This window comes from Lepisosteus platostomus, chromosome 7 (genome assembly GCF_059453375.1).
Source record: "Lepisosteus platostomus isolate fLepPlt1 chromosome 7, fLepPlt1.hap1, whole genome shotgun sequence".
Lineage (NCBI taxonomy): Eukaryota > Metazoa > Chordata > Actinopteri > Semionotiformes > Lepisosteidae > Lepisosteus > Lepisosteus platostomus.
Window position 1 is genome coordinate 56,361,183 of NC_142617.1, and position 54,567 is coordinate 56,415,749.

Here is a 54,567-nt window from a genome sequence, read left to right on the forward strand (position 1 = left end):
GGCAAGAATTACGGAATATATTATAGACATTTGCTCGCTTATTTCCATTTCTACAAGCTATTTTCTGAATCAGACAAAAACAGGGTATATATGAAACTAGAATACTGGTAAGTCTTGTTCCTTTGGCTTTTTCGCCTGGGCCAACACTAAATGTCTTCCTTCTGCAGCCCTGCAGCACAGCAAATATAGCCCTGAACCGAACTGACGTTTTGGTGTTCAAGGAGCCCATTGGGTTGACTTGGTCCATGCCTTAGAGGATTATAATACTTGAGTCAGGCCCACTTGTAGTCCTCTGTGTTCAAGGCTAAAAGCATTCCATTCCCATAAGCCCCAGAATGTATCTGGTCTCACTTTTCTGCCCAGAGCAGCACTAACAAAAATTGTGCACAGTACTCGAAATGAGTTCTTTCTAGTGTGTTCTGACATTACATCCCCTGGCTCAAATTATACTCTTTTAACTACAGTTATATTCTGTTCTCCTTTTTATTTCTTCTCTTTCTCATAAGTAGACAAAAGTTTTTTTTTTTCTCATTTATATAACTTATTATACATTATTATGTAAGTAACGTTTTCATAAATTTGTGTACATATTCCCAGAAGGTTGAACGTCTTCATCAACACCAGTTTTCCAGATATTATTTCATAACTTACAGGAGTATTTTGATTCTCGCTGACACACTTCACCGAGCCTTTTCTTTCTAAATTCTCACTTGCCCAAACTTTGTTCAGTAAGCTGACAAGCTAAAAAAATCAAACATGCCACCAGCAAGCGGAATCAACATGCGGAGAAAACTGGCCATTTAAACATCTACATTCTGATGACCTACCCACCTAAGCTAAACCTCTGACAGAATCGTCTTTCCTCAGACACACAGACACGCTCTGTTTCCAGACAATAACCCAAGAATCCTGGCAAGCAAACCTTAGCCGTCTGTTGACGGAGCTGGAAGGAAGCTGAACTGGCAGTTCGCCATCACATCAACGGAGAACTTTCTCATCAAAGGGGGGGAATGACAATTTATGTGCAGCCAGTTCCAGTTCTATTCAGCCCTTGTAAGTTTACTTCTAAAGTGTGCTGTAGGGTTGCTGCATTCACGTAGCGAAGTGAGATCACATTAAACTGGGTGGAACGGTGACCTGACACTGCTTCCATGCACCTCTAGCGTCCTGAGTCGGGTCTGGTGCACCTTCTGTGTGGAGGCTGCATGTTCTTTCTGAGCCAGCATGGGTCTCCTCTGAGTTCAGGCTTCTCCCCATCTCCAAGAACGTGCCACCCAGGTAAATCTGTGTGGTTAAGCTGTTCTAATTGACTGTGTCATATCGTGGTCCTGCCTGGTGCTGCGTGTGTGATAAAGCAGATGGGTGGATGTATCAGTGACACATTTCAATTAAACTTTCTGTTGTTCTAATGATCAGCACGCTGGACAACAAAAGGCCAGGATTAGGTGTGATGTTTTGAATCAATAAAGGCGACCTTAAAAGGAAATCCTTTTCTTTAACCTTCGTATTTCGGGTTCCGCCGGACTGCTACTGCACTGAGGGCTTTGTGTTCAAAGACTGACAATATCTAAGGGTACTAAGAATGTAATATCTGCCTCGAAGAAATGGTGTAACTATAAACAATCAGTGCAGCAGTGAATTATTTACTGGATGTCGGTCTAATTGAATGCTCATTCCTTCTTAATGAATCCCAACATTGCATAAGCAAAGTGTGACACAACGGAACGAATGGTCTGTTTATTTCAGTCTGTTAGTGCTGGCCGGTGCTGTGCCTATGAGTGACACGTCTTAATTGTTTTCATTAAAAAAAAATCCCACTTTTGCTATTCCCATACGGCTTTCCAGTGCCCACAAGCAGCGCTTTGAGCGGATCCGTGCTAAGTGTCAATTTAACAAGCAGTAACTTGACAACACATGGTCGCTGCTGGCATTGAATAATTAAAAGCAGAATTTAATACCCGACGAAGGGGGCAAGGAACAGAGTTGAGGCGTGAATTTTAACACGCTTTCTTATTAGATTATTTTAATTAGGCATAATAAAATGATTTGGGGAAAAAAAAAGATCTGTTCAGCAAATTACCTGTCCGTTCAATGAATGTGGTACTGCGACGGTCTTCCTCTAAAAGGTCCTGTCTCTTTAATATTTAGATATGTGCAGCTGCTTTTCTGTCTTTATTGCTCGATGCCCCGATGTGTTTTTTTCCTAGCAGTTGCAGTGAAAGTTTGTGGAGCTGGGGTGTCAGTGAAGCGGTGTTACACAGCTCCGAGGGAGGGAGGGAGGGAAAGAGAGACAGAGAGGGAGGGAGACGGGGGGTTGCGCTGTCAGACTGATGGGAGTTAGCCCTGAAACGGATCGCTTTTGTGTCGAGACTATAGCAGAATCTGTACAGGCACAAACCTGGACCAATGACCTACCCCACGAAGAAGTAGATTGATTTTTTTTTTCTCTTGGCTTCCCAGAATGACATTACCTCTCGCATTCATATAGTTTTTATTTTAAGCAATGTGCCTCATTCCGTCATGACTTTTGAATTTCGGTCACTGATATTTGGGATTGTAACGCTTCTTGCCTTCTTCCTTATCCTAGCAGACATCTCTGAAGTCGAGGAGGAAATCGGGTAAGTATGTTTAATACTGTATTTTTTTCATGTAACGCCTCACTGGGTGTTAAGGAGACGCCTTCAGATTTGCAAACCCTTGCGTGAGACCTCCACCAAGCCAAACCTAAAGTAGTTGTCTGACTTCATTGGGTGGCCGTTCATTTACTGAAACAGGTTTAAGCCCTTTAAGAAGGAGAACTTTATTCAAAATACTTCATACTTTGATCTGAAACATTGGAAAAAAATATTTAAGCTTTACCACTTTCAACAGAGATGTTTGTATCAATTGGTACTCATTTTATTTTAGAAGGCGGTATTATTGTTGGTGTTACTATAACCTTCATCCCAGAAATGGCATCTTTATTAAGCTACGAACGCGCATTAAGTTAATCTAGAATCCCCAAACCTCACAGGTTTTTACAACAGCATTCATCCATTATGAGCATGAGTTATTTCGCTCGGATTGTTCTGTCGACGTTTTCCCGTTTCATATGAGAATGTTAAGAGCTCTTATTGAAAAGGGCTCCAGCCCTAAAGATGCTCGAACAGCCCAGCTCCCCGGCAGTGTGGAGTGAGTTGGCAGCAGGAAGTCCCGCAGTTACGGAAAGGAGACTCATCTGGGGAGCGCCGTTATCCCCGTGAAAGCGCTGTACATCGCTTCGGAAGGATTTGGGCGTGTGAAGCAGGTGGTTTCGATGCAGCTTCAGCGATCTCTGGATACCACCCCTAGCTCATCTCAGTTATTACCTTCAGTTGCATGCGCTTGCTTTCAGAGCTTTTTTAGATCCAACTGTTCCGGTCTCAGTTCTGTAATGCACTGTACCTCGCTTTCTGGGCGATTTAGTGCATTGGGTGTTTTGTGATTGACATAGTAAATATACCAGAGCGATCATCATCACTGCATTAAACGCGTCAGTTTTGTCAGCAGTTTTGAAATTACCGGTGCTTTGGCAGATGCTGTTTCTTTCCCGTTTTGTTTCGAGGTTCACTTGTTTGCCGGTGTTAAACCTGGATCTATTCCACTCCAAAATCTAATTGGGCAGGAATTAATTGTTCCAGGATCTTACCGTCTGGGTTGGAGGGTCTGTCGTCATTGCTAAAATAGACCAGTCTTTCTCAGTAGTCGATTTTTATTGTTTGTCATACTAAACTTAGCTGTTGGCACAATGCTTTCACACCCCTGCCCTTGGGATGGTGATGTAAGATGAGCTCCTGTCTCCGTCACTGAGAGCCTAAAACACGAGTCACAGAGCAGCCTCATTCAAAGTGAAAGATAAAAGTTTCCTCACCTCCTAGTTCGTTTCTAGCTGTCCTAGCTCTAGAAAAACAGCACAATGCATCTGGGGCTACTACTCTATCCTCAAGTGCTTCTGTTATGTCAGGTCAAAAAAAATTGATCATGCTACAGTAGTTGTGGCAATAGCCTCAGTTCATACAGTAGCACCTCAACTGATGTGAGAAATGGTGCTTGGAAGGAGGAGATTGCTGACTTATTAATAATAATAATAATTGCTTACACTTATATAGCGCTTTTCTGGACACTCCACTCAAAGCGCTTTACAGGTAATGGGGACTCCCCTCCACCACCACCAATGTGCAGCATCCACCTGGATGATGCGACGGCAGCCATAGTGCGCCAAAACGCTCACCACACATCAGCTATCAGTGGGGAGGAGAGCAGAGTAATGTAGCCAATTCATAGAGGGGGATTATTAGAAGGCCATGATCAGTAAGGGCCAATTGGAAATTTGGCCAGGACACCGGGGTTACACCCCTACTCTTTTCGAGAAGCGCCCTGGGGTTTTTAATGACCACAGAGAGTCAGGACCTCGGTTTTACGTCTCATCCAAAGGACGGCGCCTGTTTTACAGTATAGTGTCCCCGTCACTATACTGGGGCATTAGGACCCACATGGACCGCAGGGTGAGCGCCCCCCGCTGGCCCCACTAACACCTCTTCCAGCAGCAACCTTAGTTTTTCCCAGGAGGTCTCCCATCCAGGTACTGACCAGGCTCACACCTGCTTAGCTTCAGTGGGTTGCCAGTTGTGAGTTGCAGGGTGATATGACTGATGCACATGGAGGATTTTAGCTTCATCAGAGCTCCAGGAATTTGCTGGGAATTTGCCTTGGAGCTCATACTCAGGTTTGCCTTGCACACTGCACATTTCAAACCTTTGCTAAGCAATACCTGTGCATGGCGGAAAAATAAAAACTTGTTTGAAATGACCAGTGTTTACTTTAATTGATGCCTAACACTTGCCAGATGGTAAATGCTGAAACAGGTGACTTGCTTGATCTGACATATAGCAGTTCACAATGCGATGTGACAGGAGATGGGACCATTAGAGAGGGACTTGAAATTTTCTGTAAGTGATATCCATCATTTAGTAATGTATAACTATAGCATGTTGTAATGGAGAACAGGGGTATTCTCTCAATACTGGCCTGTTAAAACTTACTCTTAATGCACTGGTGCACACCAAAATGATTTAGCCGTCTGAAAAAGAGCATACACTTTTTGTTGTCAGCGAACAATTATTTTGTTTTTCAACGTGTACACTCAGCCTATTTAATTTTTCTTTGTGATCAACAGTTGAATATTTATAGAAGAAGTAACACATAACATGAAAACAGCGACACACTAGGAATGATAGGGAGCTCATGCACACAAAGTAAAACTACATTCGCTGTTAACGGATGAATCAATGCTCTAGGCGAGGAAAGCAGACAGCAGATCTCAGGTCTCTAATGTAGGTGAACCTGTACCATTCAATCCGGCGCCATCTGTGTCTAATACTGTTGACCAGAGCACCCCTTTCAGAGCTGATCACTTAAGGGTAACTACGCCCATAAACAGAATTAGCAACATAATGTGCCCATAACAGGTTTAGCTCAGAGTATGAGAACAATTTTTTTGGCAGTTAAGGTTTCCTTTGCGTCGCATTAAAAACCTCTCTGTGAATCATCATTAAGTGGAAAGACAGGGATCGGGTCTCTGCTCAGCTTGCACTCTAATAAATCAGACAGCACATTAGCTACTGTACGTGCTTCCAAAATGTGGCAATGACCGAACAGCCCCAAAAACATGGGAGGAAACTGGGTGCATGTATACTACAGACATTACAAGAAATGTGATGGGATGATTCTCATGAAGAGCCCTCTGTAAGGTGGTACATGCGCTGTGAGCTCTATGTGGTATTATGAATGCCAGTTGTACAGTAAAATCAGCTTCTACTTGGTACTCAAGATGGTATCATTAACACAGTCTAAGGTCTTTACTGAGCCTTTGCAGAGTTTACTGCAGGAAAACTCTTAGGCCGGGTGGTAGCCTCCCACCCCCAAGCTATCTGAAATCTAGATCACTGTTCTAGCTTGTACTATGTTTGTTGTTGGAACTAAACAGTATTCGTTCAAGTAGGGTTGTTCACACCCGAAGAAGGCTCCACGGCCGAAACGCTGTGTTTCTTTTCTTCTTTTTGTCAGGTTTATTCCATGCTGAAAGGAAAATAAAACAGACGCAAAGTTTCGGCTGTGGAGCCTTCTTCCGGTGTTGTGTCTCTTACCTTCCAGCGTGGAATAAACCTTTACTTGAGTCTTTGCAGCCTGTCATGCTGACGCAGCTCCCTACTTGCACTTCTATCCACGATGCTGTCCGAGGAAGAGCTTTGTGATGCAAACGCGTTGCTCTTTACTATTGTCTTTTGAATCAAGTCATCTTTTGTTCTTTTTGCTGTTCAGGTGTTTTTTATTATCTTGCACTCATTGAGGCAGTCCGTATTTTTTAGCTTTGGAAATTAAGTGGCTTCCATTCTCTTTTTAGTATTTTTCAACAACTTTCGCAAAAGCAAGCGAGGAAGAGACGCAGTATTTGTCACCTTATGACTCTGATGTAAGCAAATCCTTCGTTTGTTTCTACATCGAATCCGCGCATAGCTCTGAAGAGTCCAAAACCCTACAGAGATGAATGCACGAGATTTTCCTTCGAAAATTATGATGACGTGCTATTTGTACAGGTGGTTTATTCTTTTCATCTACAAAAACACATTGGTTAATTAACGCAATCGCGAGTCTTCAACAATTTCACGATTTTACGTTCATTACTTCATTTTTTTAAATCAGCCTTGACTAGATGCAAATGCGTGAGATGTTCAGGCCAAGGTCTGATCTGTTCCCAATGCGACTTGAGACTTGAGAGCTATGCAATTGCATAACTGCTTCATGGAAAATGATCTTGCGGCGTATCTCTACTACACAGTATTTAAATATGGATTCTTGCGTACATTTTGGCGGCGTTCACGCATTCGTATACTACGGGAAACCTGCACCACTGTGGTAGAAACACAGCCCTTTTTACAAGGCAATATAGCGGCAGAGCGAAGGCACTTCGTTTTGAAGCACCAGATTTCCCAGTGTTTGATAATCTGTTACCGAACTTTACTAACCGCAGGCAGTCCAGAAGACAGTCGAGATCCCTTATACTAGTATAATTACCACAGTAGGAAACAGTTTGTGACATCATCATAATTATAAATGTCACTCAGATGCCATAGGGACTTGAGCCAGAGAGGTTCAGCAAGCTTGATAAAAAGTTTTTTAAAACCTTAGCCACTGGACCACTTGTTCAGGACGCTGAATATGCAAAGATTTGAGCAAGCTTTCTGCAGTCCACACGCTATTCAGTGGCTAACTGTTGTAAGTATTACATGTCCGACAAAGGAGCGTGTCTCACATCTATCCTTTCCTTTAAGAGCAAGAGCTACTTAGGTAGAGAGGGATAAATCAGTGCAATCCTTTACATCTGAAAGCTTGCTAAAACAGAGGGCAGGCACTCCACAGCCTGCTGTTGAACAGCAAGTGTAGGGTGGTGTTTATTCTTCACTCTGGGGTGTTGTGTTTGTTCATCAGCTCAGCTCTTCTCACTGAAGGTGTCTGTGAGGGGAGGAAGGGGGGGGCATCTTTGATCTGTGGCTTTAAGTAAAGCGTAGCTCAGAGGCAGTAGGTAGCCATGGGTTACTGAAGACACCTTCCAGCTCTGTAGTTAAAATTCTTCCTCTTCCCCACAAAAAAATAGACAGTAGCAGCAGCAGCTGTACAAAGACCTTCTCTGACAAAATCAAACAGCAAAAAAGAAAAAAATGCCTTAAAAAATGAGAAAAAATCTACTGACATCTCAGAGCTGACAAAAGAACATTACTTTGAAGAAAGAATAGGGATTAGAATGGGGGAAAAAAACAATAAAGAAAAGGCACATAGATCTTTATATCACCATGAAAAGCTAAAAAAACCACTTGGCAAATTGAACCGTGTCTCAACAGCTGAAGGACTCTATGAATATTTAACATTTCAATTGTCAGGCTTCGTGAGGTTGTATTTCAAGTATCTTTATATGTGATAAAATGATATAGGGAATACAATCTATGCTTTAGTGGAACTGACTATTTATTTTAGTCTTAGTTGATATTATTACATAAAATCCTAATAGTTAATTTCATGGCATTGCTACAGGTACATTGTGAAAATGACATTACACCTTGATGAAGGCAAGATTAGTCATAAATCACTGGTAGATTTGAAGAAATGTTTTTGAGAACACGTGACTTTTGAAATCCAAATCTTTTTAATTTGGATCTCTAGATACACCTCCTGAATAAATACAGTTGTTTTTTTCACAGTGCCGTGAAATTTTGGGGATTAGAGTGAAATAAACCTAATTAGAGGATTGGCTGAAAGTCCAGGATCGTAATACAGGTTTCCTACCACATTGTTTGAACTGTTTCAGTGACCTTAGCCTGAGCAGCTATGATTAAGCCTCACTGTGATGTCAGTTTTCTTATGTGATTTTTTCTAAATTTGTAATGCCTTTTATACAATGCTGTAGCCAATTTAACTTCACTCGGCATCCAAACACCACTTTGTTGTGGGAAATTCTTCGTCAGAGGAGCAGGACGCAGTCTCGTCCAGATTCAGTTTTGTTGAGCTCAATAAGGACGGCAGTGTGCGCTGGGTCTGCCCTGCAGAACAGACAAACTGCAAGGGTTTCCCAGCTCTTATATATAGAACGGACTGAGAGACAAAAGCTACTACAGTACTTCACACTTTAACCTGACAGTTGACGTGACACTTTTAGCGTTTTCCTTGTTTATGGCTTCCTCTGTTTATTTTCCTCCTTTAACACTTGCAGCAGGGAATTTATTGTTGCAGCTGTTGGTACAGGTCACCTTTGTTTGCTGTATTTTGAGATTTTGGCCTAAGTTACCAGATCTAAGCAATCATTCTAATGACTTCTACAATATGGTTCAGTGCTAACATTGTAGTGCTGGATAGATGCGGTATGGATATAGATCCTACTTCAACTGATCATTTCTAGGAGGAGATGGGTGTTGTTCTGTTTTTCTTTTTATATGGTAGCACATTTAAGGAAGCTGGGGGAAAGGAACAGATGCGTATTATAGTTACGTAGTTCTACACAGACCTCCACTGTCCCTGGAGTTGTGATATTTTTAGATCTTTTACTGTTCATTGTGACAAGATAAATGTTCATCTAAAAACATCTGCATATGTTGTTTGCTGGTGTGCGTTAAATATATATCACATATGCTATCTACTTAAACTACATGTGTTTGAAATCACATCATCAATCGTGATACTTTTCAAACAACATCACAAACACAGTAGAAATATAATAAGGATAAATAGCAATTTCCTGCACTTACAAGGCACTTTTCCTCCTTAAGGAACCTTAAGAGCTTCACCTAAAGGAGAAGACCCCCCTCATCCACAACTGAAGTCAAGCACACACCTGGCTGATGCAAAATAGCCATTATGTGCCAGCAGCACCACCACACAGAACTTAAGGTGGAGGAGTACAAAGTTGCTTCACCAGTTATAGTAAGGTGGAATTATAGGGAATCCAGAATGCACAGTCCCAGAGTGGAATATAGCCTGGACAGTAGGTTTAACAACACCTTAGGCGCATTAATGACTAAGTTCTCAGAATCTTAGGATCCAAATAACAGCGAAACCCTCTACCACAGTGTCCACGGTCTCCATGTTAGGGAACAGAAAATTGGAAAATCTGGTACAGAGGGAAGAGTGTCACTTACTGGTCCACCAACATAATGATATTTCTGAGTAATGAGAAATAAGCACTTATGGTATGATTTTCAGAACACACGGCGAAAGAACTTGGTCACAAAGCACCTTCTAAAAATGTGTTTTCAGTCACTAACTGCATAATCTTCTGAGGGCTTATAACAATGTGCCACTATCAGTTTGTCGTAGCATAAATCAATCGAATACATTCCGTTACATAAATCAGGCATTAAAAATCAGTTTGCAACCTACAGTAGTTCTTAATTTTGCCTATTGTGAAACTTATTTGCTTTCTTTGAGATGGGACTCCCTTTACAAGTGTTCCTCAGGCTTTGTAACGAGCCAAACAAGCAGCAAAGTTAACACAAGGCACACAGCAGGTTGATCTGCACTACCAGTAGGAGCATATTTGTTCTCATACTTTTTGATTTTCCCAGAGCTTTTTTTCCAAGCCCACAACCAAATTAAAATTCTGTTTTGTCAATTAAGATTCCCTTAGTATGTTTTTTCTTAGTTGCATACCTGCTTCCTTACTGTGTATAAATATATTGCGCTCATTATTTATGTTTTGTTACAGGAATCATGAGGGTGCTTGGAAATTATCCTTCCACAGTTCTGAGAGTCAATCCAGCAGGTTAGTTGGCTATTTCAAGCTTGTTTGTGTATTTACAGTATCTCATTACTTTCACAGTCATATTTTCTGCAGGCTTTTTTTCCCTTCTGCTGCGTCAAACAATTATTTCATTTAATCTTTCTGGACCCCCTGTGAGCTCACATTTAGTGATGTTTGAAATTACACTGGGTATTGTGCATTTTTAGCAGAATGTCATGGAATTCTTATTAAGTGCTATTCTGGATTTGACCCTAGGCAAAAATGTCTCTAATAGAAACTAATTAGTCTGTCGGTTTCCATAGAAACATTAGAAACCTCTAAGGTCTGAAATGATGTCTGATTTATCAAATGATGCCTATCTAATTAAAATAAATCATTAAACGCTTATATATAAAAACATCACTGTATTCCGTGGAGATTTCAGTACATCAGCTCTGCCTGTGGAACCCACAGAGGAAAAAAAAAACATTTTTGGTAATGTATGAGAAAAGAAAGTCATGTTTTTATCAAATAGGACACTGTTTCCTTGTCATACCTTATCGGTCACGTTACTGATAAGTGAGTATTAATTTGATCTAATTTCTGAGAATATTAAGGATTCAATAGATTTTCTGAAGAAGAGTTTGCCTGCGCATCAACCTCCTCCTTAATCCTTTCATGCTCACTCATAGAGTTAGGAATGAGGGAAAAAAATAACGGCAGACTTCATCTGAGACTTCACCAAGTAAACATTGAGACAGTAAGGATTTTAGATTTTCCTGCGTAAGAAAGTGACACCTGATGTCTCAAGGGCCCAGTGGAGCAGGCAGACAAGAGGTTAAGATTCTGCAGGTTAGCATTGACTTCATTGAAGTCAAGCTTGGCATTCCAGAGCGACTGCTTTGTTCAGAGAGTTTCCATTTATGCTTTCCATTTACTCGAGAAGCCCACATGAGTTTTGGCTGTGTCGTTGTGTCAGTTCCTTTGACCCTACTCATTCATTCCATTACCATTTAAATAAAAGCTCAATTATGTACTTAAGTCAGAGGTATAACATCTGCCCAAACCGATCAGATAGCCTCGACTCATATCCAGGACTGGTGATATCCAAGAGAGAATCTTACTGAGATGTTTCCCCAGGCTGTTGTAGATCAAGCTCCTTGGTGTGTGAAGCTCATGTCCTGTGAAAATGGCTGTAGATCACTTTGTTCTCATGGAGAATTGGGCACTGATGCCTTTTCCTGTTATTTCTCCATGAATGTAGAAATGGAGCTACAGAACCAGGGCCTACTCTTCCAGCTGTGGTTGGGGATCTCGGAAGAGTCATCAACAACAGCATTGAGTCTCCATCTTCTGATTGGAGATTCAACAGAAGCCTTTCAAACATTATCAGGTACAGAGACTGATTAATTACAGAGCATGTCTATGGCTGGAATATAACAATCATTGGAGAAAGGTTTTGTTTCATGCATTCTTCTTCTGCTGTGCTAAATTCTTTGAATGTGTGTAATCTGAAATACATACTCAGGAAAGCCAATGGATGAAACTGAATTTATCCTTCAAACACCCAAGATTACAGAACTTTGTATTTTTACCCTCTATATTGTTTGTTTCAGCAAAAGATTGAAACAAGCACCAAAGCAATTGATTAGAGTAATTTTTCAGCTTTCTTTGAACCAAACCAAAGTTCCCTTATTTCTTTTATAAAAGTAATTTCAATCTAACACTGAAAAGCTTTAGAATAGGATAGTTTTTTCTTGCTCCATTACCAGGTCACTGTTAACTTGTAATTCCAAAAAACTAGAAGCAGATTTTGGCAATTATGTTGATTTGTGTGCTTGGTTTGCTTTCGCTTTTCTTTAAAGAAAGAGCATCTTGAAATTTCTGGATGCAGAAAAGGATATTTCAGTGCTGAAAGGCAATCTGAAGCCTGGAGATACTATCCATTATATATTTGACCGAGAGAGCACTATGAATGTTTCTGAAACCCTGTACCAGCTCATCCCAAAAGTGTCCCCAATGAAGAAGCAGCACTACAGGCAGTGCGCTATTGTGGGCAATTCTGGAATCTTGCTGAAGAGCCGCTGTGGAGCTGAGATTGACTCCCATGACTTTGTCATCAGGTAAACTCGACCTGTTTTGTGTGGCATGTTGGAAATCTTCTTTTGGATTAATCAGACTACAGTTCTCCTAGAGCATAAAAGCATTCACCTCTGGGTATCCCTGGTATTCAGTCTGATCTTTTGCCTTAAATGACTTGAAATGAACTATGTCTGTCTTTTTAAAATGCTCTTCTGAAACATAAAATGATCATAGTTTATAAAATAATTTGTAGAATATTATGAAATAATAATATAGAAAAATAATTTGTTCCCTTGAATAAGAGCGAAGAAAGGCACTGTAAATAAGGCACTCGCTATTGAAGACAGTAAATCTTTCCTACTGGGACTGTGCCTTTCCACACGGGCTAGAATGCTCCCCTCTGTCCTGGAGGGACTTATGTTGCAGTTCTGCTGATACTTCTATGTTTTGTATCATTGCTCCACTGTCTGTCTCTCTCTGGTAGACCTATCCCTTCAGATCAATGTGTTAACCTGCCTGTCACACATGCGTGCTGTTGGCACGTTCACACTGAGCAGGCTGGGAAACCTCTGCCAGATGCACTTAGTGCACAAAGTAGCAGCTTAGGGTGTGCGTTCTGCTGGGAGAAGGAGGGTGGGCGCTGAGAATGGAAGTGCGATACGGAGCGCCAAGGGATTTGGAAATACATTAGGGCAAAAGCTTTCTCTTCTCTCTCTTAGACGGTATTTACATTCACTGCTGGAGCCTCCACCCCTCCGCTGCACTGATGGCTGTAGATCTGTAGAGTGGAATCGCAGCATAGATTCAGCTTTTGATGGGTTACCAGCGGGAAAGAAAATTCAAGAAACTTAACTGCACAGATCCTCTGTGGCTGGTCCTCTGATTTTAGAGCTTCAGTCATAACGAGATGGATACAGCCAGCCCAATCTGTGCAGTGAATGCCGTTACTTTTGTGTTTTAAGGACTGTCCTCGGAGGTTTCCCTTGTCCGAAGAGTGTGGCAGAATTGTACTTAGGTGTCTATTGTTTTTTCTAAGCAGAGTCAGTTCCAGCTAGAGATATACATATCGACTACACTTACCCCTTGAAATGAGGTTATGCTCTAATAATGTATTAAGCGTAGTAATTATTGTTTGTTAAGTAGCTAAGTTACCCAAGTGAATTAGCTACTTTGTGTACTCAAGCCTGCAATTGCAGATAAAGTGCTGGTTTGATCAAACTCCTGCAATGAAATAGAAGCCTCAAGCATTGCTTTCCCTGTTCTAGAGAGTAAGCAGACTATAGCAAAAAGGGGGTGAATGGCTGTCTGTATAGGATTTTTTCTAGGCCTTGATGTTAATGGTCAGTGCTGATACAGGGCCTCTGGCTGCTGCCGTCTCAGGTGTAACCTGGCTCCAGTGGAGGAGTACCGTACCGACGTGGGCCGGCGGACCAGCCTGGTCACCATGAACCCCTCGGTTGTGCAGCGCGCCTTCCAGGACCTGGCCAGCGCGCACTGGAGGGAGCGCTTCCTGGAGCGCCTGAGCTCGCTCAACGGCAGCGTGCTCTGGATCCCCGCCTTCATGGCCAAAGGGGGCGAGGAGCGCGTGCAATGGGCCAGCGAGCTCATTCTCAGGCACGGCATCAACGTGCGCACGGCCTTCCCCTCGCTGAGGCTACTGCACGCTGTCAGAGGGTAAGGAGGCCCTCCTGGGCAGTAAGATAGGCCGCAAACACTGGATCCATTCCAGCTGTTTCTTCGAATCAGTCGGGGTTCAGCTTCGGCAGCATGACTGAGTAGCTTGTTCCCTAACCCCATGACCCTTTGTGTGAAAAGTGCCTCTTTCCTCGGTTTGTAATGCCCTTCCACTTGGTGTGCATTGAGACAAAATCTAAAAAGACGACTGGTTGGGATGAACCCAGATCTACAACAAGACTCCCTGCTCCCTGGATGTTATTGTCTTAAGGCAGTGGGTCCCAGTCCTGGTCCCGGTGACCCCCACAGCTCCAGGTTTTTCCAGTCGAGCCATCAAAACCTTCATTGACTGAATAACAGGATTAATGTGAACTGTTTGTTCCCAGATCCTGAACACGTCGGAGTTTTAACCATTGCATTTTGTAAGTGAAATAAAATCCCTGATTTGGGATTAGAAACAAAATACAAATATTCCAACGAAGCAACTTCTTGGATCAATTAAGGCTTCAAGTATCTAATGAAAGTAGAAAGAAATGAAAACCCCCAGGATTGGACACCACTGCCTTAAAGGAATTGGGAAAAAAACACTATTTAAATTTTTTAAGCTGAACTCAGATGTACACTGAATATGCTGTGAAAAGTTCTTGATTTGCATTAGGTACATTGAAAATGAGTTCTTGTCTGCCATGGTTTCGCTTGACATCATTCACCATGGAAATGATATGTTGAAAACTGTGGCAGACCAGTAGATAAAGTGACTGCAGTGTAACAGATAATCAGCCACTACATGCTTCCAAAAGGCCTCTATTGTAAATAGGCTCATAGGGTGTTAGCTTGTTAATTATATGAATGCTGAAGGGTTGGTGTCCCCATTCCCAGATGGGGTTGAATTATTGGTGTGTTATAAAAACGGCTTGCACATTGGCAGGGTTTGGTAGCAGTCATGGAAGTCCTATAGGTCTTACAAAATAAGGATAAAGCAAGGTCTGTCATGCTCATCTTACATGAAAAGACTCCAGAACTAAAAATTACAGTAATTTCAAGGGACTTTCAGTATTACTGAGGCTGTGAGGTGTCCCACTAGATCGGTACACCAGTGTCTGTAGTAAATTTATAGGTAATGTACAATCCTAAAAGAGTCAAACAAAGTGGAAGCAGTGTTAATACAATACAATTAAGTGATTTTATTGTATTAACTTCACATAAGTCAAGTTCAGGATATGATAAAAGCCAGAAGACATGATGGTTCTCCAGGAACAGGAGTGAATAACAATGCAGTACACTGTCCGCTCTCTGCTAGTAATGGGGATTTTTGTGGCTTTTGGTCATGGAACTATGAATGAATGAATGAATGAATTAATTAATTAATTAATTAATTGCTTACACTTATATAGCGCTTTTCTGGACACTCCACTAATGGGGGACTCCCCTCCACCACCACCAATGTGCAGCATCCACCTGGATGATGCGACAGTAGCCATAGTGCGCCAGAACGCTCACCACACACCAGCTATCAGTGGGGAGGAGAGCAGAGTTATGAATCCAATTCATAGATAGGGATTATTAGGAGGCCATGATTGGTAAGGGCCAATGGGAAATTTGGCCAGGACACCGGGGTTACACCCCTACTCTTTTTGAGAAACACCCTGGGGTTTTTAATGACCACAGAGAGTCAGGACCTCGGTTTTACGTCTCATCCGAAAGACGGCGCCTGTTTACAGTATAGTGTCCCTGTCACTATACTGGGGCATTAGGACCCACACTGACTGCAGGGTGAGCACCCCCTGCTGGCCCCACTAACACCTTTTCCAGCAGCAACCTTAGTTTTTCCCAGGAGGTCTCCCATCCAGGTACTGACCAGGCTCACACCTGCTGAGCTTCAGTGGGTTGCCAGTTGTGAGTTGCAGAGTGATATGGCTGCTGGCTAAGGTTCTATTAATGTCTGCATAATCTGTTGCCTAATTTGAAATGGCACTTACAGGGCTTGTAGGTAGAGCAGGAGTTCAGTAATTAAACACATTTCTGTTTCCACATTTCGGTCTTCTGATTGCAGTGTTTGTACAGACGGTTCAGGGGGCAAGGGAGGGCAAGTGGATTTGAGCAACTCTTCTTGCCTGTGATTGTGCTGTGGTTGAGAATGGGAACCTTTGTGATAGAGCATGTGCTGAGATCCCGTTACATCCGACTACACTTTGTTATTTAGGGCACCTCATTTCTGCCAGTTTCCCTTGGGGATGTTACATAGCGAGAATGCGCCAAGCGATTGGGATACTGGAGTGCTGTCGTCACTGCAGGGCTGCTTTCGCTGGCAGGCAAGGAGGTTTAGACCAGGAATGAGACAGTTGAAGATGAGGCTTTTTTTATTTTGAACAGCAAATATGATGAGGATTAGGTGGACTGGAGCTTAGAGGAATGTGATATTGGTGGACATTAGCAGGCAGCAGCATGGTTAGGGCTCTGGACGAAGGACTGTAAGGTTGTGGTTCAACTCACAGGTGGCTCTGCCACATCCTCAGTGTGTTCACCGAAAGCCCTTTGGTGAATAGTTAATGATTGTATTATTCTTTTATTTTACTACAGAAGTCATTCTGTTTGGGAAATTCAGAGATTAATGACATATTTGTCCCAGCAATGATACCAAGAAAACGGTCAACAAATGATTAAGAAAACAAGCAAACTAAGAGGTTTCATAATTTCCAAAACAGAATGTCCTGTGATACATCTTCATAAACTTGAGTTTTTTTTGCCGTTTATTTAAAGACCTCGTTTGTAGGCTGCAAAGGAAGTTATATTCTGCTGGCATCTTAAAAATACATTGCAATAATAAGAATAATCAAAATAAGGACAGCTAAAAGATCATTTTGCTTTTGAGTCCTCATGTTATATTTTTTACATTTTCTTTACAGGTACTGGCTAACAAATAAAGTTCCCATTAAAAGGCCCACGACCGGTCTTCTGATGTACACGCTGGCCACGCGCTTCTGCGAGGAGATCCATCTGTACGGATTCTGGCCCTTCTCTCTGGGCCCCAATGGGCTCCCAGTGAAGTATCACTACTACGACAGCCTGACTTACGAATACAGGGCCCAGTCCAGCCCCCACTCCATGCCTGTGGAATTCAGAGCCTTGAAGAGACTGCACAGCCAGGGCGCGCTGAAGCTGCACACTGGGGAATGTAACGCACGATCATAGCGTCAGCACGAAGCGGGATGAGAATTCCATAAATAACACCTGAAACTAAGCTGGGAAAGGGCACCTTGCCAGGGGTGTGTACATAAACGTATACCTGGCGTGTACCACCATCGGAGGAAGAAATACAATAAAGAACGGAACCACTATGTGCGAACAGCACAAGCATTTTGCAAGATCATTCAGAAAGGAGCATTTATACTTAGTACAAACCCAGGCGCTGTAGTTGTGTTATTTTTCTCAACCAGCAGAGCTGCCTGAATGTTGGGAGAGGTTTTGCATGAGTATAAGGAATATGAATTAAGGAATAAGGCTCTGGCCCTTTTCAGTCCAACTTTATAACTAATTCCCACCGCCTGGGCAAGAATGGACTGGACAAGTGTGGCCCCACCTTAGGTCAAGGACTATTTCCTGCAGCGTTTGCCTGGCATGACTTGCAACAGGGAGCAGGCTGCAGTCATGGGAAGGAAGGCAGATTTGATTCTCTATAGATTTGTTTTAAGGAATTTTTCTCTTATAATTATTTATTCAGGCGGTATTGTTTAAAAGAAACAAACCAAACCAGTGTCTCCTCTTCTGTTTGCCCAACGAGCTAGAGCTGAAAATGAATCTTTTGGACTTGAAAAGCAGGACAGGCAGCTTGAGTGGGAGCACGTAGAAGGGTTCTGCACACCTGTTCCCATTTCCCTAATTGACCATGGGCAGACTACCCACGCATTGTTTGTCTCTGTTCTTGCACTGCTACTCAACTTAATAAATGCACTCGAGCAACCTACTGACAGGGGATCATTTTATTCTGGGAAATAATTTGGAGCACCTGTGTTCTAAGGAAAGTGCTAAGGAAAGAACAAACGATCTTGAGTGTCAGGGAATCATAAAATCAGGTGAGCAGCTCCGGCATTTCGCATTTACATCAATGACAAAAATAAGAGGTTTGATTTGATAAGCCAGGGAGAGAACTGAAATGTATTGATAATTAAAGAGGAACTGCAATGCCATTTTTATATCTCGGAGGGTTCGAAAGAATCGGCATTGATGAGTGCAAAGTGATGAGTGAAGGTAAAACACACACAGTGACATGTAAAAGCTCCAATTTACATCACAAAATAGATTACATTTCCAGGTGTGTGCAGCAACATATTCTGTGATTCAGAATGCGGCAACAAAACTTCAGGTGAGGTGAAGCGGCCCTATTACACTGTAAACAAGCAGGCTTGTGAATCCACTGCTTTTAATCTAATAGAAAAATTGCTCTAGACTTTGAGCTGTTTTTGTCGACAAATACTACTTGCTTATTAACTCTGCATGCAGATCATGTTTGAACATTTCTGTGGTGAAATGTCACAACCTGCACAACCTGTGCTTATTCGCTCGTACATTGTAGTACATGTGTCATTTGTAGTGACTAGTGAGTAGGAAGGGCTGCTTAATGTCGCAATTAGTGGGAACTCTTGCTCTCACCCATGGCAAGACCAGGGGTTTGTGACAACATGATGACTTACAGTACTTTTACAAACTAAGTTGTGCTTAGTTCAGAATTTGTCAACTTTTTCTGTATCATCAAAGAATTTGTTACCAAGATTTAATAACTGGTCGGAGACACTGGGACTGCAGTTCCCCTTTAATGTACTTTGGAATTGAGCTTGGCAGATTATTAAGGTTATGTAATATGTAGCAAGGTAATGTTTTCTGGAGCATATATGCGGTCCTATGGCACAAAAAGATGTTTTGTTTTTTTCCAGTCTGTTTCTTCTTACTTACTAATATAAATGTAGTAAAATGTACTGGAGCATCTATGTTCATTCCCTTTGGAAATAAAATGTACCACATAAAATGTATCACACAGTAGCCTGGTATTCCTGTCTATCAAGTTATCTTTCATGTCTTCAGTTTCTAACATGAAAACGTGCAGTATTCAGCCTCCCAACCAGAGCTTGGCTGAGTCCGGGTTTGAGCCTAGGACATATCACTAGCTGATTGTAACCAGGATTCCTGCAATTTTAGCACAATTGTTCATGCGCTGCAGAGTGTAGGGTGTGATTTGTGGGCCAGAGCTTTCTGGATCACAGCAACCCCTGTGCCCATCCATGACTTGCAGTCTTGTGGTGCTGTTGGTTAGAGGAGTCCAATTATCCCCCATGTGTGCTTGTGTGCTTGGCAGTAGCAAGCTGAGACATGAAAAACACTATTGGTGATTCTAAATCAGGTGGGTATAACAAAAATAATTATTCTATTTTGTTAAATATCCCATATTCTACCTCCTTTTTCAGGCAATTTCTATTGTCCTTTTCTCACTTGCAGAGCACACTCTTATCCAGAAGATGGCAGTGCTCGAACAAAACTAAGTCTTGAGCTCAGCTAACTACTTGTTCCATAAATTTTGCTCATATTGTGGTCAGAACTGCATTGATTGTATTACTTTTTTAAGAGAATATTTCCAGCATAATTGGTCCCTTTAGAAAGTACTGCTGCAATCCTCCAGCTGTTGATTAAGAACAGTTTACACAGCCTGCCATATTAAAAAAAAACCTTAAACCCAGCAGAAACAGTCCCATTTCCCCCAAAAGCATGCGTACTAGTCTTCTTAATGACCATCTGCATCAGACCCTGCATGATACATAGAGCTCAGCTAGAAGTTGCTGCTGTGTGTGTCTGCTCCATTTCTTTCCTACTTTCAATTCTTACCAATCTGATTTTCTCAGCTGCTGCCCAGATATGCCGTGTTTCCTGAAGCTGGTGAATGTCCATTGTAGAGAGGATATCCCTCTTAATCTGTTGTTTCAGTCCTGCCTAAGAGGTCTCAGTGGACTTGGCTGAGCTAATTCACCCCACCACACCTCACTACACAGTGTGTGTACAGACTTTTCTTGGCTAATTGACAACTTTTTATTTGTTTTAATTGGTTTGCAGTTTAATTGACATCTGGTGATATTTTAATAATTGTCTCTTCTTGGCTCCCGAATTACCAGTGTTTGGTTATTCATACAGTGAGACAGCGGGGTCACAAGAGACAGTCAGTTTTTCCTCATTACAGGACTCCAGCTCAAAAGCGTATGAGAGCTTTCACTGCAATAAAATAAGGAGCCCAAAAAGCTCAGTGTCGTTTTCTTTTCTGAAAATATAACACAGTTAGGCTTTGCTGACAACCTTCTGTTATATGAGTAATCTTACACGGTGCCTACAGGCATTTGTCCTACTTATGTAAAATGGCAAATTCATTTCACAGTTTTAGTCTTATAAAGGCAAGATGAGTTTAAGGTGAGACTCATGGAAAGATGTGCTCTTCGCTTGCTTGCAAAGCATTAGAATTTGCATATAGCTAGGAGTGGCTCTGTCAATTCAAGAACAATAACGTGTTTGTCATGGGGTGATAAAGACAAATACTGGAAACACCCAGACATAGAAAGCCATATGCAAAGAAATAGCCAAAAACATCTCCGTTGTTAACAGATCCTATCCACGGTCTTTTATTAAGCCTTGGATACAAAACTAGAAGAGACATCCCCCATCAAACTATGCAAAAGGCATGTATTTGTATGTGTTATATGGCTTGTTAATGCTGTTAAGAAAATATTCAAATATATGGTCAGTTTTGTACCGATAGGCTTTGTCTCCCCTGCGACCCTGAATTGGATGAAGTGGTTAGAAAATAGATGGATGTACACGTGTATTGTATGCACAGTAAATACAGTATGTATGTGGAGTGCAGTACTGCACATAAAAACAACAAACAAGAGTAGGCCGTTCAGCTCAACTAGGCTGTTTGCTAGTTACTAGCTAATTGATCTAAGGATCTCATTCAGTCTTTTCTTGAAACAAGCCAAGGTATTGGCTTCAACTACATTGCTGGGAAGATTTGTGTAAGGAACTGCCTTCTGTTCTTGTTTTTAAATGCTCACAAATACACACATAAAGCACATTGCAATGCAGCCATACTGTACCTGTCATTATGTCTGTGTATTTATTTTTAGTATTGTATAGAACTTAATTTTGGTTTGTGTTCTAATGACCTAAGAATTGATTCAATATTAAGCTAACCTGGTGATTGCTGTGGATGACGTCCTGATGTTGCCCAGTGAAATGCTTTTCAGAAAGGAAAAGAATGGTTCTTCATAAATAGAATCCTCTGGTTTTCTGGTCATTAAAGAACATTCTTTGTCTTGTTCATTTTAAAAGAATCATTTTGTTTCTTTAAAAAATATGTTGAATCTCATTCTTTATCTTATTAAAGCACAATCAAAAACTGTTATTCAGTTGCTTTACGCTGTTTTAAAATTACGATGTTGTTTTAACCAATACATAGGCCTGCTCCTAAACATTGACTCTTAGTCCTTAGTATATTAATAATGGGGTAGTTATGAATACTTACCCTAAAGATACCATATTTGTGCATTGAAAAAACATGTGATTAACATGCATTAGAGCAAAAATGTCAGACCTTCACTAAACACACCAGAAGGCTGTATTAAATAGCAACTTGTGGGGCACCAAACCATGTGATCTTATTTTCACAGTGGCTTTTATACCTTTGTGTGTTGTTCTAATGCTCTCAGTTTTGGTTAAAAATAGCTAATGGACTGACTGCCGGCGTCAAGAAGCTGTCCTGAATAATTAGTGGGTTATCTTTAAATGTGAGTCTGTGTGTTAGTTAAAAATAGAAACTCATTGTGACCAAGATTGCTAAACCACATTAAGCCCCAAAAAAACCCATTGAGGTTACAGCTCAGAGACGAGCCCTACTTACGAAGCAAGATATTCCTGTTGTCAGAATGTTTTAATATGCTAAGAGTTTTGTTAAAAAATATGATTATGTGGTGGCACGGCAGTCAGTGCTGTGATCTTGCAACTCTTAAAGGGAAATTTTCTCACCGAGGGCCAATTTTCCCAGAAGGCGTTTAACCCGCCTGTCTGTTTGTCTTTGGAAACCAGAGCAAATAGAGGAAACCCATGCGAACAGGGGAAGAACATGCAAACTCCACACAGCTATATACCATGCCTTTTATATATAGGACTATAAGCTATATATGTCCTTATATAGCTTATATATATATAGCTATACTATATAAAAGCATTCTAGCACCCCATATCTGGAATTGAACCCAGGACCTCCACACTGTAAAACTAACCACTGTCCCACCACACAATATAACCAATCTACACACTAAGAATAAAATAAACAGCATGAAATATATAGCAACCAAAACCATATAACAACGTTTCACACAAACATCACAGGACCACAGTTACCGAGCTGCACCTGCAGAAATTCTCCTCAGCTCCCAAGTCCTTAATGGTGTCTTCCATCATTTTCACATGACTTCTCTGCCTGGAATCCTGCTCTTAGCTTTCAGCTGAAACGGTGTCTCGTTATGAACTGTTACAAATTACTGTGCGACTGTAATGTCATTTGCAGAAATAAATGTAAAAGGTTATGCATGCTGTTATATCTCTGTGCCATATTTGGGAAGATGTTATGACAGTTTTTTTAGCCTCATTAAAATAAATCACAACTAAAATATCTTTTTTTAGATCTTTGCTCAAAAGTGACATTAATATCATAAGAAAGGGATATAGAATTCAGGGCAGTATTTTCATTGCAATTTACTCCTGCCCTTGCCGTAAGGGATGGATGTAGGCAGGTCATCTTTCTAAAGCTTTTTTGGCACTATTAATTATTGGGCAACAACTTATCCCTGCAAAGATTCCCCAGGCACCACATCCTGAAATATGTTATACCTTCAGGATAAAAAGAGGGTTAACCTGGGAAAAATCTGTTGGCCTAACAGACTTATTTAGCAAAATGGATCTTGTATTGTTGGAAAGTGCCCAAAATGTCAATCGCCCCCACTAGTCTAGGGATTCTGGGTTTCAGTCACGCAGTCTCCTGCATAGAAAAATAAGAGATTTGTGATCCACTGATTGGAACAAACCATGCAATCCAGCAATGAGACCTGAGACGATGGCAGAATTACTACAGAAAACGAGAGAGCAGGCATCGCTGGCTGACTTGCACGCCAACCACTAGTAAACCATTCAGAGCACAACCCTTTCTTCATCACCAAATTCTTGTACAGAAATTCGGACTTAACACCTCTATGACCACCCCACCGCAAACGCAAGCTCACAGAGTTTTTTGTATTCTGTGAATGCTAAAAATAACTATATTCAGCAATGTTCTTATTTTGTTATTGACTATTTGTTAGGAATAGTAGTACTATTCTGTAAATGTATTTAAACATATTGAGTACAGGCAGTTTAAGGAGAAGAAAGTTAACTAAAGTTTCGATTGCACATCCATCCAGTTCTGAAGCTTTACTATAGTTAAACCAGGGATCCCCAGTCCTTGTAATGGAGCATACCAACTCAGCTCATAACAACCTGTATCAGCTTAACCTGTATCAGCATTATTGGCTCAATTGGAAAACCGGTTCCAGCTCTTCAGGTGCTGATGTTTTAAAGAGCTAGAAAACCTTAAATAGTGTCTGTAAACTCAGTGATGGATAAGGGCTCCTTGAATTCACTTTGCTCACAATAACATTTTCCTCACAAATTACACCACAAATGAGAAAATTAGAGGGGACTTTCATGTTCTTTGTTACTTGTATAAGAGGTACTTAAAGTACTGTATCCTGAAGTACTTAAAGGAGAGATTTTGAACATCTACAAGGAATTTCATTGAGAAAGAGAAGGGAAAAGAAGATGAATCAGCTCTTGGGGATAAATTACGTGGCCATGCTGAAAGTAAAACAAAGACATGAAATAGAAAAAGATTTTGATCATTTGGTCAAAATAATTTATTGATACCTCACACAGAGGGAAGTTTAATCATAGGAACTAGAACGCGCCATTCAAAAATAGTCAAAAGACAGTACATATAAAGACAAGATCACAGGGTAAGGCAAGAGATAAAAGCAATGAGGCGTTCAAAGAAGGAAAGAGTCATTTTAAGATGATCAAAAAAGGCAGTGGTTTGACAGCAGGTATCCCATTTGGGGTGTTGCTCAAACAGTGAAAGTCTAAACCAACACATACTACATTAATATCGATTGCCATGTCTGACATAGATTTAGTTTAAAATAAAATATTATTCAACTAAGGAAAAAATCAACTATGTTCATATTACAATTAACTATCACAAGACCATTAGCTGACCTGTCTGCACAGTTCATTTACTGTACAACAGACTTTATATTCTGTTCTGCTTTCAGTTAAGCATTATACTGAAGCACTGGTATTTCAAACTAATGACAGAAGTGCACACTAGAAGCTAAACAAAATCACATTTTTTTCCCAAATGACAAAACTTGGCTCAACAATAAATTAACACTGCGTAAAACAATACATTTAGTACAGAAACCTTTGAAAGAAAAATAGCTTCACAAATGTATTAACTGTATTGTATAATTTTCTTAAACCAAACTTAAAATACTTCAGTTATTTTAAACATAAATTTTAATGTGCATTCCAGTTTGTTAGTTTAATGTTTGTTTGGTGCCATCTTTTATTACAATTTTCCCACTATTTTCAGAAAATAAAGAAATTGTATTTTCAGCGCTTTGTAATTTTATACTTATGATATGCTGCATTTCTTTAAAAATTGTTTTATGTTATCAATGGACTTTTGAGCACCTCCAATAAAAAAAATCTTATCAGCCATGAGTATTTCAAAGAAACAGAATACCGATTTTTCCAGAAAGTGCAACAGAAGATAAAACTGTAATAAGTAATAAAAAGTTGATGGAAATACTTTCCATAATGACATTTATCTCCATAATGCGTTTGGAGCTGATGGAATTAATACAGTAGTTTTATTTTTAACAACCAAATATAATTTTGGTCTTGTAATCCAGATACTATCCTAGGTTTTAACAAAAGAAAACAAAACAAAACTGAAACCAGAGTAGTATGGAGAAAGCAATACCAGGAATAAATCTTAGGTATTAAATTATTTCAAAATCTTGTTTGAAACGTATTCTAACATTCAAGGTGAAAAATGAAATCCTCCAATTTGATATATTCTTAGACAAAGACGTATGCAAACAGCAACATCCATATACTGTATTTGAAGATTTCTTTCAGCACTAATCTTACAAAAGCATACTGTATGCAAACAATAAATGTCTTGTGTTTAATGGAGTTTCTACTGTACTGCTACTTTAGGAGGGACGTCAGCTACCAAGATTTCCTTCACCTGTGCTGCTCTAACTCCTAATTTTCCATGGCATTTTTGAAATGGAAACATCTGAGGGAAAAAAAAAGAAAAATAAATCAATGATGAACTGCATCATCATCAATTTTCTACATCCTTCAGACTGCATCAGAAATCAGATGAATGCAACAACACTCAGAACATGCTCCCTGATATAACTATTTAAAAAGACAGGCATTTCCATCTCTAGGTATTTATAAATTAATTTAGCATAGTCAGATAGTCCATAAAACAGCTCCAACAATTTTATGAAGATATACAGTAAGTGCCTTCGTTATTGGCAGAGTTCCAGTAGACATGCTTTAGTTAAACCCTGAGTCTGCGAAACACAAGGCAATCCACAGTGAGGTATTTCTGAGCAACAAATTTCGCAGAACAAGATAAAGTAAACAACTGCATATCTGATTTGGATTGTCACCTAACTGTGGCACTAAAACATAATATAGGTAACAAGATATCCATTTATATACATAAGGTAAGGTCATGTTGCAACCTTCGTTCTCAGCATGTGAAAGGAAATCAGTTTTGAAAACATTTTCAATGTCCCCAGTTTAAGAGCACCTGTGAGTTACCCTAGAAACGATCCATGAAGGTGCCTAACTAGCACACTAAGTCCTATTGCCCTAAAACACTCAGGATATTGTCTTAATCCCCAAGGCCATGCCGGTGACACAGACTATCTTCATATTAAAACAGCAAGATGTTGCCTCAAACTCCTAACTGACTCTCTCGCAAGGAGTTCAAAACTATAAACCCCCCACACTGTACCAAGCAATTTAATCCATCTAACCTGAAAGGCCATTAATGCATAGAACGTTCACCTGGCTGTAACGCCATGCTCACCTAGTTAGAAATTAAAACAGCCTCACGGCTAATGGAAAAGTTCCAAAGACAAGAATGGATAAGTAAAAAAACACATGACAAATAATAGCCAGAGGTGAACACTGATAAAAAGCAACATCTGTGACATTAAACTCCTGTACCTGAAGGAGGATATTTACAGCCCAGGAAAAAAAAAACAGATTTACAGACAAGGATTATAAGTGAACGATTTAATTCAAAACGAATCTTTTTCAATTTTGTTTGAGCAGCTTTTCTGAAGTTTTAACTAACAATAAAAAACAACATTTTTATTGATGGTTAAAATGACTTTTGCACTCTGAAGAAATGTTTAAAAAAAACAACTTGGAACAGCAATGGTTACAGTGCTTGAAATGTACATCTTTAATTCTCACATGTAAGACAGTAGAATGATGTTTAGACATGTAGTTTCAGGACTACAAATAATTAAAGCCACAGGTCAACACCCCCTTCCCCAACACAAAGTCTTTACCTTAATTTTTACAAAAGTTTGGAACTGTTTTCATGTATACATTTTAGATCAAACAGCAAAACATGACACTGTCCATATTTCGTTGGCAAGACAAAAAAATACCGGAATCTGCAAAACACTTTTTGACTACGTGTCACACTGGAACATCGGTACAATATAACGACATTAATTTCTTCAAAGCTTGCCAATCTACTATAGTAAATTTTTTCTTACAATATATCCTTCTAGTCTAGTTAGCCGACTGCCGACTCACTCACCAGAGCCTCTATTTTTTATAGCAATACAAAAAACGCTTCCACAGAGCAATGGAAAAAGTGCAAAAGACTAGATCCGTGCATCTGAATCAGGAAGCTATATCCAAAGACAGGTGTTATGGTCCTGACAAAAGTAAGCGCGCTGTATTAAACCTCAGTACACAAGGTCATCGACAGTCATAATACATCAGTATAATACAGCCACGAGTCTGGAGATAAACAGAGGTGCTGCGTTGCGTCACTGACGAGCAGATGTGTTTTAGTAACCGAGCACATTAGCTAATTATTGAAAAGAGCCACATAGGCTTGTGTACAGATACAGCAATTCTTTACCTCGGGCCCTGTGGGAGTGCGACAGGTGCACCTTCACATTCACCTTGAACACAGCGACAAAAAAGATAGCACACTAGTCTCAATAAAGAAAGCTAGACTTCCTTCACAATTTACTTGGTGATTGAAGAACTTCATTCTATGACCCCCTTCATGCATTCCCGTTATTTCTTCTGTGCTCTAAAGGAAGATTATCCCAGACATACTTCTGTAGAACTGCATTTGCGAGCATTAGTACATTTGAAAATCTCGTCTCAGTTCATGAATACATTTGGTATGGTTTTCTGTCTCTGGCCATGATGGCCAAGATTAAATGACAACTTTTCCTCAGCTGCTGATTTTTAGGTTACTAACACTGGTATTCAGTTACATTTTTTATCTCTCCGTAAGAGAGACCTTCCTTCTGCCCAACAGCAACGCAACACATAGAACAGGGTCCAGAATTTACTGACGGAGTGGTCAAAGTTTCAGTTAAATCTGTTCCTGTATGTGCTGAAGTTTCCTGAAACATGTGGACCTCAGGAGATCGTCTCTAACACAATGTTTTATTGGATTTTAAATAATCCAATAAAGCACATTTGTGGAAAATTCCATATCGGGAAAGGCAAGGCAATCAATATTAATGCAAGAACAGAGAGTTTCCATCCATTTGTGTCACACAAACTATGCAATGGAGTGCATTTTTGTCCAAGACTTTACATACAACATGAAGTGTCATTTCCCTACTTTACTTACACACCAAAATGTCAGTTATTATGCAAAACTCTTTTTAAACACCAACCCCCGTAGCAGCACAATGGGAGAATCCCACAAATAGAACAGTGACACTCAACAGCGCCCAGCACAAAGGAGCAACTGCATTGCCAAACACTTTATATGCAGTATTAGTGGTTAGTAAGCAAATCATATTCTATACAACAGAATAGCTGGAGATCATAAATCACATTTAAATCACAACATTTAACATTGTCATCCGTAACATTGACCACACTTGTATATATGTCTATTAAAAAAACTATACCTCTACTTTAAATATTTTTATCATTCTTAATGTACAGTAGACGTAAAATATCTGGAAACGACTAACTCGACAAGACTGATTTAGTTTCGACTTGCCTTCTGGTTTTCATTCCAACAGAGGTCTTGAATTCCAGACTAACACTTCATAAATGGCTTTAATCAGACCTTTTTGATTGTCTTTGGCAGGATCATTGTCAGAGGGCTTGATTGAACTAATTAATTTTTTTTTCTCTATTTAGAGTTTAATTGGAACACAAAAACCGTGAGACAGGGGTCAGGCTAAAAGTAGGTTCTTAATACTTAAGCTAATTCCTGATATATTTTTTTACATTGCACGTCTTCCAGTCCTATAGCTGTCAATTGAAGGGATATATGCTATCCATCTATACTATTGTTAAAACCCCAAGTGTCTAGGGGTAAAGGGGTGTAACTGTTACGTCCCAGTGTGTGGTCTATGTGTGTTTGTTGTTATGTTCCACACTGCTGACCTTTGATTATTCTCCCTCCCCCATTGGCCCACCATTACACCACTGTTCAGTATGACATCATCGTCAATCAGCTTCTCAGCCAATCAGAACTCATCTTATTTACTATATATCATAGAAGTCCTCAGAAGGAAGAGGCCTTTTGTTTGACTTTTGATATTGCTTTAGCTTTGGTTTGTTGTTTCGCTTTGTGTGTGTGTTTTCGTATAGCTTCGGCTTTGTTGTTTTGTTGGTTTCTGTTAGTTTCTTTATACTTTTGTTTGTTTGTGTGTTTATCCTTTTTTTTGCCATAACCTTCCCTAACGTGTTACATGTTCAACTTTTGTGTTCTTTTGTACCCTGTTCCTGTTGATTACTCTCGTTTTCCCTTATTTGTATTCCTAGTTCACTTGTTTTTGTGTGAACTTCTGTGTATAAGGTTAGTTTAGGTTGTTGGGTACATTATACACCCTTAGTTGATTTTGTATTAGTCACACTAGTTTAGTATGGGTGAGTGCCGTTTGTCTTGTACGGTTTTAGGTAGTCAGTGGAGGTTAGCTAAGGTGTTGAAGACGCCGAAGACTGTGTGTTTCGGGTTTTCTTTTGTAGTCAGATTAGCTTTCCCTCAGTTTCCTAGACAGCTCCATTTTATTTGTTGTTTTCTTTTCTTCGGCACCACTCTAGTTCCCTACCCCTGTGTGTTATCGTGTCTTACCAGTCACTTATTCAACCCACCCTTGTTATCACACTTCCTAGTCCCTCACCAGAACCCACCTGCTTCCAAAATTATCCTAAATGTTACACCTCTTTACCCCTAGACACTTGGGGTCATAATATTATTGGGGGCTCGTCTGGGATTTGAACCCGGGACCTCTCGCACCCCAAAGCGAGAATCATACCCCCCTAGGCCAGATTTAGGATAACTTCTGGATGCAGGTGGGTTCTGGTGAGGGACTAGGAAGTGTGATAACAAGGGTCGCTGCAAAAGTGATGATATTAAGGTGAATAAGTGTCTGGTATGTAATAAGACACAATAACACGCAGGGGTAGGGAACTAGAGTGGTGCCAAAGAAAAGAAAATAAATAAAATGGAGCTGGCTAGGAAGGCGAGGGAAATCTAACCTGACTACAAAAGAAAACCCGAAACGCAGGGTCTTCGGCGTCTTCAACACCTTAGCTAACCTCCACTGACTACCCAAAACCATACAAGACAAACGGCACTCACCCGTACTAAACTAGTGTGACTAATAGTTTTGTGAAATATCTGAAAAATCTCTGAATGCTGTTGTGTGTGAAAGTCAGATCAGTACAAATCCAGTTCTGTTGGACCACACCGTATCAATGACCCTGGAATGAAAAACATGAAATGGCTGAAATCTTACCGATTTGTAGCTTTTGATTACTACACTAAACTCTAAGTCTTCAAGGGGTCTGAATGCAGACAGTGGTGCTTGTGATGCTTCCAGCACAGAAAAAGAGGGCATATTAATTTGCACCACTTAAGTACGTGCCTAAGGGAATTTAAGAAAAGCAAAACTGAAATTCCTGCTGTGTAGTTTATGGGCCACTTTTGGACAGCATTTCAAATAATTTTCAGTTAGTTCAAGAATATTCCAGGAATGTGCTCTGGGAATTATTACTAACATGTTTATCTAAGTCAACTTGCGTGAAGGGCTCAGCAAAGTCAAACTCTGTACTGCAGCCTAAGTTTATCTGTAAGTCTTCTTTATCATTATTGACGTTCAGAGCCAAATTCTGACAGCCTTAAATTGCACAAGTAGCAGGCAAACCTGTTCAAACTCAACAGTTTGCTCTGTTGTTAGCAATCTGAGTGTTAATACAATACCACATCTGAGGGTTCGCTTGGGCAAACCATTTGGAAAACAGATCACCCTCGTTTGAGGATATGATGGAATTCATCTTGTAAAGTGCAGCTTTCTTTCAGTTCTGTGGTACAAGATAATCAAATCACCAAAGCGACTATCATGTTACAGATTGGATAAAGCTGCTCACCACTTTATTTTAGTGTAATTGAACATGGTTTTGCTTTTGCTGTCATTACAGAAGCCCTAACCATGGGAGAGCTATTTTTGTCAAGGAAAGAACCGGTGCACTAAAAAGACCATTAACATGTAATAAAGACTAATGGCCATTTCAGTTATGCAATTCTTTCCCATGCTTGTTCTTCCCGAGAACCAAATCCAGCATTTAAATACACTCCGGCTTGTAACATATCAGTTTTCATTAACAGCATCTGTTAGAAAAAGGTTATCCCATAACCTATTAAAGCATTCTGATTAATGCAGGACTGGTTTGACGTTGCAGAGCAAACCATCTTTCATGCTTCGTCACTTCACTCTTCTGAGATTTGAGGTTACGGAAGTCAAAGACACACACACACACACACACACACACACACACACACACACACACACACACACACACACACACACACACACACCAGAGTGCCTCAGTGCTGAAGCTTCAGTCTGAAGGGGGAACAGTCTTCACCTGAAGAAGAAAGCAATGAGATTCAATTAAACTTGCACACTCACTGTTTTTTGTGACAGACAACAGGAAATAAGCAAAAGTTTCTATTCATACAAGAGCCTAGGCACTTGAATAAAACTCCCCTAATTTCCCCCATCCAAACCTGGCGATTTCAGTTTCTGCTAGGTTCTGCTAGGATTTAAAACTGATAAATATTAACCTCAAATTGGGAAACTGGAAATCTGAGGCAAAATCATTCATTCCATCTTATTTCCAAAAGTTTGAAGTTCCCTCGCACATTTCTTTCATTCCAGTTAAGAGAAGAACTGAAAACTTTCAAAGCTTTTCTTAGATAAAGTCTTGCTTAGCTCATTAAACAGGAAAAGGAATGGAGCCTGGCTTCTGACATAGGAAGGAATGGAAGAAATGTCAGGTAAACAGGAAGCCAGCCTGTGTCAGACTCGATGAACAATTGGAGGGGAGGAAGGGAGTTGCCTGCTCCTAACACTTACTGAAACACTACTTTAACTGCTTCAGGAATGAGGATTACATACAAAAACAAACTAGTCCCATTAGAACTCTTCAGAAGTTAACATTACATGCAATAACGGAGTACACGAATAGCAATTTGCTCATCAAACTATTTCACAAAAGCAGCAGAACTCCAGCAAACAAGATTAAATGGCTGAATTCTCTAATAAGTCTCAAATAATTTCTGGTGGAATGAGGTCCCGCTTCTATAAAAAAAGGGGACCGAATCAGAGATCAGAGAGTGGTGTTTTAGGGGTTACAAGTAGAATCAGGTCACAGAGCTTATCAAATTGGTTTCTGGAAATATAGCAAGTTATCACTGCCTTGAAAATGGCTCACCATTCTGGAGCAAGTAAAAGATTCACTTGATTGCTGTGGCAAGCACTATTTCCAACTGGCACTAAATTGACAGGTTTCTATAGAGTGTGAAAGGCAAAAGGCACAGACTTGGCAAAACTTAGCATTTTGTTCCCCTTCAGCACTATTTGCTCAGGGTGGAATATTTACTCTATGACTAGGATAACGAGTTCTTGTAATGTATTCTGAACAGAGAAGTGAACAAACTGGAATGGTGGTGACCTGCACCATATTGAACATCGCGGATATAACCACTGCAGACTGAAACAGAATTAAGTCGTTAGCAATTTTACATAGTTCAGCAGCCTAACAAGACCACCCACATTCTACCACTCGTCGTTCTGACCAGTTAAAAATGTATGATGTTTAAGGGCATCGTGTTCTAAATTAAGCTTACTGTGTTTTTCACTTATTATATCAGAACCGCACATGGCATCCAGCCTCAAAACAAATTTTACTACAACACTGGACTTCTTCTGTTTCATATTTACAGCGAGAACAACGTGTGTGGTTGTACCCCACAATGAGGCCTTAATCACAGAAGCCTGGAGCAGTGCATTCCTGCTTCCCCAGTGACGTCCTTGGTTTAACTTCATTTTTTCCCTTTCTAAAGGGTAATATACCCAGGGAATACTAGGGGAACTTTATAACTCTTTACTACACCTGGACCTTGAATACAAGTTTGGGAAATACTGATCCGCATTACTTAGATCAATATTATAAAAGCCTACTGTATATATAAAAAGACAGACTAAGGCAGATATCCATTTGGCTTTACAGAACAGACTTTCACGAAGTATGCACACAGCGTCATGTGTGTTTAGAGGAGCATCGGTTCTTTTACTGATTATATGCTTATGACCACCTCTTCACTATCAATATTAAAACCACCAGATAACGCACTTGTTTTCAAAATCCTTTCAGCACAATCATTTACTTCTAAAATATATGACCAACATTGGATTTGGAAGGTTCTAAATATGGTCTAAAGTTGTGAAACAAACTATGATATCCATCCACAGTTCTTACCACTTCATAAAGTGATTTTCACTGTGGTTTCTTTCTTCTCTGTAATTATTACAGCACATAAGGCCAGGATTTTTTTTTTTACACATTTACCATCATAGAGTGCAATTTAACAACATCTGGATGGAAATGTATAACTTAGCAGTCTCTGCAAGTCAAACGATAACATTTCAGTTGTGCTTTCATTTTCCACTGAAGAAAAAAAAGTCACTTCAAATTAAAAGGTAACCAAAATAAAGGTTTCATATTAACTACTTAGGAAAGTACTATAGCTTCAGTTCTGGTTCTGAAATTCTTGATCAGCACGCAAGATTTGCATAATAACCACATCAGATGGTATGAGTCTGTTCCTTCATTTCCTGCAGGGGTGTTATCTGTGTTGGCTGCAACTTCATAGAACTTTGCTCTTGCAGAAAACAATGGCTTTTATTCGCCATACTCACCAATTTAAAAAATAAAATGTATAAAGTTAAGATTTTGCTTTGCTGGGAGGGAGCTATTGATTAAAGTTTCCTACACACACACAAACAGAACAATGTTTGGAGCTGCCCCGGCGGTTAACATACCTGTATTTCACATCAAAGAGCGTAGAATCTTCATCGTCGTCGTTCTCCTCGTTTAGCGGAGCCATTTCCACCCGCTCAGCCGGAGTGGTGATGATGTCGTACTTTCTCGTCTTCCTGATCTTCCGCCCCGCTCTTTTGGTATGGTAAAGATAATAAAAACATTTTTTAAAAAAACTTCACAACACAAGGAGATGTGTGCTACGACATTACTGAAGAAAGCAACGCAGGCTTGAAATACACAGAGGAGTGGTATAATGGTGATGCTGTGTTTTGGAGGCAAGAATGTAAATGAATCCTACTGGAGTTAAAAACCATGGACCATGACTTGCCTTTCAATGAGGTAGCAACACGTTTTCGTCATGTACATTTAAAATAGCTGGCACTGCTGAAAAGAGGCAGCATTCAACAGAGGTTAAAAGCAAAGATTAATGCATTTCTGGTGCCGTCACAGCTGTCCAAAGAGCGTTAACGTCAAGCAATCAGGTCTCTGTGCCTTTCCCCTGTGTATAGTGGTGGTGTACACTCCTGAGGCACTACTGTTTTAAAAGCGAAGTCATGGAAACAGAAGCACTTTGAGAAATTGTCAGACGTTTGCGTTATTAAAAGGCACCAATGCATGTTGCAGGCACAGCTGTTATTTTAGCTCCTTCAAAACAGTTTAAGTCATGCAAATGAAGATGGGGTACATATGGAAAAAATACCTGCAGACGTCTTTAAAAAATCAAGTTTTATCCATACCACGACTTACCTGAACACTTTGATAACCAAGCAAGCGATGAGGAACACCGTGAAACCACAAACGAAAATGACAATATTTTTCAGCTTGGGAAGATCCTTCAGGATAGACGAGACTCGGGACTGTATGGTCAACCCCGAGTCCGTGCTGTTGATGACATTCTGGATGGGGGCTGTGGATGAATTCTGCGGCGCTGTGGGCGACGACAGGGCGGGCAGCACCGCTGACACCCCACACACAACCGCAAGCAGAAAGGTGCACACCACATGCAACCGAGACATGCTGCCTTACACAGCACACCCCTCTTTTTAGGGACTAGAGGAGCCGAGGCTCTGTCTCCCAATCCTCAGATCCCTGAACTTTCTATTTGTGTCCTTGCTTGGCGTTTTCAGTTATAGGATGGAAATGCGCCTCCGCCGACTTACTAGTTCAAATAAAATGCCCTCTCCCCTCTCACACGCAGTTGTCATTCATGAAATTCCCTTGCAAGCTGCAGCTCAGTATACCCCTCGAAAGATGCAGGCTTATATCGAGAGAGGACCGTCATTTCGTTTTCATCCTCGGGCTCCGCAGCTCATCTGATAATTGTTGTCCCTGAAATCTCGCTGCAGCGGTTTTTGCTGGCTCGCATGACACGATTCCGCAGGCAAGTCCTTCCTAGTTGTTTTATTGGGAATGGGTGTTAATAGGAGGAAACGTGGATTACCCAAACCCGGAAGAGTTTGTCACCGACGTTGCAATCAGCTATTTGGCGGCCACCACAAAAGGCGTCTCTTTTATATTGGACTCCCAGCCTGTGACAGCTTGAGGAAGCTCCCCCGCCCCCGCCTAGGTCACTTTAACTAATCTCTTCACTGTTGGCATAGGGATATGTGCGGTGTTTAGTGTGAAGCACGGCTTCTAGTGTTGGGAATGTCAAATCACCATGCAGTTTTTAACCAAGGTCTTAACTGCGCCTGATAAAGACCCCCCTTGGCCTTTCAGAAAGAAATGTGAATAACCAAGGGGAAGACTACAGAAGGTTGAGAGTGGACTCGGGGGCACGTTGAAGGATGAGCTTCAGTGCTGCACGACGATCTAGTCGACAGTTTTCTTGATTGTTTTGTTAATTAAATCAACCGCTTTATTGTAGTCTAACGCTCAACCAGCGCGGAACGTTTTTTAAAAAACACGGAGTGTTGCTGCTAATTGCTCAAGATTAAAGGAATGTCTTCCTCTATTTCATCAGAATTAATCAATTTCTGTTTGTAATTTACTGATAATGTCAAAGCCGGGTCCTTTCTACTGGTAATCCGTAAATGTGCCATCCTGAACGCACTGGAATTCGTTTCAAAGTAAATTTGATTTGCATTCTAAAATATAATTCACCTGCTCCATCATCATCATTAGTAGCAGCAGCATTGCTGGAATGAACATCACCACAGGAGTCTCAGAATCTTGTTTTCATGTGGCCTCATCCATCTTGTTTTGAAAGGTATTACCAAAGGTATGAGCTACTAAACAGACAAGGAAGCACTGAATGACCTCCTCTCAGTTTCAACTGTTCTTATAAATCGAAATGTTTGCAACCCAGCCCCCAAGGTTTTACTGTGGGTCTGAAAGGAGGCCATTTAGTCTATCAAGCAGAGTGAGCAGCTCATTGATCCAAGGATCTTATATACCATCTCTTCTTTCCATAAATGACTAGTTATCAGCTTCAAAAATTTTGATCAGTAGATTGTTCCATACTAACAGAAACATTTCAATAACACAAGATTGGAATTGTATGTTTCAGACATACTAACAAGTTTGTAACAGGACTGAAATCTGATGGGTTTCTGTCTCAATCCAGATGCTTATTGTTCATAGTACAGTATATGAGACAGATGTCCCTTTTGACTGGGGACCTTTTAATATTTTGTCCTTTGAATGTATACCTTGCTGTAAGTTGTCATATAAATGATATATCTATATTTTGATGCATACATATGAATATAAATGGAGCCCATCTTTTAAAATCCATCTCATTTCATATAGGCCCAAGGATGTTGTAAATATTCCTAATTGTGTTTCTGAATTTCTTTCTTGCTTTTTTTGTTAATTGCTGTTCTACATTATGTGTCTCGACTCTTAAATATTTATTGTGACAAAACTGAGATGTCCCTCTAGTGAAAAAAATAATTATCTTCCACTGAGGAGTTTTTATTAACAAATTTGTGGTGTTTCATGGGACAGTAGGATTTGTTTGTGTCATTTTAAAATGTATTGGTATAAACTTAAAAACCGGAACTATCTTCACTTTCAAAGGCAGCCATCAAAATAATACAGTAAAACAGAGGAACAGCAAAGATAAGTGCATAAAGCATATAACAGGGTAAGTGATAAGTAGGTGATTAAAGAACAAGAAAGGTTATATCACTACTCCCTTCAGAAACTAGATAAGCGTTTGTTACATAAACTGCTAGCAGCAAAGCAGAAAAATTCATTTGACCAGTTTTAACTCTAAAAAGAAAGATGAAACACCAAAACCTCATATAATAAATCTGTTTATTATAAGTTTAGAATATCAAGAGGAAGCATGACCCAGTGATAACTGTGCAGTCAATAGTTATATAGTTCATTTTAATAGCTTATTTCTTCTTCTGTTCTTTAAAACATGGATTCCCCAATTAAAGGACAAAAGCCAGGTCACAGCGTTATATAAGACGTAATTCCGTAGAACCTATCATTTTCATTTGACCTACAAAGCTGGTTAATTTTTAAAAACATTTTAAAAACATATGAAAACAAATGTGGATAAATGTTTTATGTATAATCTGTCCTTTTTCAGGTAAGGAAAATCAGTAGTTTTAAGTAGTTTTTATCTATATTTAACTAATAATAGATAATAATTCATTATACTTATATAGCGCTTTTTCAGACACTCCACTCAAAGCACTTTATAGGTAATGGGGATCCCCTCCACCTCCACCAGTATATAGCTCCACCTGGATGATTTGACAGCAGCCATAGTGCTCCAGTACTCTCCCCACATACCAGCTCTCAGCGGGGAAGAAGAACAGAACAGAAGCCAGTTCATAGATGGGGATTATTAGGAGGCCGTGATTGGTAAAGGCCAGGAGCAAATTTGGATAGCAAATTAGTCAGGACCTCAGTTTAACATCTCATCCAACAGTATAGTGTCCCCATTACTATACTAGGGCTTTAGGACTCACAGACCATAGGGTGAGCACCCCCTACTGGTCCCACTAACACCTCTTCCAGCACCAACCTTAGTTTTCCCAGGAGTCTCCCATCCAGATACTGCCCAGGCTCACACCTGCTGAGCATCAAGGAGTTGCAGGGTGATAATACTGCTGGCTACAACTAAGTAATAATAAACTAGATAGAACCGTGTATGTTACTGTATACTGTATGTTACTGTATACAAACAGTTACCATAATACTTTCCTGAGCATGCATAAATCAAAAACATTATTACGTTTTCTTTAGTTAAGTATTAATGACCATTATATTTGGATAGACCACAACAGGCCTATTGTTTTGGTGTAATACAGTATATATCTATGACTTCTTAGTTCATTATCAAGAAAATAAGTTTTTCTGAAACAGTTGTATTTCTGAAGGATTTCTTATGTTGTTTCATTCGATAATTCACATTTTCTATTCTTCTTTTCCATCAAATCGTCAATTGTCACAGCCTTTATAATTGATTTTAAGCCTCTAACAGACATTTTCAGGGATGGATCTCAATGCAAAAAATGTTTGTATTCCGATAACACCACTAGATGGAGCAGTTAACCTAACTTTACCTCTGCAGTAACTGTAAACCTCAGTTTGCACAGTATGATGTATACAATTTGAAAAGAATGTTGATGTAATCTCAGTAAGTGGCATTTTCAGAGCAGACACCTGCAATGCATACATACACTTGCCTTAACCTCACTCAGAAAATGAAGCAGAACTTAATAAAGAGTAAACTTCTTTTTGGTGTTATTCCAGTTATAAACCTAATTCTAAACCTTCTCTGATTTATGGGATTATTCATGAACTAAATATGTAAAAACTTTGCCAAGATAAACAGGAAGGTACAACTGTAAACAGAATAAGGAATTTTAGACTTTTTAGATTTTGTTTTTCATTTTATCTCAAAGTTTTTTTTTATTACAGCGTGTTTTACCTCCAGTTTGTGCCTTCTGTGTTCATTTCTCTCATAACCTAAAAGAACAATTTAAGATGTGACATTATCCTTTTTGATTGAAATGTAGATATCAACATATAAATGCTACACACACAACACCTGGTCATTTTAAGCAGGGATAGCATAAGCAACTGAGATTGTTCATGATGTTATGTACTGTACTTACGTAAAAGTAACTTACATAACTGTTACACTTTCTATTCTGTTACTAGTTTCTATTCTTTTTCATGGACAATTTGTTCTAATTTTACAGGGCATTATCTGTAAAGCTGATAAAGATCTGAATGCTGGGTTTATCTCCTTTTTTATCCTGCTTTCTAAAAATAGTCATTTGAAAACACAGCTCAGAAAGCAGAATAAATCTCACAGAACCTGTTCCAGGAAATAAGTTGAGGGTGTGCTGTACCAGACATAACCACATGTAAACATAAAGCCACAATACGTTTTAAGCCACAGGCGAGAAAAATACACACTATCTTTGTAATTACTAATGGAAATTGTTTTGCAAAACAGAAAATGCCATTATATTTCTTTTTTCAAGACAAATGACTACTCAACACACTATTTGAATGATACATTGGAATCAGAATAATGCTGTATTTCTTAGCTTATTTTGTACCTGTGCCTGAAATAGTCCTTGATACTGACTTTACCACTTAGCAAACTTCTTATGTATTTGTTGCAAACTAAAAAAAACTAATTCGATGAATTGTACATGAATAGCTTTATCTCAACTACCTGTATTGTGCTAAATTGTATTGCTGTACAACGAAACACATTTCTGACAGTTACTGTATGATACAAGACTTATTATACATATACAGTATGTGTTTACTTTAAAGATACAACATTTATTTACCTGTTTATCTGCCAAAAAATGTAGTTATTTTCTTTTTGTGGCCAGTGTACCATATCCTAAAATACAGATAATAAAATCCTCTTATCAATGCAAGACCTGTTACCTTGGCAACTGTTGATTTGTTATCAGTCAGATATTTAAAAAAATTGCATCTGCTGGTTTCATGAAAGCTCACAGACAACTAAAGCAGATCGTTTGGATTTTTGTGTGAGGTGAAAGACACAATGAATTGCTTTTTTCAGCGTTCCAATGTTATGAAGAAAGAATGTATTTGAGATGATTTTTGCCTGTCTGCAGATATGCTGCGTGAAGTGATGTTATTGCTGTTTTAGTTTTCAAAAGAATGCCCACCGTCCAAGGAAAAGCAAGATCCTTTTAAATTAATTATCTGTATTATACATAAATAATTTAGATATTTCACAAATATATACCTTCTATGTAACAGGCAACAAAACTCATGCAGTCCTGTTATTGAATCCTTCATTCAATTTTACTCCTATTGAGATAGATTAATTATTGCCTATAAAATCACATGATACAACATAAAATGATTAAGTTGAAGAAAATATCCTGAAAATATCCACAAAAATATTTTAGATTGTATAATTAAATTATTATTATTATTATTATTATTATTATTATTATTATTATTATTATTATTATTATTATTATTATTATTATTATTATTATTATTATTATTAGAGACTGCAGTTTGGCAGCAGTTTTTTTAATGGAGAGTAATATTAAAAAGTAATAAAATAATGCTTTCAAATGAGCTTCCAGGTATTAAGGTAAAACATCTTACTGTAAACACTAAACTCTGACAATGTGTATGTGATTCCTTAGCAGTCATTTGGGCACATGGGCGCTCTGACCCCAAGCTTCTCTCCCAGTCTCCATGTGTATCTCATGGAGAGCAAGTTGGGGTATGCGAAAAGACAAATTCTTAATAAAGTGATCTTATCTTATCTTTTGCTTTTCTTTTATTTTTAAAGTAGTGTTTTACAGATAAAAAAAACAACAATTATCATAAGGTGTTCTTTCCCTTTAAAAGTAAAGTGTGCAGTAATTTTCCATCAAGCTCTCCTGCCTACGTGGCAGGAATAGTTATTGTGACAGTGAGGCACCATGGGACAGAGCTCAGACCTGATCCTGTTACAGTTGCTTAGATACCAAAGCTGGTATGCAGGCAGCATTACAGAGAGTGGAAAGGCAAGAAGAAAAAAAGCTTAAAACTCATGCCTCAGAGGTTTCTTATCTTATCTTATATGTATGTGTATGATCTGGTAATACAGTGACAGAAACAATATACAGTTGCAAGAAAAAGTTTGTGAGCCCTTTGCAATTACCTGGATTTCTGCATTAATTACTCAGAAAAATGTGGTCTGATCTTCAACTAAGTCACAATAATAGACAAACACAATCTGCTTAAACTAATAACACACAAACAATTGTACTTCTTCTTGTCAGTACTGAACTCATTATTTGAACATTCACAGTCTAGGTTGAAAAACGTATGTGAACCTCTAGGCTAATGACTTCTACAAAAGCAAATTGGAGTCAGGTGTACCAATCAATGAGATGAGATTGGAGGTGTGGGTTGGAGGTGCCCTGCCCTATAAAAATGGCACACAAAGGTTGTTTACTGACAGAGTCTGCTCTTCTCATGAAAGAGATGTTCATGTGAAGCATGCCCTGATCAAAATAAATATCAGAGGAACTAAGAAAAAGAATTGTAGAGATGCATAAAGCTGGAAAAGGCCTGGGTGTTCATCAATCCACAGTAAGACAAATTGTCTACAAATGGAGGAAATTCAGTACTGTTGCCACTCTCCCTAGGAGTGGGCTTCCTGCAAAGATCAGGGCAAGAGCGCAGCCTGCAATGCTGAAGGAGGTGAAAAAGAACCCTAGGGTAACAGCAAAGGATCTGTAGGAATCTCTTGAACTTGCCAAAGTCTCGGTTCATGTGTCCACTAGAAGAAAAACACTGAACAAGAATGGTATTAATGGAAGGACACCACAGAGGAAACCACTGCTCTCCATAAAAAACATTGCTGCACGTCTCAAGTTGCAAAAGGCCACCTGAATGTTCCACAACACTGCTAGAACAATGTTCTGTGGACAGATGAGACAAAAGTTGAACTCTTTGGCAGAAATGAGCAAAGCTATGTTTGGAGGAAAAAAAGCACTGCACTCCAACACCAAAACCTCATCCTAACCAAGAAACATGGTGGAGGGAGCATCATGGTTTGGGGCTGCTTTGCTGCCTCAAGGCCTGGACAGCTTGCTATCATAGAGGGAACAATAAATTCAAAATTGTATCAAGTAATTTGACAGGAGAATGTCAGGGTAGCGGTCCGTCACCTGAAGCCTAATAGAAGTTGGGTGATGCAACAAGACAATGGCCCGAAACACAGGAGTAAATCAACAACAGAATGGCTTAAACAGAAGAAATGTCATGTTCTGGAATGGCCAAGTCAGAGTCCAGACCTCAACCCAATTGAGATGCTGTGGCATGACCTGAAGAGAGCTGTTCACGCAAGGAATCCCAGAAATATCAATTAACTGAAACAGTTTTGTAAGGAGGAATGGTCTAAACTTCCTCCTAACTGTTGTGCAAGTCTCGTCAGGAAACATTTGGTGGAGGTTATTGCTGCTAAAAGAGGTTCTACCACTTACTAAATACAAGAGTTTTCATACTTTTTCCAGCCTGGACTGTGAATATTTAAACGATGTGTTATTAGTTTAAGGAGATTGTGTTTGTCTATTATGGTGATTTAGGTGAAGATCAGACCACATTTTTATGAGTAAATAATGCAGTAATCCAGGTAATTCCAAAGGGTTCACAAACTTTTCTTGCAACTTTAACTAATGGAGACAATACTAGAAATGTCACATTTAAATGACTGTAAGTTTGAATATGCTGACCATCAAAAGAAACATATCACTTTATAGGAACAAGCAATAGGTTTATTCCATGCTGAAAAAAAGAAGAAAGAAAACGCAACGTTTCGGCCGTGGAGCCTTCTTCAGGTGTCCAGACACCTCCAGGCCTGTGCCTTTGCAAAACATTGATCTAAACAACTTTAATTAGATAATTGACCCTTAACTACCTGATTGACCCAACTACCGAAAATAGCCTGAATGTATAAAAATCAGGTGGAACAAAGACTTGCAATGAGATATATACAATAACAGCAAATGCTGCTGATACAGTACGTGCTCTGAGTGTATAGAAAAGACCCAATTAAGCTGACCACATTGTTGGGTAATAGGATTATTAAGGTGGAGACTTGGTCACAGCTTGGGCAGGAGTTTGTCTCAAGGGTCACACAGATCTCTTTGTTTTAAGTGGGGCTCATTGATGAGACAGAGGTACAGTATCAGAATGACATCCTGGACACCGACTGAAACCATGACTTGTGCAGCCAAGGAAAATTCCCTGTTAGTGCAGGAAATACTCATCTTGCTTGGTTTTCCATGGCCTATGCAAGGGCATTAACTGTCGTAAGACAAGAGGCTTTGCTTGAAGGTCAACACTAGAGAACGACCTACAAGATGTTCTTACTAATTGAAGTGTATAATTTGTAGACCTTGCTCTCTGAAATCTGTTTTCACCATAATATCCCTAAAATGTTGTACACATGCTGAGATGTGCCTCTCTGCAAGGACCTGAGAAGAAATGACTGGTAGCAAGGTGGCTTTGTGGTAATGAGGCTGCTCCCTCATAGCTATCTTGGATATGATTCCAGGGTGAGGGTCCTTCTTCCTGGAGTCTGTATGTTCTCACAATGTTTGTGAGGGATTTCTCCAGGAGCTCTGATTTCCTCCAACCTTTAAAGGAAGCATACAGCAACAAGTGGGCATCCTGTCGAGTGTGTAGTTCTGCTTTGTACCCTGTGTTCCAGGACAGGATCTGTGATGCCACAAGTCTTACCAGGGTTCACAGGCTTTCTCATAGTGGACGGGTGAGGTAGTACTGTGTCAGGCGATGCAGGCAGGGGCTGGCTGGACCCTATGCGTAGCTGTCTCCAGACACGTCTGGTCAGGATGTTCTTAAGATTCAGCCTGCAATACAAATCCAAAACAAGAGACAGAATCGTGGTCGAGAACGGTTTCTTGAAGTCGAACACCAGTAGGAACAGAAGAGAATATCCAAGTCGTTAGGAATTAGAAGACAAGTATAGCTCGACGAGGAGACCTTAATAGTGAGCGAGGGCCTAGTGTAGAGTGAGCGTTTAAATAGGAAAGTGTGCGGTGTTAATTGGTGCGTGGACGTTTATGGTGAAGAGTGCTCGTGACAATGTTGGGAGCGTTTGCGTGTTTGCATGCGGCTCTTGACATTCTGACTGTCATTACGTAAAAGACTAAACATTTCCAGCGCAAATGTTTGCAGCCTTAAATGTTTTTTGTTCAGTAGATATACAAACACAATAAATGCAAGTTGTTGACAAACATCAAAGGATATAGACTCATAGCCAAGCTTGTAGTCTGTGAAAATGTGGAAAACATTTCATAAGGATGAAAAAATCTCAAGAAAAGCATGAGAGTAGTCTTGCAGAATTAGAGCAGTCTCCATTTAACACCATTTCTTTGCTCATCAGAAGAACATGGTATGTGGTGAAAGCTTTGTCCAGCTTCTAAATATGTATAACTAGTATATTCAATTGAATATCACTAAAAGGTGAATCTTAATTGGATTTTATTGCAGTGAATATTGAGCCATTGCCAATTACAGAGTGACCTTGGGAACAGTGAAAGGAGAACCGACTCACAGAAATGTTTCCCCTGGTGTTGGAACAGCCGATTGCATGGAACCAAGGGTACTTTTTACTGTTTTGGATGAAAAGTATTAATTTTTAAAACTGTCAACATCCTAAGTAAAAGCGACAACTTCCATAGCAGTTGAATAATTTTTTTTTAATTTACACATGCTGTAATATATCATTTTTTGAATCATGTCAATAATAAATTGTTTCAATACTCTAAAAGATCAAGTTTGGTACTTCCTGGTGCTATTCAGTGTGAGAACATGCACCTAAGATAGTCGGCTAGGCTCTCACTGGCTACTCGTTGTTGCTAGGCTGTGGCTGGTCTCTGCAGCTCTCTGTTTCAGGAGAACAGGAAGAAAGACATTTGCTTGAAGCTTATTGGTCACTTGCAGGGGAGGAGAAGCAGAAAAAAAAACTCTGCAGTGTTACATTTACCCATGGTGGGGGATGTGCTTGAAAAGAAATCTGCTCTCCAAACAAGGGTGTGAGGGTTTAGGGAAGCAGAAGCTGAATACCACCATTAGCAGTGGTGAGGGTAAAATACAACATTCACAGGAAACATTGCGATCCCTAACAGTTTGCACTACATGTGATGAACTGTCACTGATGTAATATTATAGGAATCTTACATAAAGGGACCTGGTATAGACTATAGTCAAGGACTAATGAATACAAATTGTTGATTAAAACATATCATTTGTAGGTTACTAGAGGGACAGTTGTTTTTTCAGCAGAAATATTTCAGTTACCTTTGAGAGGCAGACATCAGACGATCAGATGTCTGCTTAGAAAGATCCTCCATTAAATTAAACTGAGTATTGAAGCTTACTAGGAGGAGGAATTTTTCCCATCACTATTTGAGATTCAGCTGAAAGGAATTTCTTGTGTTTGTTTAAGATGGTTCATATTTTTGTCATGTTTTTTTAACATGTTCTTTTAAACCAGTTTGGTTACAGCTTGGTACCACGTGCTGACTTTAGTTTCCTGACTATACAAAAGACATACTGTAGAAGCCAGGACCTACAGTAAATGTGCCCTGACAGTCAAATGGCACACTGTGCTCTGAAAATGTGCAAAGACAAAGTAACACAAAGTCTACAGGGAGGGCAGGCAACGTGTGTGCATAAATGAAATATGACATTCGTAAATGGTCAAGATCTTTAGTAAAGAAAGGAAAAAAATATATTTTTAAACATTCTGGGTTTAATTTACTTGCTGTTTTATTCCAGTTGTTTGCAGCACCATGAGCTATACAGTCCTATATCTTGTTACCTGGATATCAACCTGAAAGCATACCAAGAAGATAAAACGTTTTCCTTTTTAAGTTTTGAGGAGACACTCTTGCTTTGTGTTTTTTTTTCCTGTAGGTTTAACACTTCTATGAGTAATTGAGTCTTACTGTAATTCCAGCAGGACTGGATATTCTTTGTTCAGGCGAAGAAAGAAACACAGGTACCAATTAAAGAAAATGTATAGGTTGTTATTCCACTTCTTTATGTAAAAGAATCAGACACTTCCTTGGAGCTAGCCACAATTTTGTGTGCATAAAAATAAACACATTATTATAAACACTTAACACATTTTGCCCTTTACAGAAACTAGACAATTGTAATTGCTCTTTAGGATAAGTGATCTTTCTGTAACACAACCACCGAACCTTAGCTACTTTGTAGTTTCTGCGGATGTTTTTTCTTAATTTGTACTGTAAATTGACAAATGCTAAAAGGCCTTTTCTATAGAGCTTCCCCGGAATACTGTTATTTCATGTTTTAGACAACAAGCTGTCTAAGCCAGAGTTACATTCTGCAGCGTTTACGGTCTTTAAATAGGTGCTTGGTCAAGGAAAAAATATTAGCCAATAATTGAAGAGCGTGCAACTATCAACCGCTGTCAGAGCCATAAAGACTTCACTGAAAACCTACATTACAAAGACCGGGAGGGGGTGGCCGGCTGTGTATAGTGAGTAAACAGTAGGTACTTTTCGCTACGAATGGTGTAATTTTAAAAAATACTCCAATACTCCTGTAGTGACCTGAGAGGCTGAGCGTTTTAACGTCTGTATGATTTTCCCTGGTGAAGGATACAGTGCTAAACTCTGAATATCCCATTTCAAGACCGTAGCCCCCTTTTTATACATATCAGGCTAACACAACTAATAAAATCACTTTGCTGTAAGGAATCGTTTTAAGAGTCGCAAGTACAGAGAAGAAAGGTGGGGGGGGGGAGGAGGCCGCGTTTTTCAACCGTCACAGCCTCGCTGGTTCACTCGGCGAACAGATCGTTGCGAGTGAACGTTTTTACAGGAACAAAAAATAAAACGAAAAATAAACAAAAAAAAAACCCGACAACAACACAGGTTACTGTAATCTTCTTCGGCAGTTGTCGGGTTTTTTTTTTTAATCCCCCGAAAAACAAAAACGCAAAGCCCGATGACGCTCCCTGCGTGTGTCAGCCAATCCACAGGGCGATGGCGAGGGGGGTGTTCGTTTCTCCTACCCAGCAGGCTCGTCTGCTGTAGAGGAAGTTGTGCTCGGTTACATTAAAGAGGAGGGCAGCCCATGTTGGGGAGAATAACAGAGCGAGAAGAGGCAGGGAGAAGGACGGACGTAACAGGCAGGCTCACATACACACACCCATAGCACAAAATGGCAGGGAGGCGAAGATCTGGCAGGGACAGGAGCAGACATGACCCCCCAAACCGGTAGACCCAGCGGGGCGAAAATCACCGCAGAGCACAGAGGGAGCCGGGAGAAAATGTTTCAGCCGAGTTAGGGTAAGGATTTTAAAAAAATAACCGGCGGTTCGGGCGCAACCAGGCGAGCGTTCAGAGATGTGACAATATGGTGGAAAACGGAGATGGTGCCACGGTCTAGGGTAAAAATGGCTATGGTGGGGCTCCAGCCAAGACCAGGAAAGCAGGAATTTAAGGCGTCTTTTACGGGGTGTAACGGCACTTTTTTCAGTGCCGAATGACGGGGAAGAAAAGGCAGTGAGTTTTTTTTCGAAGCTCCGAAACCTGGAAGACCTCTAGTCTGTCGTTGAGAATGGAAATTGTGCAGTTTTTAGGACCTACGCATTTTTAATGTGCTTTGTCCTTGAGACAACAAAATGTCCTTGTCAGGCGTGAATTTCGAAAAACAAAGCATAAAACGTTCCGAATCGAAGCCAAAAAGCTTGGTTTGCACGAACTTTTAGTGATCTTTGAGTTAGAGTTATAATCATTGTGGTTTGTAGGATTTTTTTTTCTTGTTAACATTTTCTACATGTATTATCTGTTTAAACTGTCCTTTCTTTTTTTTAAAAAACGCAGTTCGATTTACATACAGGAGTAGTCGTTCTATGAAATGTGTCCAGAAAACATTGCTTTTAAAAGGGTCTCCAGTTTTTATTTTATTAAATATTGGAAGTTGCAAATTTGTATTTTTTAAATATCTGTAATAAATATCTGTAAAATCTCTTACTGAGGAGTTATGTTTTAGTATTCTCGTTTTAGTTATGAGATTTGGATGACACGTTTTCTGTCAAGTCATGTATGTTTAAAGTACATTTATTTCTTATTTAAGTGAAAAATTGTGGGTGTTGGCTTTTAACTCTTGATGGCACAGTGTGGTATATTTACTGTATATAGAAAAAAACTGTTAAGTTCGTCCGATGTCAAATTTGGTTTTACAAAAAAAGGTGATAGAGAAGGGTACACATGGTAATAAACTTAAATTAGATTATCACGAAGTTTGCTGCGTACTTTAAAATCTTATCATGATAAAATTAAATGGTTTTGTTATCGAATAGCCAATTTGGGCTGCCATTGTTAAACTGTAAAGTAGAAGTCAAAAGTGCTTTGAAATATGAATTTAAGCTACTTGATGGAATTTGCTATTTTTTCTGCAGTTTAGTATTTGGAATTTCAAAAAAACTCTTTGCTTAGTGCATGGGGAATTCCTTCAATAAAGCACTATTAAGACTAAAAAGATGTTTTGAAAGGATCGTCGTGTTTCATAGGCAGACAATTTTGACTATATGTAGTTTCAGCCAACTATAAGGAGTTAAAACTTGTTTGGATTTAAAACCCAAGGTACAGTTTTAGCCTCTGGGCAGGTTAGGTTCTAAAGCAGTCTTGTGCTCCTCCAGTTTCTCTCCAGTTAATGTTTGTGAAAATATGCCCAATTATATTTAAAGCAGCAGTGCCTTAATATAAACAGAATAGTTATAGCCTTGGTTTCCCATAGTTTACACCTTTTAAGGACCCATGTGCTCTATGGATGACCCAGCGTTTTTTTTAAATGGATTTCCATTTTAATATTGATAATTTGGCCCCCCTACTGCTAATGTAAAATACACAATTGTTTTTCTGTAGACAGTTTTAATATTTTGTTATTGAATCTTGTCTCTTAGCGTCAGGGGTATCACTTTGTTCCCATTTTCCCTTTTGTTTTCGCCAAATGTTATTTCCAGAGCTGTGGGGGGTATCTGCAATGTAATTTTGGGGTGTTGGTCTCGGAGATTAATCCCAAAGTGGAAACCAACCTGTTTGGGGAATCTTGTTCTGCCTACTGGAGTTGCTTGCTAATATAAAATGTATCTGAACCACAAAGGGGGATGTTGCTAGACGTTTCTTATTTGTTGGTGGAGGTTTCTCCAAATGAGTTGAAGGGCTCCTCTTTTTTATAACCTTGCTTGTGATTATTTGTCAGTGGGGAAAATTCAACCTTTGGTGATCATTTAATATCCCCCTTTTTAAATGTGCTGTAGTAGGTAAGACACCAGGTCAATTTGTGAAATTTGTGTTGGGACAGATACAGAAGCAGATTCTTCAGTATTTTGCTGGGTGTGCATCGTCATGTGTCACAAGCGTGACGTGTAATACAATCATTATTTTTTTTTCTAGGTTGAAGCTGATCTTCATGGACGAGACTGAACCAGTGAAGATGATGGTTGTGATGTAGGTAAGCTTATACGTCTGAAACTACATTGTTTTCAGTCTTGCTAATGGCAAGAGACATTTTGGTATTTGTTTCCCGTCTTTAGTAAATTAGACCTGCTCATACCTTGAAAGGACTACATTTGTTTTAACATGGAGTTACCAGTAGGATGTGCTATAAAGCATTTTTAATCTTGTTTTTAATGGTTTCCTACAGATGATTGAAATGTCCTTCACAATTTTAGAATTTTGATGGGATTGCATCTGAATGTTTCTTTACTTTTTCAGGACCATCAGCTGAGGCGCACCAGATCTCATGTTATGAAGGAACATAAAAATAATGTCCATAATGTAAGTATTTTGTCTCTAAGGAATATATAGGATGATACAAATTCATTCTTACTGAGTCCATAACATCACTTAGAGGTACACATGTATACATAAACAAGCTTATGCTTTACATCACCGGAAGTAATTTTTATTTGTCATTATAGGAGTGAATGCAAGTCATTTAAGGGGATCAGTTACTTTAGCCAGTACTGCAACTCTAAATTTTCACTATGACAGAAAAATCACAATAAGGTGTTCTGGAGACACTGATCTTTTCCTACGTAAGCCTTAATTTCTATTTTAAGCGGCTCTGATTCTGTAGGTGGAGAAAAATTAAAATATTTGAAGGGGGTATAGATTTTAGTTTGTACTTTTTCTTAAAGTAATTCACATTTTCAGAACATGGAATGTTTATTATATGATATCTAGCAAGGAATTTACTTAATTGGTTGAGATGCATTTCTAACAGTAACAAATAGACATGTTTGTGAACTGATTAAAAAAAGGCATGTACTGGCAAAATAGAAGTGAGCCAGTTGAGATTTTAAGTTTCACTGAGGGTACAACACTAACTCTTTTTAGAAATCATTTAAAAATTAGAAAGGATGACTCTTTAAAAAGATCACTGCTGTAAAAGTAATTTAAGCTTTGGTTTAATATGTATGCATATACTGTTACATTTTATTCCATTATGCGAGTGAACTTTTAGCTTGAAATTCTTCTTGATATAAAATCCCAGAATTGTTTCAACTTCTGAATACAGAATTGTTAATTCAGTGTCAAGATCTTTACCACTGCTTTAGGAGCATTCTAATAACCACATCTTGGTAAGACTTAATAATATGGTGCCTTGTATTTGGTACAAAACATTGAAAAGTTACTTTGAAGACCCCAGAATTAAGTCTGAAGTCAAGGTAAAAAAAATTACAGTTGATCTTCTAATTGGAAGCTATAAACCCAGAATACTATGGCTTATTTACCATAGTTGGGTGGAAGCAGAAGCTCTTTAGGGGGGAAAAAAAAGCTACCGTCTGTTGCTGGGTGTGAGATTTCCTATGGGGGAAAATTGGTTTATCTTTTTGTTTAACCTAGGTCTTACCATCAGTTTCAGTACATTTCTGATGATCTGTTCTGCTATGATCTCATTTTCTTCATGACAACATAGAAACAGTGGACAAAAACATAGTCTTGGGCCACTATGTGAGGCCAGGAAGACCTTTGTGTGCCATGGTGTGGAGACTTGTTAGCTTCAGGAATAAAGCAGAAGGGATGTGGCACCATTCTTACATGAGAAATCAGCTCATGCCTGGTAGATGAAAGTGAAAAATACTCTCTCAAGTGTAATTCTGGAGTTTCCCACAAATGCTTGATTGGGTTCATATCTCATGACTGAGAAGGCCATAACATTGGTAATATCAATGCCATGCGCATCAAACCATTGGGTGGCCACATGTTGTCCTGGATGATATCCCTTCCAGCAGGAAGTAAATTCTACAACGTGGAGTGAAGATGACCTCTTGGTAGCAATTATCATTGACCTTGTCTTCTAAGAGAATAAGTGTACCAAATCATGACAGGAAAATGCACCTTACAACATTATGGAACCACCAGTACCCTTTACTATTGGAACCAAGCACTCATGACTATGGAGTTCTTTAAGATTGGAGCCACATGCTCCTGTTCACTTGTAGAGAACGGTGCTAGCCATAATTATAGTTAGCCAGAACTGACCAGCATTTTTCTACATGACTCTAAGCATACTGGGTTATTTGTTTATCATATAAATCACACCTATGTGGAGGTCCCTGCTTTCAGTCTACTTGGTGTCCTTCATTAACTCTGGGGTTTCTATTTTGTCCCCTCTGTATGCCAAAGATATCTTGCTTCAGTGCACTTAATCAAGGACATATGTTTTCAATATAGCTGAACATAATAAGGCCATACTGTGCATTTCTGTTTGTAAATGTAAAATGCAGATCTCAGACAGAACATAAAATAGAATTTAGGGTGATCTTTCCACATTTCTAGTCTTGGAAATTTAAAGACGTTGGTTGTGTTTTTCTGTAAATGTGAACTGTATGCATCGTTCACTCTGAAAGAGCTTCCGCTTTGTCTAAATATTGTAAAGGTATACATTTGAACTTAACAAATATGACAAACATAAGTGACCTGTTCCCTTTTTTATTAGCTGTGATAAGACCCAGTAGATCTGACTGCTGCTATCACTGACTCAGAGGTTGGGGGAGCTGTTCTGAGTTGGAGATTTAATGAAACAGCAGTCTGAATATGGAAATATAGGTCATGTGACCAGATTTGGGTGGGGCTAAGGTGAACAAATTATCTGGAGACCTTTCTGTAAAATATGTGGAATAAAACGTCTAGTGTTCCAAATGTGGTTACTTTGTGTATAAGGGAAATGAACTGCAGTATGAATGTACTGCTTTGTTCTCTATTTAGAACTGCCTGAAAATGAAACTGTTTTAAAAAATTAAAGTTTACAACATGTATGGTTAAACTTGTTGAACTGGTCCTTGCCTATTCATCTATGGGACTGAGTAAAGTTTTCCTATATTAGCCTTAAACATTCTTGTTTAAAATTACATATTAATTAAATCTCTGTATTTACAGAGTTCAGCAGTACATCTATGAAGTAATTTCTATTGGGAAAACATGAAAATGAGATTCTCAAGACACCCTGGTAAGTTTTTTTTTTTCTGAAATTTGCGTTAAAGATTATTATTGAAGATAGAATCTCAATTCAGATGCCTGTCATTTCCCTTCAGATGAAATGTACTTTTAAATGATGGGATACTTGGAAGACTATTCTCTATCCACCAACACACTTGCAGTGTAAACCATATTTAAGTGTATCACTCAAGCTTGAAAGACCTTTGAATTTTCAACAAAGGAGTTTTTTAAAAGGGTTAATCAGTATAAAGCTTAACATGGAAAGTTATGCATAGTAACTTGGAATGTCTACATATACGTTAGATTCATAGCAGCAGAAATTAATGGTTTTGTGACTTTTCGTGAGCATGATTTTATGGAGTAATTTTGTGATAGCACATGGTGGATAAGCCTGGCATGTGTGGCAGGAGACATGGTGACAGTTTCAACAGGAGTTCTTCATTGCACGAAGCAAATGCCTTGTGTGTTGCCCGTTTTAGAGGGAGAGTGACCTGGATCTCCTGCATTGTCATTAGTTGCCATTATTGGACTTTTGTCATCCTCTGTGATATGAAGATCGTGTTTGTGACACCTGGTACAAAAAATAAGTAGTGATGATCCTTGAATGCTTCAAGTCGGACAACATTGCAATCACATACTATGAAGATTGGTTTGGGATCATCTTATGTTCTTGCTGGTGTACAGAAGATCTCTCCTTCATTCTTAACAGCATTGAGAATAGAGTTACTTTACAGCAACTGCTCTACGTTACATGGATGTCTGTCATAAGCCATGTAATGATAGATCCTGAGCAATACCTATGGTGTTGTACATTGATGCATTCACCAGATGACTTATTGTACAGAACCTGATGGATTCATCAGTTGGGAAGTGATGTTCCACCATTGACATTTCTTCCCAAGTTGACCCGTTGTTCATCTCTGGCATTCCAGGATGGGCTGGGATGGCAGATATACAAATACTGAGGGTCCCTGATCCTCTTAGGTGCTGCATTGTCAGAAGGCTGCTATGCCAGTACTAAGGTTATGCCTGATTGGCATAACACTAAGGAACATGGAATGGTATCTCACCATACACTGGTGACCACACATTGAGACATTCAATCACAGAGCTACAAGCAGGTTTCCCGTGCATTTGGCACCCTAAAGATCATATTTATATCCTCAGTACTGACAATATCAGTGTGACAACGGACATTTGTCTATACACTTAAAAAGTTGAGAGGTTTTTATGAGAAGCAGTTCATTGAACACATTTAGTAAGTTGTCCACGCATAAATGGCATACGGCACAATTTGATATGAACTGTAATGCATAAGTGGGCAATATATATTTAGCTATTTTTGAACTTGACTAAAGCGTTTTGAGAAGCCACCTTTTAAAGGTGCTATATAAAATAGCTTATTTTATTATTATAACTTGGCCAAGAACATGAACACCTCATACTATTAAGTCATACCTGAGTATTTTGAGGGCTTTCTAATAGTCAGAAAGCTGCCCGCCCCCCCCCCCCCCCCCCACAATTAGTTTGACCTCAAGTGAACCCACAACCATCTGCTTTACGATTGAGTTCTTGCATTAGTCAGACTTATTACATTATTCTGAGATTGAGCCTTTGAAGGAAACTCCTCCCATCCTTTAGTTGTGTATCCCACGCTCACCACCACTTGACAGTAACGGTCTTGGCTGAAGAGCTGTACCTTTGCTCTGGTTATTTCTCATCTTGATCAGGTTTCAGGGTTGCTATGCAAGTGTAAGGATTTAAACCTTATATAAAATGGTACAACAGCAACATTTTGTGTATCTATTTACTTAATCCTTTAAGAAATATTTTACTAAATCTTGTAGATTAAATTAGTCCCATGTCCTCAATACACATGAAGGGGAGATTATGCAGTACTGGGTTAAAAACATTTCTCAAATTCATGTTTACTTCTGAAAACGTAATTCTATAATCTTTGCATTCTACCGATTTGTAGTTTTAGATCTGGACAACTAAAATTCTTTGATTCAGAAATGTAGGTTAGTAAAGCCTAAACCTGCATTCTATCAATTAGATGTGTAGTCAATTTAAATGAGACCCAGAAAGATCCATGAAGGAGCTTGATATTGATTTATAGAGTGTGGAAAATGACAGCGTCTTGAATTGAGTTTGAATTGAATTTTTTAAATGTTTTGACTGATAAACTGTATGGATTTCAAAGGATTTTATGATTGCCTTGAGGATTGCTACACTTTTGTGTGCATTTTGCATATAAAAAAATGTTTAAAATGT

General features: G+C 39.3%; 2 protein-coding genes across 2 annotated transcripts; one reads left to right on the plus strand and one right to left on the minus strand.

The window, feature by feature from the left end:
- The first annotated feature begins 2,242 nt into the window (after positions 1 to 2,242).
- Positions 2,243 to 19,068, plus strand: st8sia2 (ST8 alpha-N-acetyl-neuraminide alpha-2,8-sialyltransferase 2). The gene is made up of 6 exons (XM_088641355.1): positions 2,243 to 2,618; positions 10,271 to 10,327; positions 11,550 to 11,678; positions 12,151 to 12,408; positions 13,748 to 14,041; positions 16,948 to 19,068. The coding sequence occupies exons 1-6, from the start codon at positions 2,521 to 2,523 to the stop codon at positions 17,231 to 17,233; spliced, it is 1,122 nt and encodes a 373-aa protein (XP_088497481.1). The 5' UTR covers positions 2,243 to 2,520; the 3' UTR covers positions 17,234 to 19,068.
- A 4,932-nt stretch (positions 19,069 to 24,000) lies between these two features.
- On the minus strand, positions 24,001 to 35,303 carry fam174b (family with sequence similarity 174 member B). The gene is made up of 3 exons (XM_088641356.1): positions 34,559 to 35,303; positions 33,811 to 33,942; positions 24,001 to 31,351 (listed from the first exon to the last, which is right to left on the minus strand). Exons 1-3 carry the CDS (start codon positions 34,825 to 34,827, stop codon positions 31,348 to 31,350), a joined length of 405 nt encoding a protein of 134 aa, XP_088497482.1. The 5' UTR covers positions 34,828 to 35,303; the 3' UTR covers positions 24,001 to 31,347.
- Between the last annotated feature and the right edge of the window lie 19,264 nt (positions 35,304 to 54,567).

Bases quoted from the DNA above. Each gene is read 5' to 3' on its own strand.
- fam174b (XM_088641356.1), bottom strand. From the start codon at position 34,827: ATGTCTCGGTTGCATGTGGTGTGCACCTTTCTGCTTGCGGTTGTGTGT. The intron at 33,943-34,558 runs GTAAGTCGTGGT...CCATACCAAAAG, and splicing joins TTGGTTATCAAAGTGTTCAG to AGCGGGGCGGAAGATCAGGA.
- st8sia2 (XM_088641355.1), top strand. From the start codon at position 2,521: ATGACTTTTGAATTTCGGTCACTGATATTTGGGATTGTAACGCTTCTT. The intron at 11,679-12,150 runs GTACAGAGACTG...TTTTCTTTAAAG, and splicing joins AGCCTTTCAAACATTATCAG to AAAGAGCATCTTGAAATTTC. The intron at 14,042-16,947 runs GTAAGGAGGCCC...TTTTCTTTACAG, and splicing joins CTACTGCACGCTGTCAGAGG to GTACTGGCTAACAAATAAAG.